The following is a 72,089-nucleotide window of genomic DNA, read 5'->3' as shown; positions in this document are numbered from 1 at the left end:
CTGGAAGAAAGCTGGACTAAATTCAACCAGATAACATCCTGCAACCCATAACTAAAAATCTTCCATTTGTATTCACGATAATCTATTAGACAAGTGCCAATGGGGAAAATGTTTAGCTATTTACGTGCAAGACTCTGAAGAGTGTATTTCACTTCAAGACTAGAATGGGGCATGATTGCATACACTTGTAATACCAGCTTTGGGGAGGCTGAGACAGGAGGGTCAACAGTTCCAGGTCAGCCTGGGCTACATAGTGAATTCTAGACTATTCTGAGCTATACACGCACATACGTGCACGCGCGCACACAGACACACACGTACATGCGCACACACACACACACACACACACACACACACACACACAGAGGCATGTGCACACGCACACATGCATATACTAAAAAGGATGCAAGAACATGTGTGATAGCTACTTAGAGAGCCAAAGAAGATTCTATCCACACTGAGAAAGTGTTGTGTCTTGAAAGAGAAGTTCCAGGCTATCGGAAGCTGGCTGTTCCCTCCTGGGCATCACTAATTAAGAAGGAGCCTGAGAGATGAGATAACCTTTAGAGAAAGACGGCCTGGCTCTCGGAAAGTCACAGAACCTTGTATTAGTAAGAACGTCTGCTATAAGCCCTCTTAACACCCTGGAGTTTTCCTGTCAGGAATTTTAGAAAACACTGTAAACCATAGCACTGTTCAATCAATAATGCTTCAGTGCACAGCCATTTCCAAATTCCTTGAATTAAAAACTTTTGAATGTATTCATTCTTTTTTGAGATAAGACATCACTGTGTAGTCCAGGCTGGGCTTGGACTCAACAAATTCCTGCCTCAGCCTCCCAAGTGCTGGGGATTCCAGGCATGTCCCAACACACTCAGCTCCCTTTTATCTTGAGATAGTAGAGTTACAGGACAGTGGGAAGGTGACTCAGACAGGTCCCATGAGCCCTTTACCTCACTTTCCCGAGGCTTCCGTTCCCTATAGTTACCTTGTAGTTTGCAAAGCAGGAAGTTGACACTGGCAAAAGCCATGTGTATATCCCGTCATGTTGTCACATGGGCTTGTATAACTGTCCCACATTTTATTGACCTTTGTAAAGAATCACCTTTTTGTTTGGTTTCTAACTCTTTATCCTGTGTTCAACCTCACGGAGCTCTCTCTTCCCCTCTGAACTAGCTCCCCCTTCTCAATTGTATTTTGTTCTTCCATGTCTTGAGGTGGGATTAAATGACAGATTGTTAAATTTGTCTCTTATCTACTCTCAGCATCTGTCACTTTAACTTTCTTCTCAGTATTGCTATGTGCCATCCATTTTGATAGCATATTTTTTTTACTTTTATTCTTATTAATTCAGCATACATTTTAGGTTCCCCTGAGATTTCCTCTTTGTTTGATTAAGTGTTAGGTTTAATTTCTAAAGCTTTGGAAATATTCCCATTAGTTTTCTGTTATTGATGACACCACAAGGCAGAGAGTACAATGTATGCTTTCACTGGAATTTGCTAAGGTTTGTCTTATAGCCCAGGGCCTTGGTATGTGTTCCATGGTTAGTTGAAAACAAAATCTACTCTGCTGTCAGTTGGTTTATTTGGTGTTGATTCCATCCAGTTGTCAGATGGATGTGTTATCATCTTCTGCCTAGCTGTCTATTAATTGTTGAAAGAAAACATTGACATCCTGACTATAGTTGTGGATTCGTCTATTTCTCCTTTCAGTCCTATAATTTTTCTTTTAAGTTTTATTGTATTTTTAATTTGTATGTGTGTATACACATGAGTCTGGGTGCACTTGGAGGGCAGAGATGTCAGATCCCCTAGAACTGGAGTTCCAGGACACCACATGTGGATGCTGGGAAGTGAACTCAGGTCCTCTCCAAGAGCAGGAAGTACTCTTAACCACAGAGCAATCTCTCCAGTCCTTAGTCCTACAATTTTAGATTCACGTGTTTAGCTCCGTGATTTGCAGTATATGCACACAGAAATATATATTAACCCTTTGATTATTAAGTAATGCAATAATACTGTATCATTCTTTTCTTTTCCTTTTCTTTTTTCTTTCTTTTTTCTCTTTTCTTTTCTTTTTCTTTCTTTCTTTCTTTCTTTTCTTTTCTTTTCTTTTCTTTTTTTTTTTTTTTTGAGACAGAGTTTCTCTGTGTAGCTGTCCTGGAACTAAATCTGTAGACCAGGCTGGCCTCAAATGCACAGAGATCTGTCTGCATCTGCCTCCAGAGCACTGAGATTAAATGTGTGTGCTACCATCACCTGCACTGTATCTGATATTATAGCCGTTCCTACTTTCTTTTGATTAATATTTGAATTATATAACTGGTCTGTGTTTTCACTTTCAAACTACTATCATTTTATCTGCAGTGTGTTTCTTGTAGACAATATATAGTTGGGCCATTTTTTAAGTGCCCTCTGCTAACCTCTGCATTATAATTGGTATATCAAGCCATTAAATTGAATATAATTATTGATATACAAATGCTTAAATTTGAAATTTGCTTGGTTTTCTATTTATTCTCTGCTTTCTGTTTCTGTTTTATTTTTCCTAACTTCCAGTAGGTTATTAGAGTATTGTCTATAATTCCATTTCAAGTGGTAGGTAGTTATTTATTTTATCACCTTGCATAGTTTTCTTTTCTTTCTTTCTTTCTTTCTTTTTTTTTGGTTTTTCCAGACAGGGTTTCTCTGTGTAACAGTTCTGGCTGTCCTGGAATTTACTTTGCAGACCAGACTGGCCTTCAACTCGCAGAGATCTGCCTGCCTCTACCTCCCAAATGCTAGAATTAAAGGCATGTGCAACCACCATCAGACTCACATAATTTTCTTATTGGTTTCTCTGGATCAGTGGTTCTCAATATGTGGGTTGAGACTCCTTGCTGTTACACATCAGATATCCTGTATATCAGATATTTACATTATGATTCATAACATTAGCAAAATTGTAGTTATGAAGTAGCAAGAAAATGATTTTATGGTTGGGGGTCACCACAACAGGAGGAACTGTATTAAAGGGTCGCAGCATTAGGAAGGTTGAAAAGCACTGATTTAGATAATCTATGTATGTTATGTATATAATGCATTGTCAGTCTTGTGCATTTGACTGATTGTGGTCTGCTTGCTTCATTATTCTGCTAGTTTTTGTATATAAAATTTTATGTCTCAGTCAGGCATGATGGCACAGGCCTACAGTCATAGTACTTGGAAGGTTGAGGCAGAGGATCATGAGATTAATTCAACATGGGAAAATATGGGAAACTTGCAAAGCCCCACATTTCCTACAGGAGTACTGAGGTAAAGAAACTTGCTTAGGCCCTGGCGAGATGGCTCAGAGGTTAAGAGAACTGGTTGCTCTTCCAGAGGTCCTGAGTTCAAGTCCCAGCAACCACATGGTGGCTCACAGCCATCTGTAATGAGATCTGGCACCCTCTCCTGGCCTGCAGGAATACATGGAAGCAGAACACTGTATACACAATAAATAAATAAATCTAAAAAAAAAACTTGCTTAATTTTGTTTGATCTAAATTGATTTGACCACAAAATCTCATAGCCACTATTAATATCTCAAAAGCCAGTAGACCCCACATGATCCAAGTGGAGAGTATAGTTCCTAGGAGCCTTTGCTGCCTGTTTCTCTCATATCACAGTATTAAAACTCTATCATTGTGCTGGGTGGCGGCGGCGGCGGCGGCGGCGGCGGTGGCGGCGGCGGCGCACACCTTTAATCCCAACATTTGGGAGACAGAGGCAGGAGGATCTCTGTGAGTTTGAGGCCAGCCTGGGCTACAGAGTGAGTTCCAGGACAGCCAGGACTACACAGAGAAACCCTGTCTTGAAAAACCAAATTGTGTTACTGCTCAAAGTATTTCTCAAGAAAATTATGAAACCCTTAACCTTGACCATGAGAGTTCTTGTCTTAGTCTGGTTTTCTGAAAGACAGGCACATGAGCATTAATCTGATGTACAAGGAGAGAGGAAATCTCAGGAAATGCTGGTAGGAGAGTTGGAAAGTGATACAAATAAGATAAGGAAGATAAGTGGGGTGTTATTGAACATGTTATAGTTATGGGCAATTGAGGCTCTACCACTGGGGCACCCTAGGAGATACTGTAAAAGCCACCGTGTAGTCATCCAATTTCACACACACACACACACACACACACACACCTGAAGCCAGGAAGCTAGAGTATTTATCTTAAGCTGATCCCAGCCTCATTCTTTGGCACTCAGCTTCTGTCTTGTGTTGGCCATAGCCGAGGAAAAGTGCACAGGCTGCTAGCCACACGTTCCTGCAGTAGAAGTATTGGTCTTGTGCTGGAAGGAGTGCCAAGGGACTATGAATGGGCCAAAGTCAGTATCTGCCACATAGCTGAATAATAAGTGTGTTTTCCCTAGGCTCTTCTTGGCGCCGGTGTAGTTAAATATACAACCCTACTAGTAAAATACTTTTGAAAATAAATACTGAAGCAAGCTGTTGATTTTTACTTTTTTTTAAGTCCAAAAAGGCCATCTGAGAATGACCAGATTGGCAGTGGTAAGATGGGCAGGTTGCAGGGACTGATCACTCAAGCTGCAGCCAACACCTCTGTAGTGAAGCAGATGCTATGGAGATGGGCACAGCTGCAGGGGTGTGGGGCCACAGACCCAGCGCCTGGGTTGAGAACAGTCCAGTGTAGCTGAGAACACATGGCAGCTGATGGCCACAGCAAAGGACAGCTCACTCTGTGCCATAAGCAACATTAGAAAGGTCAAAACTGGGGAGATGGGGACATGGCTCAGTGGGTGAAGTAAGTATGCCAAGTAAGCATGAGGACTTGAGTTCCGATCCCATGCACCCACTCATGTGGGGGTGGGGGGGAAGAGATCTAGAGAGACTCATTGGCTGGCCAAACAGGTTCAATGAGAGACCCTGTCAAAAATAAGGTGGAGAGGAATAAAGGAAGATACCTGACATCAAACTCTGCCCTCCACACATACCCACATACATACATTGGTGGGTGCATATGTGTGCACGCACACACAGAAACAGAAATGAACAGTGTCCCTAAGGGTGATTGCACATCTGACAGGAGTCCGGGTAGGCAGTGCTTAGATACAAGGGGACAATGGACAATGGTAACAGTTACTTGTCTTCCAATCGCAGCCTCCACAACGCTCCTGCTAAGACTAAGGAGAGACCCAGAGCCACAGAGGATGCTAGAATGTAGACAGGGTCTCAAGGAAGGGTCTCAAACCTAAGAAACATGCAAGCCAGGCAGTGGTGGCACACACCTTTAATCCCAGTACTTGAGAGGCAGAGGCAAGTGGATCTCTGTGAGTTCAAGGCCAGCCTGGTCTACAGAGTAAATTCAAGGACAGCCAGGTTTTTTTTACACAGAGGAACCCTGTCTTGAAATACCAAAAAGAAAGAAAGGAAGAAAGAAAGAAAGAAAGAAAGAAAGAAAGAAAGAAAGAAAGAAAGAAAGAAAGAAAGAAAGAAAGAAAGAAAGAAAAAGAAAGAAGGAAATGTGTGCAAGCCCAAGGGAGGGTCAAAAACAGAACTGTGGCTAAGGACATGCAGAACTGTGACTCCAGCTAGGGAGACAGAAAGTTCAAGCTTCAAGAATCTCAGGTCTGAATCTCAGCATGTGGAGCAAGGGCTCCTGAGGTACCCCAGCCAAAGGCAATGTGTGTCCTGAAGCACAGGAAGGCAGTATCACAGGCAAACAGGCACCAACTGGTCCCTGAAGTAGAGGAAAAGACCTTCAAGGCCAGGAGTCAGGCAAGGCACGGCCCCTGCTGTGATGCTTGCAGCTACAGCTTGAGAGCTGTCCTGAGCCTCCACCCTTCTTCCTCATTATCTTCTTTTTTGTTTACATTTAGTTAGTTAGTTAGTCAGTGTGTGTGTGTGTGTGTGTGTGTGTGTGTGTGTGTGTGTGAGTGTGTAAGGGATGCATGAGTGCCATGGTGCTCATATGGGACAAGGCCACTTGTGGGAGTTGTTTCTCTCCTTCCTCCATGTGAGTCCAGGGCTAAGGCTTGGCTCACTGAGCCATCTTGCTGGCTCCCGGTCCTGTAACACCCCTTGTCCTCCTACCCCAAGCCTTTGGGGAAGGGAGGAAGGGAGGAAGGGAGGAAGGGAGGAAGGGAGGAAGGGAGGAAGGGAGGAAGGGAGGAAGGAAGGAAGGAAGGGAGGAAGGGAGGGAGGGAGGAAGGAAGGAAAGAAGGTTGGAAGGAAGGAAGGTTGGAAGGAAGAAGGAGGGAAGAAGGAAGGAAGGAAGATGGAAGAAAGAGGTGAGTGGAGGAGAGAAGGAGGAAGAAACATAATTTAAAAATGTTGGTCAGGCCAAGCCACGAAACCAATCATTTCTACTACATCCTGAGCTGTGATCAGGACCCCAGCCAAACGACCTATCCAGCTTTTCCTACTCCATACCATGCTCTCGTCCTCTGAAATTCACTGAGAGAGGATGTGCGAGTACTTTGAAGGGCCTCTACTTTGAACGTGTAAGCTCCCCTCCCTTTGCTCTCTGCTTCTCCCCATTCCCCTTCAAATGACACAGTCCATGTCTATTTTGGTCAGTTTCTTGCTAAAAATCACTTCCTTTTTCTCTTTCTCTTCTAGTTCCGTATTCGTCTTTCCCCCTAGGCTCATGGATTTGCTGCTCTTGCCAGATTTTCCTTTTCACTGAGCTTGAACTTGGCCCATTTTCTTCACACTCGATGGCCTCGGCCACTCTCACAACGGAGATTTGGATATCGTCTCTTGTACGTTCATTTTGCTAGTTCTTTATCCCTGTGGCCTTTTCCTTTCCCTTGTTTCCTTTCCAATTTTGTTTTCATTTAATCCTTCATTACCCAGCTTTTCCTGGCCGATGTCCAGACTGAAACTGCATGCTTTTCTAAGCCTTTTCTCTTTCCTTTCTCTCGGGCTTCTAAAAAGTCGGCCTCATGGATTCATGTTATATAGTTCACTATTGCAATAACAAATATTTTATTAATTCTTTTGAGTACATGGAGCTTTTTGACTAAGAGAACCCCTACCAGATTGTCCTCTTGGAAAGCTTTCTTTTGGGAAACACTGTGTCAGAAGAATCAGATGGACGCCTTTCATACTTTCTTTGAAGTATTTCTGCATTCTAGTTGCAGAATTCCAGGCTATGTAGCTTCTTCACACAGATTTTGAGCAAGAGTTCTGAGGACCATCTCCCACAGCCTCCTCAGAAGGGTTTTGATCAAGGGCAACCACAATAACTAAGATGCCCCAAGTTGGGACTGGAGAGATGGTTCTGAGGTTAAGAGCACTGGCTACTCTTCCAGAGGACCTGGGTTCAATTCCCAGCACCCACATGTCAGCTCACAACTGCATATAACTCCAGTTCCAGGGGATCTGATGTCCTCACACAGACATACATTCAGGCAAAACAACAATGTACATAAAATAAGAATAAGTAAATCATTAAAAAAAAAAGATGCCCCAAGTGATTAGGCTACTAGCATTTCAACCCAGGAAGCTGGGTCACCTCTGAGAGGCTGTTTGCAGGAGATTACTTTGCAGAGAGTTTTGCTTGGCTCTCAAAAGTCTTTTGACTGTGGGATATGGGGAAGTCACTTAAAATCTCTTCGTCTCTCCAAACTGCCGTGAGTGAGGAGAGAAGTGGTGTTCGACGAGAAAAGTATCACAGAGTAGTAACAAGGTGCGTTGGGTCTCTCGGACATTTTGGCACACTGGGTTTAGCAAACTCGCCCCAGTCCTCCAGCCCTCCCACCCGCTGTTGGCTAGAGAAGTGTAAGGGGAGGATAGGTCAGCCCGACGGTAGCTACAGGATGTGTGCTGCTCCTTGTCAGCCAGATAGGACAAGAACAGAGATAAGGCCAAGGCCAAGGGCAGGGTAGGAGCTGGTACACTGTCTGCTTTCCCAGGCCTGTCCCAGGCTAGTTCCCAAGCAGGCCATTATTTTGAACACCCAAAAAACTTATATTCTCAGGGTTAGAGAATCATTTTTGCTCAAGCTAATAAAAGGCCAATGGAGCAGTGAGTGATGACAGACAGGTCAGACTGTGTGGTTGATAATATGCGTTTGGGTGGGTATGATAGCAACCAATGGAGATGCTGGGAATGTGGCACATGGACGTAGTCCCAGCACCCGAGGAGCAGAGGCTGGAGGATAAAGAGTTCGAGGCCAACCTGGGCTACATAGTAAAACCCTATCCCATTAAACAACAAACAAAACAACAACAATTTAAATAAAGAATACACATTTGGAAGGCATAGGACTGGAGTTTGACATTTGACTCTGCCGTGTGATAGCTCTGTGACTTTGGGAACATCTCTGTGCCTTAGTTTCCTCATTTGTATTTGGGGACCAAGGTTCTGAAAATTGAGCAGGTTAATGCTTTGTGAGGGTCTGCTTGGAACGGTGCCTAGCACATAGGAGGCACGGAACAAGAGCATTAACTCAATTCTGATGCTTTTAATGTCATAACATCTTTCTTAGAAATAATTAGGGAAGCTCTAACGAAGGGTTGTTTGAAAAGACAGCCTTCTTGTCTCCAGAGCATAAAAGATGTGGTTACATGGGAATATAAAATGTAAACCTCAAAAATGAAATGATTTAGGGAGACACCGGGCAGACTGTTACAGCCATCCTGCTGGCAAGACTTCCCATCATGAAACAATAGCTCACTGTTTATATAGTTAACTAAAAGGAAGGACAGATGAAGGTTGGGGGGGGGGGGGAGACAAAGGGGAGGGAAGGCAGAGAGCAGAGAAAATCCTTGGAGATTATTTATTTGTGCTTGGGGATAGAACTCCAGGTCTCACACATGCTTGGCAAACACTCTACCACTGAGTTATGTCCACTACCCTATTCCCCCAAAATAATATAGAATCAAGGGCTGGTGAGGTGGTTCAGTGGGGAAGGGTGCTTGCTGCAGAGTCTGACGACCAGAGTTTGATCCCCAGAACTCAGTGTGGAAGGAAGATCACTGATTCCTAAAAGTTGTCCTCTGACCGCCACATACACCCCAGGCACACTGTGTATACACATACAATATTGATAAATAAAAATATTGCAATTGAAAAAATGCACAGATTCAAGACACTAAGGGGAAAAACTAAGCATGGTGGCATATAGTCACTATCTTAGCACTCAAGGGAGGCGGCGGCAAAGAGATGAGAAGGTCAGGGTCATTCACAACCTGGGAGGCCAGCCTGAGCTGCATAAGGCCCTGTCGAAAGAAAGGAAGGGAGGGAGGAAGGAAGGAAGGAAGGAAGGAAGGGAGATGAGTTGGGGAGGGAGAGGGAAGGAGAGATACACAGAGATAGAGAGACAGAGCAGGAGGAAGGGAGAGTGTTCACTGAGACCCCGTGGAAATTTGGACAGTGCACCGGATTGCATTTCCCAGCATGGTTGTATCAATGCATGCGTTCTTTCTCTGCGACCTTCTACCATAGACTGGGAGCTCTGTTTCCTCCTCTGGAATTTGGGCAGAGGTTTCTGAGGACTCCCGTCCATGAGTACAGTAAAATGGTGCTGACCTCTTCGGAGGCTGGGTCAGGAGACAGATTCTTCTGGGAGCTCTCCCAGAATACTTGCTCTTGGACTCAGCCCCCGCTCTGCCTGGGCCACATGAGAAGGCCCCAGGGACACGGAGGAGTGCTGGCTGACAGCCCTCACCAGCCACCAGCTGTGGGGGTGAGTGAGCCCTCTGATGGTTCCAACTTCCGTCTGCAAGTTCTTCTCAAGTGAGGCCCAGGCACTGTGACGCTGGAACTAGATGTCTCTGCAGGTCCCCGTTTGAAGCCCTGACCCACGGAAACCACCAGACGTAATAAAATGATTATCATTGCTTCATGCCGCTTAGAGTCCATATCACTTGTTAGAAAGCGATAAGTACTCACTTGGGAAATCTGTAAAGACACAAAGAGTATGCGTTCTAGAAAAAAAAGACCCCGGAGCTCTTGTGGGAACTTTGATTTTAACCTTTATTGTCCATAATATATTGAAAAACTCTCCTCTTTAACAATCACTCAGAGTTCCCAAATCTTCTCAAATGAGCTATGCTTGGTCCAAGCCAAACTGGAAGTCTCTGGACAAGTGCCATGAGGTGGGGTGGAGGCCACTGAAAACCTCCTAGGGTTCTAGGGCTCACTGACCCGGGTTGCTCCCTAAGAACCCCAAGCAAATAAAGATTCTCAGCTTCGGAGTAATCAGAGAGTGGTCTGGCGTCTGGGCCCATCGAAAGGATGACCAGCAACACTCTGCACTTAGGTACTGTTTTGTTAGCTGTAAATGCATGAAAGAAATGTAACAGAGGCAGGCAGATCTGTGCGAGCCCAGGCCAGCCTATTCTACAGAATGGGTTCCAGGTCAAAACAAACAAACAAAAAAATGTAAGAAAATGCCTGGGCTTTAATCCCAGCACTTGGGAGGCAGACCCAGGCTGATCTCTGAGTTCAAGGCCAGTCTGGTCTGTCTACAGAGCGAGTTCCAGAACAGCCAAGACTACATAGAGAAACCCTGTCTTGAAAAAGTAAAGAAAATGGCTGAGTATGGCAGCACAATCCTAGAATTCCTGCACTCAGGAAACTTGAGATAGGATGCTGAGACTGAAGCTAGCCTGGGCTACATAGTGAGATCCTACCTCAAGCAAACAAATGAAGAAAAGTAAGAAAACATAATTTAGCAACTAACTGAAAGAAGTCACCTGTGAATCTTCCATTTTTTCCTAATTAAATATGCAAATATTTTAAATTTAATTTCCTAATTAAATATACAAGCATTTCTTCTTAGAAAGACTAAAAAATGGTGGGCAGTGGTGACGCACGCCTTTGATCCCAGCACTTGGAGGCAGAGGCAGGCGGATCTCTGAGTTTGAGGCCAGCCTGGTCTATACAGTGAGTTTCAGGACAGCCAAGGGTACACAGAGACATTCTTAAGTGGTGAGCCTTCTCTCCAGCTCCCTAATCTTATTTTTTAAAGTTTTAAATACATTTGTTGGGGGGCATGCATACCCTGGCACATGCATGGAGACCAGAGAACAATGTGGATTCCAGGTACTGAACTTAGGTGGTCAGGCCTTTTCGCTGATGACTGGTCTCACAGGCCCTGTTTATTTTATTTTTAATTGACAAATAACACTCATACATCTTTTTTGTTTTGTTTTGTTTTGTTGAGGCAAGGTTTCTCTGTGTAGACTTAGCTGTCATGGAGCTCACTCTGTAGACCAGGCTGGCCTCGAACTCACAGAGATCCGCCTGGCACTGCCTCCAGAGTGCTGGGATTAAAGGTGTGCGCCACCACCGCCCGGCTACTCGTACATCTTTATGGAACTTAGTGTAATGTTAGGAGGCATGTGTATATTGTAGAATAAGCAATTAAGACTCATTGACATATCCAGACCTCACACACTTGTGTCGTTACTCTGTGGCAGAAACACACATTACTGTTAATTGGAATCATCATGCTGGGAAACGTAACTTATTTGTCCTGTTCAACTTGCTGTTGTACATGTTGACATCTTTCCATGTCAGTAACTGTGACTCCACCTTATTATTCTAACAGCTACAAAATACCACATTGACTCTATGTACTATAGTTTATTTCTTATTCTTGGGAATTGGAGCAAGTCTCCTTCCAGCTTTCTGTAACAGTCTTGTACTGGACACATCTCTGAACAGACATAACTAATTATTTCTTAAAGATAAATTCCTAGAAGAAGGGCCAGCCATGGTGGCGCACACCTTTAATCCCCGCACTCGAGAGGCAGAGGCAGGTAGATCTTTTCGAGTTCAAAGCCAGCCTGGTCTACAGCGTGAGTTCCAGGACAGCCAAACCAGCTACACAGAGAAACCCTGTCTCAAAATACAAACAAACAAACAAAAAAGAAAGGAAGGAAGGAAGGAAGGAAGAAAAACACATCCTAGAAGTAGGAGTTTTAAGACCAAAAGATTTTTGTTGTTTGTGTTGATTTTATTTTTTTTTTTTTGGTTTTTCGAGACAGGGTTTCTCTGTAGCTTTGCGCCTCTCCTGGAACTCACTTGGTAGCCCAGGCTGGCCTCGAACTCACAGAGATCCGCCTGCCTCTGCCTCCCGAGTGCTGGGATTAAAGGCGTGCGCCACCACCGCCCGGCGATTTTTTTTTTTAGAGACAGAGTCTCACTATGTAACTGTCTTAGTTGGTGTTCTATTGCTGTGAAGAGACATCATAACCATGGGAACTCTTCTAAAGGAAAACATTTAAGTGGGGTGGCTTACAGGTCAGAAGTTTAGTCTATTGTCATCATGGTGTGTGCGTGGGGGCATGCAGGCAGACATGGCGCTGGAGAAGGAGCTGAGAGTCCTACATCTTGATCTACAGGTAGCAGGAAGAGAGAGTGACACTAGACTTGGCTTGAGCATTTAAGACCTCAAAGCCCACCCCCATTGAAACACTTCCCCCAACAAGGCCGCACCTCCTAATCTTTAAAACAGTACCCTCCCTTGGTGATCAAGTATTCAAATCTGTGAGCCTAATGAGGTCGTTCTCATTCAAACCACTGACCTGGAACTCACTGTGTAGAATAGGGTGGCCTCAAACTTATAGAGATCCACCAGCCTCAGCTTCAATGCTAGGATTGAAGGTATGTACCACCACAGCCAGCTCCATACTTTTTAATTGATTTGTATAATTTGATTTTAATAAACTATATGGGGAATATATGAACCCATTGTTCACTATAAACATTGCAATTGTTTTTTTCAAGTTATTTCTTTAGTGATGTTTCTTTCTCCATATAGAAATTACCTTCATGTTCAGTGATGATAAATAACAGCATGTGAGGAGTTAGAGAGATGCCCCAACTGTGTGTGTGTGTGTGTGTATGTGTGTGTGTGTGTGTGTGTGCTCATCAAGATGAGTTCGAGTTTTTGCAGAGGACAGAGGCATTGGATCCCCCCCAGAGCTGGAGTTACAGGCAGTTGAGAGTTGTCTTATGTGCTGGGAATTGCATTCTGTTCCTCTGCAGAGAGTAGTACCTCACACACATGCACACACACACATACACACACACACACACACACACACACACACACACACACACACACACACACACACAATTAAAAATAAGAGAACAGCTCACGAGTCATGTGTGTGGGCATGCACCAATAATCTCAGCACTTGGGAGGCTATAAGAGCTACCCTGTGCTAGATAGGGAGATGCTCCTTGCCTCATCTCAAAGTAGAAGTGGGGAAAAAAGAGTACCTAAGGTAAGCAAAAATACAAAAAGAGTCCCAGGGTGGGCGATGAAATCCTCAAAAGGAAATTTGTAGGTAAAAATTTCCTCAAAAGGAAATTAGGTAGGCTTATTTTTTTTAAATTTATTTTTATTTTATGTGCATTGGTGTTTTGCCAGCATGCATGTCTGTGTGAAGGTGTTGGATCCAGGAGTTACAGACAGCTGCCATGTGGGTGCTGGGAATTGAACCCAGGTCCTCTGAAAGAGGAGTCAATACTCTTAACCACTGAGCCATCTCTCCAGCCCAAACACTTAGTTTTTTTGAGATTAAAAGCTTTCTAGGGATGGAGGTACGGCTCATGGTAAAGTACTTGCTTAGCATACACATTAATCCTTGGGTTCCATTCTCAGCACCACACAAAACCAAGCATGGTGGCACTCACCTGTAATCCCAGAATTGGAGAGGCAGAGACAGGATCCTCAGGAATTCAAGACCACCTTCAGCTACATAATGAGTTCAAGGCCATAATGGGGCTGCATGAGACCCTGTCTCAAAAACAATGCATTCGAAAGATTTGAGTTTTCTTTAGGTGAACAGGCATTTTTGTGTGGTCTATGAGAGCGAAATGCAAGAAAGAGAAAGGGAAGGAAGAGAGGTAAACAGAAAGTTGAAAAAATAAACACCCTGTGGTAAACCGTACATGTATCCAATTTTGGAAAGAAAAGGAGGACCAGACCACCAAAGACTATTTCACATCTGGGCTGCAATCTACAGCTGGAGGTTTTTAGACAGTAAATGATCTGATAAGATCCACAGTTCAGAGAGTATTAGGTATAAGAGGAAAAATTAATTTTGGAGTCCAGAAATTATCTGTGCTGGTATCAGTCGTTTGTTGCTACAATAATGCCATCTGTCAATCACAAAACCACAGCAATAATCAATAGCTCTTATGGCTCACATGTCAGGGGTCAACTAGAAGCCAGCTAATCAACCCCATTCAACTTGGTGAAGGCCTGGTTAGCTGTTGGTTGGCACTGACTTCTTCTGGATAGCCTTTTTAAGGGTGTTATAAAGCCACCAAGTTTGGAAGATGGCTATGGTGTCCCTGTTCAGAGGAAAGGGCAGTGTGCTCACCACCTATTACTTTCAGTTCCCTACAGTCCACGCATTTCTCCTGAAATGCCACCCACCATGCACACAGGTACCCACCTGTGCCCACATATGGCACCCTCATCAGATCTGGGGACAAGGAAAACTCATGCAAATATACTCACATCCATACTGCTTGTTCTTGCCATGAGCAGTAAAATTCTTGGCCTTTGACCCAAGTCACTTGTCTTCTACCAGTCACTGTGAAACTGGGTCCTGCAAGTCAAGTCGGGTAAAATTTCAGTCCCTAGCACTTCTTTACACCGTCAGATCCGTGAGGATCTCTCACAGCTGTGCTCCCAATGCTGGGCACAGGGTTGGGCATGTAAATGGTACTTCTGAAATTGTTACCAAGTAAATAAAGTAATCTTTATTAATAGGCTTGAAAACACCTTTTTACACGACATGGACATCACTCTCTTGTTGTCGTTCCTCTAAACTTTCTCCTACTTCCCTAGAACCTGTTAATGTGACAATATTTCAGCACTTGGGTATGTTTCTTTGGGGCTTTGTTTTTTGAGACAAGGTTTCATTATTTAACCCAGGATGGCCTTGAACTCATGATCCTCCTGCCTCAGTCTCCTGTGTGCTGTGATAACAAATGTGTGCCACCACATCTGACTGTACTGCACTTTTTTTTTTTTTTTTTTGGAGATTTTACTCATCTTTATCTGTATGGGTGTTTTGACTGCATGCATGTCTGTGCTTCATGTGTGCAGTGTCTGAGGAGGCCAGAAGAAGGTGTCAGATCTTCTGGAACTAGAGTTAGGCATCTTGTGGGTATCGGAAACAAACCCAGGTCCTCCAGAAGAGCAGCCAATCTTAACTGCCAGTCTCTCCAACACTGCACTTAAAACTTTGGGGGAGCAGTATGCCTCAGCTCTTAAGGGTACTGTTCCCACATCTCTGAAACTTCTCATATATAGGCTTTGATTTCTGTGCTCTCTCTCTGTCTCTCTCTGTCTCTGTCTCTGTCTCTCTCTCTTGATGTGGATAAATGTGGAGAGTGCATGTACATGTGTGTGTGCATACATGTGAAAGCCAGAGGTCAATCTTGGGTGTTATTTCTTAGGGACCCTCCATCTACCTTGTTTTTTGAGACAGTGTGTCTCATTGACTTGGAGCTTGCTGGCCGGCCAGTGAGCCACAGGGATCTGCCTAGCAATGCCTCTCCAACCCAGGGATTGCAAGTGTGTGCCACAAAGTTTGTACTTTCTTTTCCTTTCCTTTTCTTTTCTTTCGTGGAGACAGGGTTTCTCTGTGTAGCCTGGCTGTTCTAGAACTCCCTTTGTAGACCAGGCTGGCCTTGAATTCATGGAGATCTGCCTGCCTCTGCCTCCTGAGTACTGGGAATAAAGGTGTGTGCCACCACTGCCCGGCTATCTTTTGTATTTTTATTTATTTATTTATTTATTTATCTATTTATTTATTTATTTATTTATTTTGGTTTTTCGAGACAGGGTTTCTCTGTGTAGCTTTGCGCCTTTCCTGGAACTCACTCTGTAGCCCAGGCCGGCCTCGAACTCACAGAGATCCTCCTGCCTCTGCCTCCCGAGTGCTGGGATTAAAGGTGTGCGCCACCACCGCCTGGCTCTTTTGTGCTTCTTATGTAGATTCTGGGGATTTGAACTCAGGTTCTGATGCTTGTGTGGCAAACACTTTCCTGCCCGAACCATCTCCCCAGCTCTGGGCTTTGACTTCTTTATGACCCTTTTTTCCTATAGACTTCAGACAAGGATCTTACTATGCCTCCATATCTACTTGTAAATTAGAGTCTAACTATTTGTCCAACTAAGGATGTAAACCCAGAAGGAAGACAGGGAAAATAAAAACTAGAAGTCATCAGGCTCAAAAGGAGAGAAATGGATAAGGATTAGGACAACATAGCCATTCAAGTGTGTTGTGTAACTTTTCTGCAGCTGTCTGCTCAGCTGCTGGAGTCTGAGCTAAAGTTCCAAAGGAAAGATCTCCATGAACATATTTTCTAATTCAAAAAGTGTTAAAGTACTTGAGACTCAAATATCTTCCTGCATTCGAGACCCACGGATGAATTTCAATAAAGCATATAGACAGGACACGCTTATTCAGTGCGGATGCAAAGTCGCCCATGCTTCTTTCAACTGCATTCGGTAGAATCCTAAGTCCGAGTGAAGATCCTTTCTTCCCGCTGACTCTCCAGACAAGCGCCCAGCTAACCGTGAGTCACAGCTTTGACACTGCAGACAGAGGCGGGGTGTTTCTCTTCTCACTTTGGCTCTTGTTTGCTTGTGCTGATTGGAAAGCAAGCGTGAGAATGGAATTCTAACTCCATTCAAAAGGCTCCAGATGAGGGGGTTGCTTAAAGATTTAGAAAAGTTATTTTTACAGTAGCTTTTTGAATGGTTCAGAGCTTTCCTGCACACTACAATGCAATGAAAACTGGGCATGGTGATGCATTTGTTCCCTTAATCCCAGCACTGGAGAGGCTGAGGCAGGAGGATTGCCACAAGTTCAAGGCTAGTTTGCTCTACATAGAGAATTTTACTGTAATTAAAAAAGTAATGTTTAAAAAAGTTGCAAAAATTAAACACCAACCCCTCTCCCCCAAACCACCAGTCAATAAATGTGCTAATGAACTGAAGGGACAGTTCTCAACAGAAGAAACACCAGTGACTTTTGAAAGTGTTAACCGTCCTTTACCCATCAAGGAAAGTGCAAATGCAGAGGAGTTTGAGGGACCATCTCACCCCAGTGAGAACGAGTGTCAGCAAAACAAATGGTAACAAGTGGAGGAGAGAGGTCCTTTAGTCACTGCTAGCGGGAGGGTAAATTAATGCGCCCTCTGCGGAAATCAGGATGGAGGGTTCTCCAAAAGCTAAAATCAGAACTACCACACGACCGAACTCGACTACTTCCAGGCACATAGCCAAAGGACTCCGTATCCTACCAAAGAGACATTAGCACATCCATGTTCACTGAAGCTCTAGTCACAATAGCAAGGAAATGGAGTCAGCATAGATAGCCATGAGTGAATGACTGCATAATGAAATTGTGATGCATATACACAGTGGGATTTAATTTGGCTGTAAAAAAAAAAATGAAAATTCAGGAAAATGGGTGGATCTAGAAATGATTCTATCAATAAGGTGTCCCAGACTCAGGAAGACTTTTCAGGTTTCCTCTAACATGCAGATCCTAGCTTGTAATGTGTATATATTAAAGGGGACCATGTTAGGGAGGAGGAGTGCTGAGGAGGGAGGGTGGATCATGGATCCCACGTGACATGAAGGTAGTTCAAAGGCTACTAGGGGTAGAAGGCTACAAGGAAGGGGCAGGGAGATATGAGAGAAGAGGTGGGGGATCCACAAAAACCAACTTTTGAAAATGCTCTAATGAAACAATACCTTATACGCTAATTTAAAAATAAAAATTTTAAAAACACAGGGTGAGCATGATGGCATACATCTTTAATCCGAGCACTTGGGAGGCAGAAGCAGGTAGATCTCTGTGCATTTGAGGACAGACTGGACAACATAGCAAGTTTCAGGACAGTCGGGACTACATAGTGAGACCTTGTCTCAAACACACACACACACACACACACACACACACACACACACACACACACACGTAAAACTCTCATGAAATATGCTTCTATTTTAAAACCCGTGGCGATATTTAAATATTGGACACCATGAAAGATATCAAGAGACCAATTCATCACTTCAAAAATGGACAAAATAAAGAGAAAGTATGAAGCATATACCCTGCTTTTCCTATAGAAACTGAGCCACTAGCAGATTGGAGAAGTACTTCTTAATAAAATTATCCTAAGTGATTAAAGAAAATGCTAGAATTAGATCTAAATAGTGAGACTCCATAGTTGCTACTATCACAGAGAAACATAAGTAGACATGATTATCTCCAAGTGCTAGAACTCAACAACACAATTTTGTAACAAAGGTCAAGATCAAAACTAGTGGCTGGAAAGACAGTTCAGCAGTTAGGAGTATATACTGCTTGTGGTGGTTTAAGTAGGAACAGCCCCCATAGACTGATGTGTTTGAATGCTTGGCCCATAGGGAGTGGCACTATTAGGAGGCGTAGCCTTGTTGGAGTAAGCGAGGCCTTGTTGGAGGAAGTGTGTCATTGTGGGGGTGGGCTTTGAGGTCTCATATGCTCAAGCTATGCCCAGTTTGGTACACAGTCTCCTTCTGCTGCCTGTGGATCAAGATGAAGAACTCGCTGGGCAGTGGTGGCGCACGCCTTTAATCCCAGCACTCGGGAGGCAGAGCCAGCAGGATCTTTGTGAGTTCAAGGCCAGCCTGGTCTACAGAGCGAGATCCAGGAAAGGCACTGAAACTACACAGAGAAACCCTGTCTTGAAAAACAAAACAAAACAAAAAAATGAAGAACTCTCAGCTACCTCTCCAGTACCATGTCTGCCTGCACACTGCTGTGTTTCCTGTCATGATGATAATGGACTAAACCTCTGAACTAAGCCATCCCCAATTAAATGTTTTCCTTTATAAGACTTGTGTGGTCATGGGGTCTCTTCACAGCAATAGAAACCCTAAGTAAGACACTGCTCTTGCTGAGGACCTGGGTCCAGTTTCCAGCACCCACATCGGGCAGCTCATAACCACCTGTAACTTCAGCTCCATGTACATATATGCATAATTAAAAATAAATCTTTAAAACATATCAAAGCTGAATTTAAAAGTCTAAAAGTGGTCTAAGGGGATAAGAGAGGGCAATGGGGTGAATGTGATCAGAATACAGTATATACTAATGAAATCATCAAAGAATAAACTTGAATTTAAAAAAAAAGAAAAGGAAAGGGGTGGAGAGATGACTCTGAAGTCAGAAGCAGTTTTAGCTCTTGCAGAAGACCTGGATCCAGTTCCTGGTACCCACACGCTGTCTCATAACCATCGGACACTCTCTTCTGACCTCCTCAGACACCAGGCATGTAAATAGTACACATAAATACATACAGGTAAAACAGTCTCACACATAAAAACAAAATAAGTCTTAAAAACAAAAAAGAAAAAGGAAGCGGAGTCTAGTTAAACCTTTGGGCCTCAATAACCATTGACAAGGAAAGCAGCAGGCAGAATCCATGTGGAAATGCACCATGAGTGAGTCATTAGCAAAATTCAAAGGCTCAGAAATTCCATAGATCCAACGGTCTGTGTTCATCTACAAGTAAATTTTAAGAAAAAGAAAGGAGTGTGGAGGAATCTAGATTTAAAGAAATGTGAAGATCAGGCATGATAGCACACTCCTTTAATCTCAGCACTTAGGAAGCAGAGGCAGGAAGAACTCCATGAGTTCATGGCCAGCTTGGTCTGCATAGAGAGTTCCAGGCCAACCATGGCCATATGCCCACCCTATCTTAATAAGAAGAGGGAAAGGAAGGAAAGAAGCAAGGAAGGAAGGGAGGGAGGGAGGGAGGGAGGGAGGGAGGGAGGGAGGAAGGAAAGAAGGAAAGAAGGAAGGAAGGAAGGAAGGAAGGAGAGAGGGAGGGAAGGAGAGAGGGAGGGAGGAAAGGAGGGAGGGAGGGAGGGAGGGAGGAAAGGAGGGAGGGAAGAAGGAAGGGAGGGAGGGAGGAAGAAAGAAGGGTCCTATTGGTAGGTCTGGCTGATTACTACAATTTATGCACTAAACTACATTCTTATTATAAAACAAAACTCAGTAAAGTCTACAAGACAAATGAAAAAATAGAACAGTGAGTTATTATGAGGCTTCACTTCATGGCTACTGCACAAGTCTAGAGGAAATACTTTGCCAGTCACTCTCAAAAGAAAGGAGGCTAAGGGTGTCAGGAAACCTGAAGAAGCCACCCCAGAGCCATCTGTAGATGAGTGACAAGGGAACTGTACCAGGAGTTTGGGACAAGGCAGCTAAGCTCCTGGCAGTAATGGATGGGGAAGGGATTAGAAGCTCTTTGAATGACTCATGCTTCAGTTCCTGGAGCAATTTATTTCCCAGAACATCAAATTCTGACCAGCCAATTGCCGACAGAAACAAAATTGTACCTTTAGTACTTTGCTGTTCAAGGGTGGAGAGAAAGTGCTAGCCCCCCGAAACCCGATTTCATCACAGAGAAATGCTGTCACATCTCAAGAGCAATGCACAGTGTTCCTGGAGCTGTGTTCCAGGAGGCAGCCAACTCTTTCCACCAAGAAATCTACAGAAGGTGAGGACCATGTTACCTAAATGATACAGAAAGAGAGGATGTGAGCTCCCAAGGGGAAGGCAAATGTCAGAGCAGGAGAAACAGTGTGGGCTGCCCAAGATTTTATTTAGCAACAATGAGCTACCAACACACATGCATTAGAGTTCTAAAATAAAGAAGAAAACTGCCAATGCCGATTGCTGGCCAAAATGAGGTTCACTTCCTGCTAGTGGAGGATATTAACAATTGGAAGACTGTCCGATTTTTTCATAATTAAACATAGTCTTATCATGCAGCACAGCAATTATACTTCTAAGTATTTAATCAAGTGTTGTTGTGTTATGCTCATACACAAAAGCCCCACATATAAGTGTCTAAAACAGATTGACTCATAGTCGCCTTAAACAGGAAACAACTAGGAGGTCTTTCAATAGATGGCTATATCAACAAACTAGTGGATCCGTACAGTGGAATAAATACTACTCAGTGATAAAAAAAAGTCTAGTGGGCTGCGAATGTAGCTCAGTTGGTATAGTGCTTGTCTAACATGCATGGAGGTCTTGGCTTAAGTTTTCATCACTGTATAAATTGAATATGGTGGCACATCCCTGTAATTTCTGTACTTAGGGGCCAGAGGCAAGAAGACCTGAAATTCAAGGTCATCCTCAGCTACACAGGGAGTTCAAGACCAGCCTGAGTTACATGACACTGTGTCTCAAAAAAAAAAAAAAAGTACTATTAAGTCATACAAGAATGTGGGTGAGGGTCAAGCATGGTAGCACACTCCTTTAATTCCAGCTACTCAGGAGGCCAAGGCAGGAGGATTTCAAGTTAGAGGACAACCAAGCAATTTAGTGAGACCCTAACCTCAAGATAAAGATTGGAAAGGGACAGGGACATAACTTGGTGGTAGAGCAGCTGTCCTGAGATTCATCCCCAGCCTAGGGAAAGGGAAAGAGTAGAAGAGGGGAGGAAAGGATGGTGTTCGACATGCCTTTGCCAAGCACAGAAAAGCGTTTTCTACAGCATCCAGGAAAAGACTGAACTAGAGCTAATAAGCTGCCAGGGATTTGGGGAAGAGGAACCCTTGAGTAAAGGGAGCACAGGGGATTTTTAGGGCCATGAAGCTCTTCTGTTTGACACTGTGCTGGTGGATATATGACATTATGCATTTTTCAGAATCCATAGAGTATATCCTAATGTCGACAGGTTTTTTTAAATCATAGGTCAGCCGGGCAGTGGTGGTGTAACCTTTAATCTCAGCACGCGGGAGGCAGAGACAGGTGGATCTCTGTGAGTTCAAGACCAGCCTGGTCTACAGAGTGAGATCCAGGACAGCCAGGGCTACACAGAGAAACCCTGTCTCAATAAACAAACAAACAAACAAATAAATAAATAAAATAAAAATCATAGGTCAGGGGATTGGAAGATGGGGTGCAGAATCTGACTAAAGAATCTTACAGCACTATACATGTGCAAACTAATTTCACTGAAGTGGGTAGAAAGGAAAAGTACTGACCCAAGCAACTTTGAAAATAAGCGTAGGACTAGAGACGAAAGGATCTAGACTCTAACCTCTAGTTGTCAGAGTTGATCCCATGAGGTCACATCAACAGGTGTGATCCTGTGATATGCCTGTATACCAGAAGCCAGCTGGTATACCATGAAACAAATGGATGGTGGCTCTCTGTGTTCGAGTGGGAAATTACAAATAAGCAATGATCTGAATGGTGCTGGAGGAGGCTGAGACATCAGTGGGGCATTGTCATGTTTAGTTTGACACTGATGTAAATAGATACATATAGAAATAGTTATAGATACCTAGCTAAGCCCTGGTGAACACACTCATGTGTTCCCTCGTGTTCTGTCAGAGAACACACATGCATTTCTTTGTGTACTTCAGAGTGAAGTAGTGATAGCACACCTAAAGCCTAGATCTTTGCTTCTAATTAAAAAAAAAAGACCTTAACCTTCCTAAATTTTAGAAGCAGATTCTGACTCTCGGACAGGAACTACACAAAATAAGAGGAGGGCGTCTGGTAGTCCAGAAGGACACAAAATCTGTACTCAAAGTACTATTGCTTAGACAGCTAGAGAGATGGCTCAGAAGTTGAGAGCACTTGCTGCTCTTGCAGAGGACCCAAGTTCGATTCCAACACCCATCTTGGGAGGCTCACAACAGTCTGTAACTCCGGCTCCAGGGAGATCTGATACTTCTTGAGCACCTGCGCTCACATGCACATATCCACCCATACACACATACACACACGCACACGCACACGCACACACACACACACACTAAAAATAAAAATAAATAAAACTTAATAAAGTATTTTCTTAGGTGGGCATGGTGGCACTGAAGAGGATGAGGCAGGAGAGTGGTGAGTTCAGGGCCAGTCTGGGCTACATGGCTAGACACTATCATACCAGCAATAATGATAATAGTAAACCCCTATCAGGTTTAACTCACTGTGACTTAGATTACTGTTCCATATTGTGGAACATATGAGCAAGCACCCATGTGGTGGCTCATAGGCATCTATAACTCTAGTTCCAGAGATCCAACAACTCCTTCTGACCTCTGTGGGCATACATGCAGATACTCAAATACATAAAATAAAAATTTTAAATATAATTTTTAAAAGTTAACAAAAGAAGTGTAGATTCTAATGCTCCATAGAACGCCATTGAAAGAAATTAAAGATCTAAGCAAGTGGAATCTTGCCTCATGATCACGGGTCAAACCCAAACTGTAAAGCAATATTCCCCAATTCATGCACAAAGCTCTGAGTTCAATCCACAGCACGGAAAGAAAGAAAACAAGCAATGTAAGAAAGTGAGACAATAACTCAAAGTGGTGAGAAAATATTTGAATCTTATATTAAAAAGGATGTATATCCTGAATATATATAAAAAAACTCTAATAACTAAGTCAATATAAAAAGACAATTTAGAGATGAGTGTGTAAAGGTATTTGCTGCCAAGCCTGATGACCTGAGTTCAATTCCCAGGAGGGAGAAGAGTTGTGTTCTGACCTCCACATCTGCCCTCTGGTACACTTACAGCGCCCTATCAAGAAATAAAGCTCCTTTTAATATTGGGTTTAAAGGGCTGCAGAGATGGCTCAGTAGTTAAGAGCACGGGCTGCTCTTCCAAAGTGCCCAGGTTCAATTCTCAGCACCCACGTGGCAGCTCACAGCTGTCTATAACTCCAATTCTAGGGGACCTGACACCTCATACAGACATACATGCAGGCAAAACACCAATGCTCAGAAAATAAATATTTTTTTTTAAAAAAAATTGTGTTCAAAAGAAGAAAACCTAATGTAAGAATGAGCAGAGAGCCGGGCGGTGGTGGCGCACGCCTTTAATCCCAGCACTCGGGAGGCAGAGGCAGGCGGATCTCTGTGAGTTCGAGGCCAGCCTGGGCTACCAAGTGAGTCCCAGGAAAGGCGCAAAGCTACACAGAGAACACAGAGAAACCCTGTCTCGAAAAACCAAAAAAAAAAAAAAAAAAAAAAAAAAGAATGAGCAGAGAATCTAGACATGTGGCCAAAGAAGACATACACATTCCAGTGAGAATATTTAAAAAGGCTCAAATTCATTAGCCATTAGGGAAGTAGAAATCAAAGGCACTAGGAGAGCCCACCTCCCATACCCTAGGATGGCTACAACCAAGACGACAGGACATAATAAGAGTTTGTGAAGGTATGGAGAACTTAGAGCCCTCATGTGTTACTGATAGGAATGTAAAATGGCACGAGAGCTCCATTCAACTCTAGCAGTTCCTCAAAATGTCAGAGAGTTACCATATGATGCAACAATTCCACAGCCATGTACATACCCAAGAGAGATGAAAACACACATCCACCCCAAGCCTGTACACAAATGTCCATTGCAGCATGGCTCCTAATAGACAAATGGTAGAAGCGATCTGGTCGCGGTTAGACTCTGAAACACCTCCTAGAGTTCCACAACTGGTAGCGCTCTTTTCAGAGACAGTGGAGACTTTGGGATATGGGGCCGAGCTGGAGGAAGTGGTCCACTAAAGGCATGTCTTCAAAGGGCCCCCTTCCTGTCACCCTCTGCTTTCTGTCGTCTATGAGGTAAACAGTCTCCTCCCCTACATGCTCCTCCCACAACGATATTTGGCCTTGCCTCAAACCCAAAGCCATAGAGTCAATCAAGCACTGACTGAACTTTCTGAAGCTGTGAGCCAAAATAAAGAATATTCCTCCCTTTAAGTTCTTCTCACAGTTGTTTGGTACAGCTCTGAAAAGTAACTGAATGAATCCTTTATTAAATAAGCTCCCTAGGGCTGCTCTAGCCACAGACTTGGTGCCTTAAAACAACAGACATTTGTTCACTCGCAGTGCTGGTGTTCAGAAATCTGAAATGCAGATGTTAGCAGGGCTATGCTCTTTCTGGACAGTCTAGGGAGCATCATTCATTGCTTCTGATTCCTAGCAGCTTGAAATGTTCCTCAGCTTGCTGTGGTGACATCATTCCAATCTCTGTCTCCATCTCCCCATGAATCCACCCTCACCCCATCTTCTGGTTCTGTTCTTATTATGATATTTGTTATTCTCTGGGTTTAGGACCTGTCCAGATGATCCAGGATGATCTCATCTTGAGATCCTTGTTAAGTACATCTGCAAATGGTCTTTTCCCAAATCAAGTCATAGTCACAGGTTCCAGAGGTTAAAAAATTAAGAAAGCCGGGCTGGGTGGTGGTGGTCAGCCTGGTCTACAAAGAGAGTTCTAGGGCAGTCAGGGCTGCTACACAGAGAAACCCTGTCTCAAACAAGGGGGAGGGAATAAAGAAAGAAAAGAAAAGAAAAAGAAATTAAGAAACAAAATTTCCATCAATAGATGGATGCATAAACAATGTGTGGTTCATCTGTACAATGAGATATTATATGCCAATGAAAAATGACGGACCACCACATGCTACAGCATAGATAAACCTTGAAAAATGTATACTGAGGGGAAGATGCCAGACAGAGGCCATGTATTATGTAATTCCATTTATAAGAAGTGTCCACAATAGATAAATCAATAGCCAGAAAGTAGATCAGTGGTTTCCCAGGGTTATGGGGGTATCAGAGGGAATACGAGTGATTGCTAATGGTTTCTTTTTGGCATAAAATGTTCTAAAATTAGATTATGATACTATACTAAGAACCATTGAGTCTTGGACTTTAAATGGGTGAGCTGTATGCCATGAAATTGTTAAAAGATGAGAAATGAAAATGAATAATGAATGTAATAGATTGAAAAACATCAAATGTCCTGAGATGATTTTTGTCAAAGGTACTTGTTTACCTTTAGATAACACTATGGAACCAACTCATCTTCCTGAAAATAAGTGAGGGTCAGAAGCCAGGCACTTATTCTTTCTCCACTGTATGAACTGTGCTTCAAGGTATCCAAAGAGTTAATTCAAGAAAGTTCTCTTTGTTATAGAACCATTTGATCTGATAATGACAGAAGAAAGAACAGAATTAGAATCTCAAAAATTTGCAAGCCCAAATGCAATATAGAATCTTGGCATCCTTTTTCATTATATGAAAGGCAGAGCCACCCATACCTAAATCTGATATTATGAAAAATGGAGAAGCCAGGCACTACAGGCCTCCTGATGTGCTGTGATCTGAAGCATCTTGCTAATGAAATCAAACCTGAATTTGATCAAGCTTCCACATCTAATTACAAATGCACAAAAAAGACAGACTTTGGGGGAATGCATTAAATGACACACCAGAGATGAAGAAAATCAACCAAATACCTGCCTGTGGGAAAATTTCCAGGTCAAAAGCTCTCATTTTTTTCCCACAAACAAATGGCAAGAATGTTAATCCAAAAGGGGGTAACCTATAAACAGGCTTAAGAGACATACTAACAGCATGCCGAAAGAGACCTTATCTGATTCCTAGTTTAAACAAACCAAAATATGAAAATAATTTGTGGGACAATAGAAAAGACTTTAGATGCTGAGCAGAGTTCATTGCTATTAATAGACTAGTGTCAATATTTCTTAGTAGGGATAGTGGTAATGTTTGAAAAAAAGGAGCTCATAAAAATATTTTCTGAATGCATACTTGAAATATTTTTTTGGTGTGAAAATATAATGTTTGGGATGTGTTTTAAGGTAATCTCATGGTGGTGAGGCTTGAAAAGTAGCTGGGAATACACATGAAACAAAATTGGTCCTACTTTTTTTTTTTTTTTTTTTCGAGACAGGCTTTCTCTGTGTAGCTTTGCGCCGTTCCTGGATCTCGCTCTGTAGACCAGGCTGGCCTCGAACTCACAAAGATCCGCCTGCCTCTGCCTCCCGAGTGCTGGGATTAAAGGCGTGCGCCACCACCACCCGGCGGTCCTACGTTTTTAACAGCTGAAGCCAGCGGCTGTTTATATGTTGGTTCTGGTCTTGGGCAGGCACTCCTCCATGAATGAAATGGACAGAAAGCAAAGGGTGAACAAATAAGGAAGACATTTAGCCACCTGGGAGTGACAATCGAAAGGAAAAACAGATGCTCTGAACTCTAGGAGGCAGGAGGTTGCCAATAAATAGAAAGAGCTTCTCCAGTAAGTGTTGGGGTCTAAATCCTTTGGCAAGAGGAATGTGGGAGGTTGTCAGCCTGCATTACAGCTCTGAGCTCTCAGTGACAGGATGCCTACCATGAGTGGGGGAGAGCGGGTCAATGACAAGAGTGACATTAGCAGGAGCGAGGGTCTCAGAGACAAGAACAGTGGGTTTTGAGCAGTGGGTTTGCCCCCAAGACAGAGAGTCTTCCTCTGAAGAGCTGGGCCCTGACCCATTGGTTAGAAGAGTCAACTGATAGGAAGATGTGACTAGGGGTTAATATAGGCTCAGGTACACATCCCGTTGGCTATGTGTACACAAATGAAACAAAGAATTAGGACCACTAGTGGACAGCCCATTAAAACCAGAGAGTGAGTGCCTCAATTAGGGCTGCTGCTCTGTCCCCTCTCCACTCTCTCAGTGTGGAAGGAGGTAACCTAGCTTTTCCTCTTTCATTCCTCCTGCTCCTGGGGACCTCACTGTCCCCTATCAGCACTACTGATATATATGTTTGGAAATGTTCCTGAGAGAAAGGAGATTGTTCGTTCGTTCATTTCTTTATTGAAAGAAGATGTAACCCTGGAGCCCAGCCTGGCCTTGAACCCGTTATCCTCCTTCCTCCTCCTCCTGGGTGCTGGGATTACAGGCATGTATCATCATGCCTAGCATTGAAAAAAATATTGTTTTGCAGCTGGTGATCAAACTGCAGCAGTGTTTGGAGCATACTACACAAGTTCTCTACCACTGAGCTACATTCTTTTTTATGCTTTAAAATGTATAGTCATTGTAAGTCTTCTTGCAGATATGGAGCCACACAAAATTGCATCAGGCTCAGTAAATGTCTAAGTGTATGTGGCCACTGCATGTTTGTTTCTGACTGGTCTTGGATTCATGGGTTTGCTGTTATGTGGGTCTTGGTGATAGCTCAGCTTTTACTATTGCAACTAGCTGCCTGGACTCAGAATTTGCCTCTGGGATTTCTGGTCACTGAATCTGATATAATAACAGAGATTCATATGTCATTTGGGTATAAATAATATTAAAGTTGTTTTATGCTGTTCTACTTTATTAAAAAGCAGCAAAGGGAATCCCAATTTTTACAGTTAAAAATCTGTGACAAAAAGTTAACTTAAAACTTGTAACTCTAAATTAGAGTTGTTCTGGGAAACAACACGTGGTTTGCCACCATTTTAACTAAATTAAGTGCAGCCTCATGGGCAGTCGCCATTTGACTAGGGTTGGGGGAAGAGGGAGGTCACGTGACTTCACTGCCATTTTGATTAAAGGTGACCACATGGAGTGGGCCTATCAAGGAGACAACAGGTCTCCAGGATATTTTTGATTAGGATGGATTTTTGTATGATAATTCCTGTCCTGTCCTGAAAACAAGGTTTATGAAAGATGGGATTTAAAACAATGCTGGTTTACTGAGGTATTAAAGCTGCACCTGCATGCATTCATGTACAGGGATGTATCTTGCTGGCAGCCAGACTTTGTAACATAAGAGTAATCCCCTTGGTATTGATTTTAGAGACATTAAATTGTTTACACTGTTGAAACTTGGTTTTGCCTTCTACAAATTATGGTAGTGCTCTATGTCTTCATTCTTGAAATAAAAAGTTACTTTAGTTGGATATTATCAGAACACACAAGTAAGAGATCTTAAACTTATTTAAAAAGAAAATTTTAGAGTTCTACAGAAAATTTAAATAAACTGGATATTTTTAAGAAACAGTTTTTCAAATGCTTAAATTTATGAGGCTAAAATTTATGACATTTTATTTTGATACCCTTGTTAATATATAATCTTAGTAAATGGATAAATAAAAAGCTGAAACTTAGGACCACAGCTAAACAGCAGAGACTGAGGTATTCCTATCTTATGATGCAGCAAGGTGATGCCCTACGTAGCCCGGCAAAGGGGCTCTCCTTACCTAAGGTCTACTCAGGCTAACAGAGACTGGTTTAGGAATGTATGCCTAGCTTCCTTGCTTTTTACTAACATTGTTAAGCTGTAGGTAGTTTGGTAAACTAAGTCGTACAGAAAACTGTTATGTTCTATAACAGTGTATTATAAAAGGGTCAGGAAAGTTCCCAGTCTCTTTGTGAACTATGCTTATGAGTTAAAAGTCTTATCTTGGTATTAAAGGAATTTTAGGGCCAGGCAATGGTGATGCACACCTTTAATCCCAGCACTCAGGAGGCAGAGGCAGGTGGATCTTTGTGAGTTCGAGGCCAGCCTGGTCTATAGAGCTAGTTCCAGGACAGCTAGGGCTGTTACACAGAGAAACCTTGTCTTGAAAAACCAAAAACCAACCAAACAAACAAAAGAGCTTTAATTCAGAAATTGTTATTTTTTAAGGCTAAACTTAACAGGGATAAAGCTATAAAATCCTAATCTTATAAGACATACAAGTTAGTAGTCAACTCATAAAGGATCAACTTCTTGATATGTTCAGATTTAACTTCTCATATATGTTCTCAAAGTTAAGCCTAAAACAAGTAACTAGAAACAAGCATCATTTGTCTAGTTTAGATATACTTAACAGGTAATGGTCCTCAAATGCTTCAGTGGTCTGAGAATAGGGCATTTAATAAAAAGCTTTTCATGATAGAGACATGCCAGCTCCTGGCAGCACCCTATCTCCTCCAAAGAAGATGGGTGGGCACAGAAGAACCTCCATCTGGATTAAATGTAGTAAATCCAGTCACAGAGTAGAAAAAAACCACCTTTCACCTCAACTGCTTCCAAGACCCTGCCCAGACTGTGGACAACAGGACACTGGGGGATTGATTGCCCTGCTTTGCCAAGACAGGGTAGACCGGTCCCCCCACATTCCTACTCCACAGGAAAGTCTGTCAGATCTTCTGGACCTGGCAGCTGAAGACTGATACTGCCCTGGGACCTCTGTCTCCAACAACCATGGAGGACCCTGGGGTAGCTGTCTAGGTAGCCAGAAGTCCCTGTCATTTTAATAGATTCGGAAGCGGCTTCGCTTCTGCTTACTCAGGTGAAGTTTATCCTTCTCGGATCTGATGGTGTTTGGTGACTAGGCTATAGTTTCATCTGTTTAACATCCCTCTCCACACACATGGCCACAGCCACTTTGGGGGTTCATTAGTTCATCAGCTAAGTTTCTTGCTAAAAAATACAGACAGGTTTGCCTTCTCCTCAGGCTTCATAGTAAAGGATAAACAGGTTTCAGATGTAACTTCCCACTAAAGGAACACAGAAATTGATTTAAAATGTATAAATGCAAGTTATAAAGGTGTAAGTAAGTGATTTAAGGTATGTAAAGATGTTTCAGACTTCTGTCCCCTTCTACGCTATTATTACACTGGAATCTCGGAGGTTCAGAGTTTTAGCATTGATAAATGGAGTTCTGATAAACTGATAGAGCACTGACTGTTTACTATTCAGTCACAAGCTCAAGATTTTAAATTTCCTCTGGTTGTCTTCTAAGTATAGACTTAAAGGTGAGTTTCATCAGGCTAAAACCAGGCTCTGGAGACATAGGAAAATGTTCATGCTTTTTAACCCAAAGCCATAACCTTTGCTATGGCACCAAGGTGTAAATCTGTTCCAAATGTTTTACAGACATCTGCATGTTCCTGGGGAAAGAGCGCTGCTACTGTATCAAGGAATCTGGCCTGCTGGAAATTAATATCGAGTCACTCCACAAATTGTCTGAAGAACTTCATCAATCCAACCAGGGCACATCTCCATTCCATTCTTTCTGACAGCCTTCACTCCTCCCATGGCTAGCCTGGTTCATAGGGCCGGTGGTAATAATCTATTTTTTCTCCTAGTAATTTGCCTTCTCTGATTCCTCCAGGAACGGATTTGTGAGGTCTCCAGGTGGTTGTTAACCAAATGCTTCTTCACCCATACCTCCTTTGAGCATAAGTCTACCAACTCCCAACTCCTGTTCCCCATGTCCTCCCATGCCAACAGGAAGTAGCCAGATTTGAACCAGTGCCCATATACCCAAAAAGATGTTCGTTTGGAACCTCCAGCTCACCCCTGCACGTGATTCAGAAAGTTCCACTCCTATCTCTCTCTCCAAACCCCTCCTGCTCAGAGAGTGTCTGAGCAAAGGAAAGGTACCAAAAAGCCAGTTTGGCATTCTTGGCGGATACTATAGCTTCCTCCCCTGAAGTTGCCAACCCATCAAGTCCTCATCTAAAGTGCTCAGCTTTTAATCATACTTGGGCACAAACCCAGCTAGTGGCAGACACGTCATCAGGCCTCACTTACAACCTATAAAGTCTCCATGCTTTCGTTTGTAGGTGTGACTTCTCTGGCCTTGATCCCTGGGACCAGAGAACCCACTTGGGAGTTGTTTTGCTCAAATAAACCTGCTGTTATACTTTTTCAATTTGGCTTGATCTGGCTTACTGCATCAGCAGAGAAACCTATTATTGAGGGGCAGAAAACCTATTAGTTATTTCTTTTATTAATTTTTAATTTAAAAAGTTTATTATTATAGCATGGTGGTGGTGGCTCACACCTTTAATCCTAGCACTTGGGAGGTAGAGGCAGGAGGATTTCTGTGAATTCAAGGCCATCCTGGTCTACAAAGTGAGTTCCAGGACAGCTAGAGCTGTTACACAGAGAAATCCTGTCTCGGAAAACCAAACCAAAACAAAATGTATCATTATTATATTATCCCAGTGGAGTGTCACTGGGTATATCCACCACACTCCAGAGCAGGCCCCATGGCCAGGAGTAGTTGGTCAACACAAAACAGACTCCATGGGGTTTTTTAAATGCATTTTTTGTTTTGTTTGGATATTTGTGTGTGTGTCTTTTTTCTTTTCTTTTTCTTTCTTTTTTTTTTTAGTTTGTCTGTTTTGATTGTTTGTTGTTGGTGTTCCTGATTTTTTGTTTGTTTGTTTGCTTTTTGGAGAGAGAAAAAGAACATGAAGTTGGGTGGATAGGATTTGGGAAGTTGGGAGAGGAGAAAGAATATGACCAAAATATATTGTATGAAAAGGATTTTTAATACAAATTTAAAATCTATATTATTATTGTGTTTGTATGATGTAGAGGTAGATCACTGCCATGGTGTACAATATGGAGGTCAGAGCTGATTTTTTTCTTCTACCTCTATAGGGGTTTAGGGGATCAAACTCAAGTTATCAGACTTACATGGCAATCACCTCTACCCACTGAGCAATCTTGCCACCTCTTAAGTAGTGTTTTTGTCTTCTATTTTGTTTTGTTTTGTTTGAGACAGAATCTTGCTGTGTAGCCCAGGCTGTCCTAGAAGTCAACACATAGCCTAGGCTTTCCTATTGCCTCTACCTAACAAGTGTTGGGATTACAAATGTGTACTACTGTGCCTAGGGGGAAAAGGGCGGTGTTTGTTTGTTAAGATTCTTTCAACCATTGAACTGAGCCCTGAGTTTATTTTTATATATAAATCCATACATGTTTTTGTCCGGTGCTATAGTTTAGATTGAGAATGTCCCATCAAAAGGTACTTGGTCCCCAGCCTGTGGCTCTATTTGAAGGTTATGGAATCTTTAAGAGCTTAGGCCAAGTAGAAGTAAGTAGATCACTGTAGATGTGCCCTTGAAGGGGATATTTAAGTCCCTTCCGGTCTCTTTCTTTGCTCCCAGGACACTATGAAATAAGCAGCTTCCTCTGCCATGTGCTCCCACCATGATGTGCTCCCTTGCCACAGGCCAAAAAGCCAAAACTGGAAGCCAAAGTAACCTTTCGTCTCTTGAGTTGTTATCTCAGCTGGTCTGGCACAGAGCCAGAAAGCTACCTAACAAACCTGGTAAGAATGAATGAGAATCTCCTGTTGCCCAATTTGACAGCAAGAGCCCATCATGTATGCATGTGTGTTTGTGTACATGTGTGTGTTCATATGTGGGTACATTGGTGAGTGTGATGTGTGTGTGTATGAGAGTTCATGTGTGGAGTTTAGAGGACAACTTGTAGGAGTCACTTTTCTCCTTTTACCCTGTAGGTCCTGGGGATCAAACACAGACCATTTGTGGTGATATTTTATCTGTGTACCCCAATAAAGCTTATCTGAGGATCAGAGGAAAAAGCCAGCCACTATAGTAAACATAGAAGTCAGGCAATGGTAGCACATGCCTTTTATCCTAGCATTCGGGAGGCAGAGATCCATCTAGATCTATGTGAGTTCAAGGCCACACTGGAGAATAGAGCCAGGCATGGTGACACACGCCTTTAATCCCAGCACTAACCATGGAGGTCTAGAGGTCTGTACAGACAGACAGGGAGTGATGTAGCTGGGTGGAAAGAGGAGGTGAGATTGCAGAACAGAAAGGCATATAGGTGTGGGTATACAGTAGGTCTCTTTGGAGACTGAGGCATCTGTAAGGTGAAGCTGGCTGTGGCTTTTCCTATTCCTCTGATCTCTCAGCTTTTTACCCCAATATCTGGCTCCGGGTTTTTTATTAATAAGACCGTTTAGCAATTCGTGTTTCAACCATTAGCCTTGGTGTCAGAATTGGGAGCCATCTCAGCAGTCCCAAACTATGGCCCTATCTTCAGTGGACTGCATCAAGTGTCTGAATTTTCCCAGTATTCTCTATAGCTAAAGATGTGGATTTCAAAGAGACACACCGGACAAGCTCTTAATACAGATATGTGGAAGGTGAGCCCTTAGGCATGCTTCCTGGTGCTCAGCTACGTAAGGCCAGGTCTGAGGCGGGACAGGGTACAAGTGGGCAATTGGTAGCCACAACTCCTGAGATAGATAAAAGAGCAAGCAGCTCAGGCCTCCGTCTTCACTGTAGAAAATCCTTGGCATGACGCAGTGATTCTCAAAAATAATTTATGAGACCAAATTAGGTCATCTATTTTTAATTATTGTGGTTATTAATTTGACAAATTGTAATTCAATGCCATTCTCATATGCAATAATTCTGGAGAACTAAAGAGCTGGTCACGTGCCCTTTTGCGGTGTTAGTTTTTATTCTTCACACTGAAGGCATGACAGACTTCCTCATAGCCTTTAGCCAACAATGCTGACTCTCATGATTTACGACCTTATCTAAAAGAGAGTAGCTTTTTTTCTTTATCTTTTTCTTTTCTTTTTTCAAATGTGCATTATTAAAAGTACAAAGACTTCTATTTTGTGAAGGGAGCATTTCCAAAAGCTAAAAAAAAAAAACAAAAAAAAAACCCCCACAAAGTTAGCTACAAACGTGCGCAGTGTCGAATTAAGCATTTACAGTAAACAAATGCTTGATAAAGACAACTGAGTAAACATAGAAGGGGAGGGATAACCTTGCTGAACACTTTATTTTTCCACCAAAGTGGATGTAATCTGCAAGCCACAGCCTTGGCTTCACTGCTACACAATAGGATGGCTTGCTGGTTTTCTATTTAAGAAAAAAAATGCGGCAGTCAGTGTTGTCCACAGATTTTCTTTGTGGAGAATTCTTAAGTCCTTGGAATTATATCCAAAACCAGCCTTTAAAAACACTCCCGCCCCCCTATCTTAGGTGCTTCGAAGTTTGGCTTCCTTTTGCGTGTTGTGTTGGTAAGAGCCCAACTGCCAGCTGAGACCGGAACGCGCCCGAAAAAAGGCGCACTGGCTCTTTGACCACGACCTGGAAACTGTGTCAGAGAAGTCTGCCATTCCATTCTTTCTGTTCATTAGGCAGCCAAACGAATTCCTTCCTGAGTAGGAGGGGGGATGAGGAGGAGTGGATGGGGGATGGGTTGGCCACATATTTCTGGCTCTTCTGAGATTCTGAGCACATTCAAGTGTACAGCTAAAGACCTGGGATCGTTGCGGTGATAAAAGAGCTGTCTAAAGGACTTCTTTGAAGTTGTTACTGGCATCTCTGGCCGTAAGGCCTAGCTCTAGGTCTGAATTTATTATCAGTTTTGGTCAAAAGTGGGCAGAGAGAAACTACAATCCTTGTCTTGCAGTGTTACAAACTGTAAGAGAACTAAAACAAAAGGCTAAGCTAGTTGTGGTGGCCAATACCTGTGAGATACGCTGAAGAGGCAGAAGTAGGAGGATCGTCAGCATAAACTCCATAAGGTGATCCACCACATATTCTAGAGCCTCCCTATCTGGTTGAGATCACCCCAGCAGCCAACGAGATGGTGCAGCATATAGAGGCACTTTCAGGAAGGACAAGTACCTGAGTTCAATCCCTGAGATCCACATAAAAGAGGGAGAAAAACATGCGTGACCTTCACACACATATCATGGCATGCTTGTGCATGTGTGTGCACACATGTGTACGTGCATGCGTGCACATGCCTGCACACACACACACACACACACACACACACACACACACACACACACACACAAATAAGTGTAAGGAAAAAAATGAAAAGAAATTCTATAAAATCCAGGAAACATGCACATACAGATGTAGATCTGGGTCAAAGTTTGGGAACTGGGTGATTCTCCTGGAGCATGGGGCCATGGCTCTTGGGGTAGGCCATTTTCACTCCCACCGTGGTATTCCCTGTAGACATCCTAATTTCCAGAGTCCTGTTCCAGAGAGTGAACTGCCTTTGTCTGAGCTTACTGATGTATTTGAAGGTCTCAGGTGTGTTTCAGATGTTGATGAATTCTGTCTGCTTCCTGGTGGATATGCAGCATCCCTGTTTCATCAGTGACCATTCCTAACTTGATTCAAGTCTTTCATTGGAGAGCCCCTTCCTGACTCAATGGGGGGTATTTTCCTGATTTGTTTGGACTTCTCACTTAGTTGAGATTCTTCTAAACCTATCTGTGACTCTTCTTGATGGTGTCAAATCATCCCTTCCAGACATGTTAAAGACCCTTCTAGATGTATTTCAGACTCAATCTGAGGATACTGAGATCTTCTGGACTTGGTAGAAGTGATTTTCAACGTATCTGAGAGTCTCCCTATCTGTCTGAGATCCTTTGAGACATATGTAGAACTCTTCCTGACAACTTGGAGACTCATTCTGATTTGATACCTGTTGTGGTTTAGATATGAAGTGTCCCTCCGAAAGACTTATGTATGGAAGACTTGGTTCCCACCTGGTGACACTATCTGGGAGGTCTTGGCAACTTTAAGAGGTGGGACCTAGTTGAAGAAGTAGGTCACTGGGTAGGGGTTGTTGTTAGGGTCTAAATCCTGTCCTTGTTTCTTCTATAACTGTTCTGTTCTGCTTCCTGTCATCACCATAGTGATGTTCTACCTAAACCACAGGCCCATATTCAATGGAACCAAGGACTATGGACAGAAACCACTAAAACTGTGAGCCAAAATAAGCTTCCTCCCTTCAAGCTGTTCCTGTTAGATATTTGGTCACAATATTGAAATTTCAAAAGTCTTGACTAACTTTCCTGACATATTTAAGATCATGCTGATGTATTGTGACTGTTCCCATCTGTCTGAGACTCTTACATATTTCAGTCTCTTCTGTTTTAAATACCTCTTAATTTGTTTTGAGATGATTTATGACATGTCTGAGTTCCTGCCTGCCGCTTTTGATGTGACCTGATAGTTTAAGACCCTTTATAGCCAGGTAGTGGTGGCGGTGCACGCACGCCTTTAATCCCAGCACTTGGGAGGCAGAGGCAAGAGGATCTCTGTGAGTTTGAGGCCAGCCTGGTCTACAGAGCGAGATCCAGGACAACAAGGTTTGTTTCACAGAGAAACCCTACCTTGGGAAAACAAACAAAACAAACAGACAAAAAACAAAACAAACAAAACCCTTTATAATAGCTCATGTGACAGCTTTCCTGGCTGTGAGAAACATTTCAACATCTTTGAGGGCCTTCCCAAGTTGTTTGAGCCCTGGGTTGATTTATTGGCCAAATTTCCTTATGTAGTTAAGACTATTTCTGATATATTAGAAAGTTTTATTGTCTACTGGAGCTGTGTCTTATGACTTCTCCATAAAAGATTTGAGACCTTTCTTGACTTGTTGAGACCTAACAACTTGAGGTCCATCATGAGGTAACAAGAGCCTCTCATCAGCTTCAGACCCCTCCTTTTGTGTTTGAAACCATTCCTTGCTTAGTGGAGATTCTTCTGGTTGAATGTCTTCCTCACATGATTGAGATACTCCTTGGGGTGTTAGAAATGCAGAGTGAAGTAGTGAATCCGTTCTGTGAGGCTGAAACCCGTTCAGATAGACTAAGGCTCTTCCTATGGTAGACCCTTTTCTCCACAGCTAACATTTGTACAGATGATTTTCACACTTTTTCTGACTCATTCGTTATCATACCCAAACTATCTGTGACTCTTGGAGACCTTGCTGACGTGTTAGAGACCTTGCTGACGTGTTAGAGACCTTTCGTGACTGCTTAAGCCTGTTTCTGATGCCTCTGAGCTACTCCTGGGCCTGTCTGACACCCTTCATGACTAAGCTGTTTACTGCCTTTCTGGTAGATAGTAGATTCCTCTTGTGTGTTTGAGACTCTTCCTATTTCAGTATCTCTGCTCTAACGACTGTGACACGTTCCCTGACATTTATGAACCCCTTTATAACATATCTGTGCCCTTTCCCATTATTCAAGGCAATTTCTGCAATGTTTGACATTCTAGCTGCTTTTTGAGACCCCTCAGGTTTACTGACAGATCTGAACTCTCTTGACTCTTTGGGTGTGGCCCGTTCCTGACATTTTCCCAAGTTCTCCTGGCTTGGGTGAGACTGTTCATGATGGTTAGACACCTCTTCTGAGTTGCTTGAACTTCTATGAAAGCTTTTCCTGCATACCTGAGACTCTTTGGAAGGTATCTGGGTCTTTCTCCCAGTTGGAGATGCACATTGACCTGTTTGGAGCTCATCTTAACCACTCTGAGAAACTTCCAGACTGATTGGTTGAGATTCCTGATGCCTTTGAGACTCTTTCCCTAGTATACAGTACTTCCTAACATTTTGTTACTCTGTTGGGTGTTTTTGAGGCTACTCCTGGCACATTTGAGACCCTTTTTGACTATGAGCATTCCTGATATGGTGACATTCTTTGTTATATTTGAGACACTTCCCTTCTGAGACCCTTCCTGACTTAATTACAACTCTTATTTTTAAGATTTATTTTTATTTTCTATGAATGAGTGTTGGCCTGCATATATCTGTGTGCACTGTGTGTGCCTGGTGCTCCCGGAGGCCAGATGAGGGTGTTGGATCTCCTGAAACTGGAGTTACAGACTGTGAGCTGTGAGCTGAGTGTGGGTGCTGGGAACTGAACTTGCGAGAGCAGCAAATGCTCTCCTGTCTCCAGCAAAATTATAACTCTGAGCTGCTTTGAAAACCTTCCCAATTTGTTTGAGGTGTTTCCTGATGTGTGTGAGAACTTTCCTACATGCTCTAGAACGATCCTAAAAAGTTTTAGACACTGTCTTTCATGACTCTCCCTGTCAAATACTCACTTGGACTTGTTTAGGTATATCTAAACAAGGACTTGTCTGGTATATCTAGGACATATTTTCTGTTCTTCCTGACATGTCAGGACCTTCATTTCTTATATGAAATAGCTCCTGATACATTTGAGACCCTTGGTTGCTCTTTTAAATACTTACTTTGACATCCTTCACAACTTGTTTGACACTCTTCCCGGCCTAGTAGATAATGTTCTGACTTGAGACCTAGCTAGAGGTGTTGTTTGCGTCTTTCTGTCTGCTTGAGGCTATTGGTGACACACTTAAGCTCTTGTTGACTGCTCTGCACCCTTCCGGGCTTGTTTGAAAAGATTGCTGCTATAATTCAGATTGTTCTCCTCACAAGTAGATTGTTTCTCAGATACTTCCCAACATGCTGAAAACTCCTCTTTGGAATATTTGAGGCTTCTTCTTCTCATATTTGAAAACCTGACATACATAAGACTCTTTTGAACACATTTGAGAGTTGTCAGGAGTCTCAGTGACATACTAAAGATCTTTTCTGGTTGACATAGGATTCTTCCAAAACTCGTGTGAGCCTCTTAGTGACATATTCAAGCCCCTTGTAGATGTATTTGAGACTATAACTGATCCTCATTGGTCAATTTCGTGCCCTCCTGATGATGACTTTGAGATCCTCCCAATCTGATTTGAGATTGATCATATAGTTCAGACCCTTCCCCTTCCCTTGCAAACTCTTCCTATTCTGCTTCAGAAGCACAGAAGTACCCTGTCCCGTTTGAGACACTTCCTGATGTATTTGAGACTTGTTGGTGAAACTTTTCTGGGGATTGTGACTCTTCCTTTTTTTTTTTTCAAGACAAGGTTTCTCTGTGTAGCTTTGGAGCCTGTCTTGGATCTCGCTCTTAGACCAGGCTGGCCTCGAACTCACAGAGATCCACCTGCCTCTGCCCCCCAAGTGCTAGAATTAAAGGCTTGCACCATCACCGCCCAGCAGGTGTCATCATTTTTGAAGTATTCCAGATACCCATCTATTGAAGAGATCTCCTGCCTTGGAGATGCTTTCTGATGCATATGAGACCATTCTGAATTTGTTCAAGCCTTCTTTTATGTTAAAGACACTTCCTGACATGTTTGTTATTGTCCTTTCTGTCTGTGAAAGTCTTCTTGATGTCTTTGAGACACTCCCTGACTGTTTTAGCTCATAATGACTTCTATGAGGCATTTGTCTCCTTGCAATCATTCCTGATGGCTTTGAGAAATTTCCTGAGATTTGTCCTGACATGGATATTTGAAGCTCTTCATGTGGCTTTTTGAACTCTTCCTGTCATATAGAAGTTCTTTTCTAACGTGCTTGAGACTTTCTGCCTTTCTTGAGAACCTTCCAGATGTGTCTGAGACTCCCTCCCATGGATTTAAGGCTCTTCCTTTGGTTTGGAAAACATCACTGACTTACATGTGGCTCATCTTCACGACCTTGAAAATGTTCCTGACCTTTTTGAGATGCATCCTTGGGTAATCAGAGTCTTTGTGTCTGTTCTGGAAAGTTCTTGAGAAGTTTGAGACTCTTCTCTTTGTACTAGGAAACTTCCCTGATGAGCCCAGGATCCTTAACAATTTATTTAGACCTTTCCTTAAAAATCTGAAGCTCTTTCCATTGGCACATAGGTCTATTTCTCTCATTGAGACCTTTGTTTATGTACTTTGTGCTTTTTCTGATGACCTTGAGACCTTTCGGAGTTATCCGAGAAGATTTTTGATGCAGATGAGACTGCTCTTCGGGGTGTGCAACGCTTGCTGACGTGTTTGTTACCCCCCCCCCCCCACTTAACGGAGACTCTTCCTGCTAGTGGAGGCTGTTCCTGACATATGCACCCTCTGGACTGTATCAGACAAATCTTTTTTAAAAAGAAAAAGAAAGAAAGGATGGAGGGAGGGAGGGAGAGAGGAAGTGGGGAAAGGGAATAGGGATGGGAAAGGGAGGGGGAGGGAGGGATATGCCCTGACAAGCCTAAGTCTTCAGCTGTCATCTTTGAGACATCTCCTAACATGTCTGAGACCCTTCTAATGTATTAACGAAGTGTCCCCACAAACTTCACACTCCTCCTGACAGAATAGGCCTCAAAACTGTCAAGAAAACATGACAGAAAGGGTCCCAAGTAGAGAACAAGTGCTTCGGGGCCATCCTAGGCAACTTCAATCACAGTAGGAACAGTTAAAGAGTCTCGTGACTTCTTGAGCAACAGATGAGAGAGACCTTTTCTGATATTCCTAAGATATTCGCCCATTTATCTGTATCCGTTACCGACAAATAGCTTTTCCTTGTGATTTTAAGAACCTTTCATGCTGGCCTGTGGTGACGCACGCCTTTAATCCCAGCACTCAGGAGGCAGAGCCAGGCGGATCTCTGTGAGCCAGCCTGGTCTACAGAGGGAGATCCAGGAAAGGCACCAAAACTACACAGAGAAACCCTGTCTTGACAAAACCAAAAAAAAAAAAAAAAAAAGAAGAAGAAGAAGAAGAACCTTTCATGTGGTTTAAGAGAATTCAGATCTCCCCTTTCACTTTGGGACACATGCTGGAATGTGTGTTTTCACTGTATTTGAGACGCTCCCTGATGACACTGAGGACCTCTTTAGAGAGAAATTGATACCCTATCTGACTTGCAAGAGACTCTGCTTCACTTGAGTCCCTTTCTGGAATTTTTGAGCCCTATACTTACGTCTTTGAGACTTTTTCTAACCAATTTGAGACTTCCTGACATACTCAAGATCTTTCCAGGCCATCTGAGATTGTTCCTCCCCCTTGGAGACACTGACCTACTTGAAAGTCTCCCAGGTTATTTGTTTGAGATAACTTGTGATAGACTTGAGGCACTGTTTTCTGTTTGTGACACTGTTGCCATGGTTGAGACTGTTGGTGTCTCACGTACTCCAAGCTGGTCGTGAACGCTCTATGAAGCTGGAAATGACTTCCAACTCCCGATTCTCTTTTGTCTCCCTCCCAAGTGCTAGATTACAAGCATGCTTTGCCAGGCTCCGCTTTAGAGATCTATTTTAGACTCTACCTGACGGAGTTAAGACCTCCTCCTTTCCAGGGTCAGACCTTCATGGCCTTGGGTCAGTCTTTTCCTGTTGTATTAGAGACTTGGCCGGACATGAGGCTCTTCCTGTTTGGTAAAATGACTTCTCATATTCTCCAGACTCTGTGACTTATTGTTTCCTTTCGTAGTTATTAAAGGCCCTTTCTGATACTTTTGAAACTTTTCTTAACAGGCTGGAGGCCTTTCCTGATTATATGATACTCTTCCTGTAAATCTGAGACCCTTTTGTGACATATTTAAGCCATTCTCTTCAGCCCTTTGTGGCCCTTCTGACATATCTTGAATTTTGGATACATTGAGGCCTGTTCAAGAGTTATTCATAATGTGATTAAGAAACTTCCTCTCTTCTTGAGAGTGTTTAAGATATGGTTGGGACAGTTTCTGATGTATTTGAATCCTTCCTGTATGATTGAGATCTACCTTGTTTGATCTGTGACCCTTCCTGAAGTAATTAAAATTCTTTCTTATCACATGGCCTAACAATTCTCTCCTAAGTATATACCCTAGAGAAATGAACCCCTTTCATAAAAAAATGTGTACTGAAACACTCAGGGCAACATGACTCATGATAGCCCAAAAATGGAATGAACTCAGATGTCCATCAGCTAACAAATGGGCAAATAAAACATGGTATATCCACATAATGAAATAATCCTTAGCCATAAAAACAAAGTGAATATCAATATATAGCAGAACATGGCAGATCCTGAAAACATTTTACTAAGAGACAGGATCCAGATGCTTCTATTTAAAAAGAATGTTCAGAATAGGTGATTCTATAAATACAAAAAGACTAGCCATTCTGCTGTCTGGAAGAATAAAGAGGGGCTAATGGGGATTAGGGTGAGAAAAATCATTCTGGTTTAGGTGGTAGTGATGTATGTAGTCAAGAAACAATAGGAGTGCTAGAATTGCGCTCCTTAAGGAGCATGTGGATTTTATAGCAATAAAAATCCATTACAAAAACCTTTTCCTTCCTTTCTTCTTCTTCCTTTTTTTCTTTCTTTCTTGACAGCGTTTCCTCAGGTAGGCCGGACTGACCTGGAACTCTAAAGGGAGCCCAGGCTGTTTTCAAACCCATAGTCCTGCTTCAGCCTCCTGAGTGCTGGACTATAGGCATGTGCCACCACACCCAGCTTACGACTTCCTTCAAGCTCTTCTTGATGTGTTGGTGGCTCTTTTTGATACATGTCAGCCTGACTTTTTAAATTTTATCGAGACATTTCCTGAAGTGCTTGAGACCCTTCCTTATTACTCGAGGGTCTTCTGCTTTGATTAAGGTCCTTCTTGCCATGTCTGATATCCAACTGTCAGCAGACTCTAAGGTTCTCACTGCTCATTGCTCTACTGAAAGGAGGCAGCATTTAATGGAAGGAACTAGGTTTGCTTAAGGCTGGCCCTAAAGAAGACAGATGAGACTTTCCTGTCTTAAATCTCTATCTTAGGACTGGGTTTCGTCTTCTGTGGGGAACACAGGGGTTGCAGTGAGACAATGGACAGGGAATCTCCATTTGGGGCAAAGTCTTTCTCTAGAGAACATCACCTCCTTAGCCATGCTCTAAGCTTCTGTGACCACACGGGTCACGTGGTATTCCAAGTTCTAGGAGGGGCCGCATAGCACCTCTTCTCTTGTGCTCATGTGATGTGACTCGTAGAAAAACAATGTGTTGGTCTGGAAAGAACTGGGAGGTGTCTGGAAGTTGCAGTTCAAGGTCTCGATCTACTTTTTTTTTTGAGACAGGGTCTGTCTGTGTAGCTCTGCAAGTCAAGTCACATGAGCCAGGGTTAGAAAGGGAACACAACTAAAACTTTTTACCAGCTCCGCTACCCACAGCACATAACAACACACGGCCATACTCAAGGATTGAGCAAAAGCCATTAGCACCTTCACTTGGAGCCAACCTTCATCTGCGTGTGAATAACATATGGAGACTTTCCTTGTTCATTTTCTTGGTCTTTTAATCAAAAAATTTCTCAGCTCAAGTACTTGTATTTTTCATGAAAATATAATTTTGGATGGTGTCTCAAAGAACCAAAATAGTGAGGTCTAACAAGAAAGGAGCTCATTTCTTCTCTGGACATATGTATTCCAGGGCTGTTCTGTCCTCCCTTACTATGGAACTGACATCCCCAGGTGGCACATCGTCCAAGTAGTTCATGATCACTCCATCCCCTTTCCAACCAGCAAGACTTGGGAAAAGATAGTAAACTGCCCTTCTAGGAGAGGGCCCAGTCCATTGTGGGTGGTGCCATCCCCGGGCTGGTGGTCCTGGGTTCTATAAGAATGCAGGCTGAGTGAGCCATGAATAGCAAGGCAGTAAGCAGCGCCCCTCCATGGCCTCTGCTTTAGCTCATGGCTCCAGGGTCCTGCCCTGTTTGAGTTCCTGCCCCAGATTCCTTTGATGATGAACATAAGAAAGTGCAAGCTAAATAAACCCTCTCCTCTCTAACTTGCTTTTTGGTCATGGTGTTTCACTGCAGCAATAGAAACTCTGAGACAAGTTGGTACCAAGAATGGGGTATGGCTGTGACAGACCTGACCATGTTGTTTTGGGAAGGGTTGTGGAAGCACTTTAGAACTTTGTACAAGAAAAGCCTTTGCGTGTTCAATGCTGGTGAGCTGTTCTGTAGGAGCTTGGAAGATAAGAATGTTGAGGGCAGTGCAGATGATGGAGGCCTGGTTTGTGAAGTTTCAGAGGGAAGTTTAAAGACTCTATTGGGGCCGTTTGTTATTTTGAACTGAGATCCTGTGGTTCTAGTCAGCTGGAGCTGAAGAATCAGCCGTGATTAACAAAAGAGACCAGAACTACTAAAATGAAACTTTGAGTTTGCTGGGCTATTCAATGCTGGTTAGCTGGAGCTGAGAATTTAGTGGTGATTAAGAAGAGACCAGCATCACTGAGGTGAAAGCTTCTGGGAAGTGTTTCCTGAGAGTCAGCACACTGAAGCTGTGTTCCAGAGGCGGCCAAGGTTGTACCTCATGCCTGCAGCAGAACTTGGTAGTGTAAGAGTCACCAGGTGGCACTGGTTTTGAAGGCATGAAGGGGTCATGGAGAGCTGCCAAGGCTTGGCACTATGAGAAGCCAGGAGAGGCCACTGGTGAAGGTGCAGCCTCAGTGGCAGTTGAAGGTCCAGGACTGAAGGAACCATGCAAAGAAGTTGAGAATTGGCACCATGAAGAAAGCCTGGGAGAGGCTGTTGGTGAAAGCGCAGCCCAGTTGCTGCAGAAGACACAGCATTTTGGAGATGTCTGTCCCATGGGATGACCACCAAGGAGAGCAGCAGTGGAGTGGAGCCAGCCGGAGCCTAGAAGACAAGCTGTGTGTATGCAGAGGGTGGAGCTGGAGAAGTGACCCAAGCCCTTGGAGGAGCCCAGAAGATCGTGAGTGAACACAGACATTGGACATTGAGTTATTTACACTTTTGGAGTTTGGTTCTGCTTTGATTTGATTGTAACTGTGCCCTAGTTCTTCCCTTTTGAAGTAATAAAGTATTTAATTTATTTTTCATTTTACAGGAGCCCACAGTTGAGAGACTTTGACTTTGAAAAGGCCTTGGATTTTAAGAGGCTGGCTAGTTTAAAGAGGTTGAATTTTAATGTGTTTGAGTTTGTAAAGACTGGGATTTTGTTATTTATATATTTTTTAATGTGAGATCTTGGGGATGAATAAGAAAAGAAAGGTTGTGGCTTAGCAGTGATGTGTGTCAAGTTGACAATGGGTCAATTGTGCTGGCTAGTTTTATGTCAACTTGACCCAAGCTGGAATCATCTGAAAGGAGGGAACCTCAAATGAGAAAATGCCTCCATAAGGTTGGGATGTAGGCAAGCTTGTAGGGCATTTCTTAATTAGTGATCAATGTGGGAGGGCCGAGCCCATTGTAGGGGATGCCATGCCTGGGGTGGTGGTGGTGGTGGTCCTGGGTTCTATAAGAAAGCAGGCTGAGCAAGTAAGCAGCACTCCCCCATGGCCTCTACATCAGCTCCTGCCCCCAGGATCCTGCCTTGTTTGAGTTCCTGTCCTGCCTTCCTTTGATGATGAATGGTGATGACATGGAAGTGTAAGCCAAACAAACCCTGTCCTCCCCACTTGCTTTTTGCTCATGGTGTTTCACTGCAGCAATGGAAACCCTACCTAAGACAGAACATGACCTTGAAGTTGCATCTTAAGTTCTATTCGTTTGTACCTTTGGTTGGAATGCCATCATACAGCCTGACTCTAAGTGAGGCTGGGAATGTAGTCTCTGGTCTGCGAAGTCATTTTACCTTCTTTTTTTCTTTGTTCATTTTTTTTTTTTTGAGACAGGGTATCTCTGTGTAGTTTTGGTGCCTGTCCTGGAACTCACTTTGTAGACCAGGCTGGCCTCGACCTCACAGAGATCCGCCTGGCTCTGCCTCCCGAGTGCCGAGATTAAAGGTGTGCACCACCACCGCCCGGCCATTTTACCTTCTTAATATTTGCATTTCCACCAGAAACAAACAAAAAGGGAAACAGTACATCATCCACAGCTTCCCATTCGAAACCTGGGAATTTTCAATTATGCAAAAAAAAATCCCCTCTGACAAAATAAAAGACAGGAACCACCATCACCACCCACCCTCCCACCCTCCCACACATACACACACACACACACACACACACACACACACACACACACACACACACACACACACCACCTTTATCTTCCTTTACTTGATAGCACTCACAGAAAAATGTTTTGTTTTATTTTTCATTTTAAGCAATGAAAGCTAAGCTGGGGGGGAGGAGGCAGTTGGAACCAAAAGCATGAATTTATAATTACAAAAATGCCCAGGGCTATTAGAACAGTACCTAACGACTACTGTGCACTTTGTAATTGAGTGCAAGCAGGAAAAGCACAGAAGACTGAGAATGCAGGATAGAATCAGAACACCATCTGTGCCATGAATAATTTATATGTCTTAGATACCTGCAGATCACACGGGTCAGCCATAAGTCACATACTGAATCCAAGCAGGAAGAAAGCCTTCAAGCATTGTATCTATGGACCTGATTTGAAGTCTAATAACCATTCTGAAAATTAACAAGCAGGAAAGGTGAGTATCAGAGAAATTAACACTGTTCTTGATTTTTAAAGATGGAGGCTAGAGAGATGGCTTAGTGGTTAAGAGCACACACACTGCTCTTCTAGAGGCCCTAAGTTAGACTCCCAGCATCCATGTCGGGTGGCTCATAACTGCCTGTAACTCCGGCACCACGGGATCTGAAGCCTGTGGCCTCCCATGGGCGCATATACACACACACACACACACACACACACACACACACACACACACACACACATTTAAAAACAAAATAAATCTTCAAAAACTATATACAAAAGAAAGACTGATCAAATTAAGCTCAATACTCCATAGTTTTGCTTTCTACCTTCATAATATAGATTACGTTACTATATAAAATCAAGGGACCACAAATGAGAGAAAACATAATACTCATCTTTCTGAGACTGACTTAGTCTGCTTAGGGTGACATAGCTTCCCTTTTCTTTGTGATTGAAACACTTCCTTTCCCTTATCCATCCCTCTGCTGATGGGCCGGTTGTTTGACTGAGCTACTGTGACTAGTGCTGCTGTGAACACTGATGAGCAAGCGTCCCTGGGATATGTTGGTTTGGAGCCCTTTGGCTAAATATCCAGAGGTCACATGGTAGATCCATTTTTACTTTTTTTTGAGGGGGGTATTGGTTTGGTTTGGTTTTTTCAAGACAGGGTTTCTCTGTGTAGCCCTGGCTGTCCTGGAACTTGCTCTGTAGATCAGGCTGGCCTCGAACTCATAGAGATCCGCCTGCCTCTGCCTCCCATGTGTTGGGATTAAAGGTGTGGGCCACCACCACCCGGCCCTATTTTCAAGTATTTTGAAAAACTTCCATAGTGGCTAAACTAGTTTTTAGCCCCATCTACAATGTATAAAAAGGTTGCCTTTAGTCCACATACTCACCAGTATTTGTGGTTGTTGTTTTCTTAATGGCTGAAAGCTTTAATTTGCCCTTCTCCAATGGCTGATGAGGATGAACATTTTTCATATGCTTTTTGGCCATATGTATTTCATCTTTTGCACCCTCTCTGTTCACTTCATTAGCTCATTTATGATGGGGTTGTTTTCTTACAGTTCAATTTTTTGTTTGTGTATCCTGGATTCTAATCCTCTGTCAAATGTATAGCTGTTAAAGTTTCTCTTTGAGAGCAATGTTTCTAATAAATAAAATGAATGAGGCCGGGCGGTGGTGGTGCACGCCTTTAATCCCAGCACTCAGGAGGCAGAGGCAGGCGGATCTCTGAGTTCGAGGCCAGCCTGGTCTACATAGAGTTCCAGGTCAGCCAGGACCACATGAGATCTGTCTCAAAAAAATAAAGTAAAGCTGGGAGTGAGAGAGGTGGAAGACCACACCAATTGGGTGTCCAATGCAAAACAGCCCCAAGAACATACATACAAGTAACATTATATGGACTCAATAGGTTATATTTGGAAATATATGTGTGCATACAAATACATATATGCATGCAATAACAACTGATGTAAAAAGAGGCCATGAATTTGAAGAAAATCAGGGAGGTATGTGGGAGAGTTTGGAGGGAAGAAAAGGAAGGGGAAATGTAATTAAAATACAAATCTCAAAAAAACTTAAAAATGCCAGGCGGTGGTGGTGCACACCTTTAATCCCAGCACTCAGGAGGCAGAGCCAGGTGGATCTCTGTGAGTTCGAGGCCAGCCTGGCCTACAGAGTGAGATCTAGGACAGGCACCAAAACTACACAGAGAAACCCTGACTCGAAAAACAAAACAAAACTTAAAAATGAATATTTGGGGGTTTTTCAAGATTTAACTTTTATGTATGTATGTGTTGGCATGCATGTGTGAATGTGTACATATGAGTTCAGGTGCCCCCAGAGATCAGAAAAGAGTATTGGAGCCTCTGGAGCTGGAGTTAGAGATGGGTGTGGGTCACCCACTGTGGGGCCTGGGAACCAAACTTGGGTTTGAAAAGTAAGCACATTTAACCTCAGGCCATGACTATTCATTGTAAGACACTTAAAACTGTCTGTCCCTCTCTCCTCCTGGCTAGCTACCTAACTCACTCATGTTCTTTCCATTCCACCCAGACTTTTGGACATATCCCGTACAGTCCTTGTCCTTCATGCTCACCATTTGTCGTCCCTGCACATATGAGCTGCACATTCAATTATTGGTCCATGCAGGGGTTGCAAAGGTGCCATTCACTTGCCCCAAGTCTGCTCCAGAAACTCCATTGAAGTCTTTGTTAATATAAATGTCAAAAGCCAACTTTACCCCCTACCTAGTCCAGCTTCCATTACCTCCCCAAGTAAAAGCTTGTAAGGTGTTATCCTTCAAACCAAATTGCTGCTCTCTCCATGAGGTCAGCTGTGCCCACCCGAGAGAGTCCGCCAAGATCAGACCCGTGATCTGCTACCATTCATTGCCTTGGAGAAAGAGTGGGTAGGGTGGACCAGTGGACCCTAGCTTGAGTTTCCAGCCACTCCTCCCAGCCATTTTTATGTAATTCATGCCTAATTGCTTGTGGGCTTAGGGGAGGTGCTGGACTACAGAGGCTGGCGGTGGTTAACTGGGAGGGGTTCCCAGTATACCTCTATGAGGGGGTTACAGTGTGGCTGCTTTGGAGGTCTCCCATGCTCCAGGCAGTAACTCCTTACCTGTAAGCCAACACAATAAACTCATTTGTCCCCCAGGATGAACTGTGGTAGGCTCAGACTTTGGTAAGGAAGAGGGGTAGCGCTGTTCACAACTCCTGCAACCACACCCCAATAAATTTCCCATCTGTAAACCCCACTCTTGCTTCCTAGGCCCGTGGCACATCAGTGTTATTCATGGAGACAGAAGACAAGGAAAGAGCTAAGCTTCACTGGGGAAGAGAGTTCAGATTTGGGCATAGTACCTTTGAGGTGACTCTGCCAGGTCTAAGAATGATCAAGCAGGGAGTTGTGCATTTTAGAAAAGACATCTTTGCCCTGAAGCTGTTCACAATGTGATAAAAAAAAAAGTTTTCTTTTAAAACACCCATAGTATGAGGTATCTTATGATCATAGATGAAGTGCTTAGAGTTTAGAGGAGATCAGAGCAGACCTCCTAGTGAGGATGGCATTTTTGACTTGTGAGGCAGAAAGCAGGAGCTGGGCTGAAATGCCTGCAGTAATAAGGCTGCTTTCATTGGAATGGAAGCTTGGATGGTCAAAGGACAAAGCGCAGAAGATTAGGAGGGGTGTTGGTTCTGTTCTGAAGACAAAAGAACCAAGTGTGTGGAGTGGGGTGGGGAACACAGGTCGTAAAGAATTGTTTTTGTGTGATTATGAAGACTAGCAACTCCAAAATCCACACAATGGCCTGGGCGGGTGGGTGGCCCAAGATAGCCACCGTTCCAGTTCGAGCGTGTTTGCTAGAGATCCAGGAAGAGCCAGCGCCGCAGATAGTCCAAAGGGAGTTTGCTGAAGAATTCCACGTTGCTTGAGAGAAGCCTTGATCAAGCTGTCAAGTGGTTACCGATGTCCACTGTATTATGGAAGGACATCTGCTTTACCCTAAGTCTACCAAACTGTATTAGTGTCACCCAAAACCGCCTTCTCAGAAACATCTAGAATAATTTAAACCCGGATATCTGGACATTGCATGGCCCAGGCAAGTTAACCCAAGGCATTAACCGTCACAGGAAGGTGAGGCAGGTTATGGAAAAACCTTCAGGGCTAGTATTAAGGTTTTGCAAACTACTGAGGGAGCTGGGGGTTGGAGGGAGGGAGCCTAGAGGCACCGAGGACCTTAGAGATAATTGTGGTCAGATAAGAGGAAGCAGGGTAAAGACTGTGAGCCTGCAGGGAGAACCAGAGGCGGATCACCTTGACAAGACTTGGCAACTGACCACCCTGGGGGGATAAGGGAAGGTTTGCCCAGAATGACTGTGCTTTCAAAGCCAGGCACCTGGGTAGATGAAAAGTCATGGAAAGAACTGAAGAGGTAGGGAGATAAAAGAACTAAGCCTTCCTGGGAGCTGCTCAGCTGGGGCCTGTTCAGCTTATTCTCCTGTGCAAGTTAGCAATCAATATAAAACAATGCAATCCAAAATCGTAAGTGAAAACAAAGGCAGCGGTGTGCTCAGGTCTGCAGGATGACTAAACCGCCATCTTCTCTCCCACTGTCTCCCAGGATAACGACGAATCTGATCGATTTTACGTTGGTGACAGGAAATTCAGTCTCCTCGTGTTACCCGATGTACTTGTTTATTAAAACATTTTTATCCAATAATTCTGGTCACTTTCAGATCTTCACCATCTTAAAGAATTCTTTACTGCTTGAGTCTTGCCATGTCCAGGAAGTGTTCTGGGTCCGAGGATGAAGTGTCTAACACGCTGTAGAAAGGAAGGGTAGAGTGTGGGACATCGGTCCACCTCCTCCACCATGTGGGTACGGCTGTTTGAAGTCAAGTTGTCAGGCTTGGTAGCAAACGCCTTCTTCCTGACTACTCATCTCACCAGCCCTAAAAAGTAGACTGCTAGTGAATTGCTGGGGCTTGTGGCTAAGGCTAGACCTCTGGGCTTAGAGCATACTAGGCAAGTGCTCCCCTTTCCAGTGACATGGCCTTGTCCATTTTGAAAATTAGTTTTGGGTTCCCTTTAGTTTCCTTGGACTTTACTTATTACACTTATTATGTATTTCTAGGTCCAGGTTAAAAAGACATTTTTCTTTTAATAGAAAAGAACTTCCCTTTTAATACAGCCACCCAAGTGTGAGAATGCAGAGCCCCCTCAGCCTCGAAACCGATTGGAGCTAGAGGGAAGATTGTAAAAAGACTCAGTCCCCACTGGGTGGCGGCGGCGCGGCGGCGGCGGCGGCGGCGGTGCACGCCTTTAATCCCAGCACTTGGGAAGCAGAGCAAGGAGGATCTTTGTGAGTTCGAGGCCAGCCTGGGCTACAGAGCAAGATCCAGGAAAGGCGCAAAGCTACACAGAGAAACCCTGTCTCGAAAAACAAAACAAAACAACAACAACAACAAAAGACTCAGTCCCCGCCTGTACAGATAAATTTCTTTTTTCAAATTAAATTTGTCTTTGGTGTCTTCACATACACACATCATGCATACTGACCGCTCTCCCTGCCGCCCTCTCCCATTTCCATGTATTCCCCATCTTCCCTACAAACCACTCTCCTATATTCATGCCTCTTTGCCTGTTTTGTGACCCACTAAGTTTAACCAGGGCCAGCGGAATACTCATGCATTTGCAGCTCTCCTTCGGAGTTTGGTGGGGTCAGCAAGTAGGTTCCCAACTGAAGACACTGAATCCCTCTTCCCCAGAATCTATTAGCCCATAGTTCAGCAGCTTGAAATGTTAAAGTTACTTTATTGGGGTATAACTTACTACTAGCAAATTCACCCTTTTGAAATGAGCAACTCAGTGAATTGTAGTTAGTTTAGTGAGTGAGACAACCAATGGCACAACCAAGCTTTGGAACTTTCTTCCCCTGACAGCCGCAGGCCACTAATACTGTAGAGTCGGCCTTCCTGGACTTCCATGAAAATGGAATCATACAGTGTTCCTGTTGGCTTTGATGCTGGCTTCCTTCACTGATCATAAGATTTTAAAGGTTCATCCATGTTGTCACATGGCTTCTGATAGGAGGATACATTACAGGAAGGAATGATAGGGCGGGCGTGGGTCCCCGCCTTCTGCTTCATTGGTGCATCGCCCTGTGGATCGCTTCCACCCTTTCGCTGTTATTGCAACACTGGTCCGGAATTGAACAACACAAGTGGACATATGCACATAGGCTTTCCTGTCTCTGATGGAGATTAATGCCGGGAGTGGGATTTCTGTCTCCGAATTGGTTGTGCTACTTTTCCACTCCTACAACACATAAGAATTCTCATTTCTCCACATTCATGCAGCCACTGCCTGTCTTTTTGAACACAGCCACCCCAAGGGAATGAAATACCTTGCTGCAATTTCGATTGTTTAGGCATTTCCCTAAATACTAATATTGAACCTATTTTCCTTTGTTTATTATTCACTTGCATGCCTTCTTTGGTGAAATGCCTACTCAAATCCCCTGCTCCCCCTCACCTTATTGTTTTGGTTTAGCTGTTTTGAGATAGGGTCATATAGGCAAGGATGGCCTTGAACTCCTGACCTTCCTGCTGCCACCTCCTAAGTGCTAAGATTACAGGCAACTGCCACTACCACATAGAGTCCCTTTGCTCTTTCCCTTAAAACCACACTGATTTTGTGTATGTGTGCACATGCACACGTGCCACAGTGCACATATGGAAGCCAGAGGTCAACCTGCTGGAGTTGGTGCTCTCTATCTTGTGGCTTCTGGGGGTGGTACCCAGGTGGTCAGGCTTTTGCCTTTACCAACTCAGCCACTGTAGCAGCCCCTCCTTTGCTCAGTTGTTTTTTTGTTTTTTTTTTGTTTGTTTGTTTTTACTTTTTAAATTTTATTTTGTGTGCATTGGGGTTTTGCCTGCGTGCATGTCTGTGTGAGGGTGCCAGATCCTCTGGAACTGGAGTTACAGACAGCTTTGAGCTGCCACGTGGGTCCTAGGGATTGAAACCAGGTCCTCTCCAGCCCTCCCCCACCTTTTTTTGTTTTCTTTTGAGACAGGGTTTCTCTGTGTAGCTTTGTGCCTTTCCTGGAACTTGCTCTGTAGACCAGGCTGGCCTCGAACTCACAGAGATCCGCCTGCCTCTGCCTCCCATGTGCTGGGATTATTGGCATGCACCACTGCCACCTGGCATCCTTTGTTCATTTTCAATTGAACTGTGAAAGTTCTTTATTCCAAGTTGTGATTTAATGAATCTGTACAATCTTTTTGTAATATAATGTGGCATTGTGCTCCGAATGTCTTAATACTTATGTAATTTTGTATTTATTGGTGTATGCCTCTAAGTAGGCATTGTAATGGCTATTATACCATAGTGCTATCCAGAGTCCTTTCCATTGTAGACTGTTTTTCTTCTTAGAGAGTGTGGTCAACACAGACAACTCTCAGCCACCAAATTCCTCAATGCTTGCCTCAGGCCTGGAGAGTTACCCCAACAGCTCACACCCAACAAAGGAAGGATCGGTGAGAGGGTACAAAGGTCTGACCATCCCCACCCAGCTTGGGACAACTCTGAATAGCCTTTCTAACCCCAGAGTTCCTGCAGGGTCAGCAAAGTCATTCATGAGACCTGTATCTGAGCTCAACTTCTCTCTCTGGCCCACCCTACACTCTTCTACGTTCCTTGGGTATACGAGTGGGGTTTGGGGGGTTATTGGGTGGTGTTTTTCAAGAGCTTTCCACTTTATATTTTCGAGACAGTGTTTCTTGCTAGACCTAGATCCCAACAATTTAAGTAGACTGATGGCCAGCAAGCTCCAGGGTTCCTTCAGTCTCCACCTCCCAGGTGCTGGCATTATAGGCAATGTGCTTCCTAGCCCAGCCTTTATATGGATACTAGAGATCCAAACTAGTCCTCATGTCTGCACAGCAAACTTATTTACTGAGTCGACCCCCACCCACTAATAAACATACTACCCATTAAACTCCATCTCAGAGAGTTTCCTAAAAAAGCAAAATTGTACCAAATAGCTTTATGAGAATGTCCCAAAGGTTCTTCTGAGAAAGTCTATGTAGATCCAATGGCCTGTGCATGTGCACAAACACACACATGTGCTGTCTTTGCTTGAGTGGCCTACAAGTGAGTTTCTGACACAAGACAAACCAATTAGAAATTGTCTCTGGAGGATTGAACCTGGAAATTGTAAAGAGTAAGTTCCTACCCCAGTCAGGTGCAAAGGAGAAAAGGTGAAGGGTAGAAAAGAGTAATATGCCAGGCATAGTGGCTCATGCCTTTGATCTTAGCACCCAGGAGGCAGAGGCAGTCAGCTCTCTATGAGTCCAAGGCCAGTCTGATCTACAGGTCTACAAAGAGAGTTCTAGGACAACCAGGGCTGAATAGAGAGACCCTGTCTCAAAGAAGAAGAGGAAGAAGAAGAAAAAGAAGAGGAGGAGCAGGAGGAGGAGGAAGAGGAAGAGAGAGAGAAAGGAAGGAAAGAATAAAAGAGTAATATAGCATGTCTGGTTGCTCAATTCTTGAACCTCTCAAGGCCTTCTGGACCCACACTCAAGCTTTGCCCAGCACCTGGGAATGTGGCCTTCAGAAAGATTTTGATGTTAATCATTAATGATTCTGTTGTGTCCACACAGAGCAATGGACCATGCTGTACCAGCTTGTCAGGACTGTTTTGCACAAACACCAAGATTGATAATGTGCCCCCAAGGGGAACCGGCTGTACAGCCGGGTTCTTCAAGGAAACATCAAAGAGGCAAGACTGGCCATCTTCTGAGGTATATGGCCTGGGGCAGCTGGCATGCCTACTCCCTGAAGCATGTGTTCTGCCATCAAAATGAAGATCAGTTTGTCCTCTTCATACTCTTCAGTGAACCCAGAGTCTCCTGCAGTCCTTTGATCTTAGAGAACCAAAGCATAAAAAACAAGTGCCTTGGCAATCATTTCTCCCTTTGGTGCTTAGCTCAAAGCACGTCTAAGCCTGCCACAATCATCTCAGTTATTCATGTCTGTGCTATTTACAGGTGAGGTTTGAACCTGGGGTCTCTTAGAAGCTCTTTGCAGTTGCTTAAGATATATTTGAGACAAGGCTAGTCTGTTCTAACCTGAGATAGGGAGTAGGAAGGCAATAGTTCCCAAAAGCAGATCGATGCAAAGCCAAGACACAGAAAATGGTGCTCATGAATAGTGATGGGCCTTCAAATTGTGTTCCCAAACCAGCTTCAATAAATGAGCTGCTTACCTCTCCATTAAAGTGGGGGTGTGACCAGCTCACTCTTTGTCACTTAGAGAATAAATGGCTCTAAATATAAAATCCAGTATTTTATCAGTAAAGGAGACTGAAGTTCTGCCATTTGCAGGAAAATGGATGGAACTAGAAGGCATTGTGCTAAGGGAAATAAGCTAGTCACAGAAAGACAAATGTTGTAAGTTTCCTCTCATGTACAGAACTCTAAAACAATGAATGAAACAAGTGACCTCAATGTTGAAGATCAATAGGGAACTTGAAAGGGGGATTGTGGGCTGAGCGGCGGTGCACGCCTTTAATCCCAGCACTCAGGAGGTAGAGCCAGGTGGATCTGTGTGAGTTCGAGGCCAGCCTGGTCTACAGAGCAAGATCCAAGACAGGCACCAAAACTACACAGAGAAACTCTGTCTCGAAAAACCAAAAAAGTTGTGGGGTGGGGAATGTGGCATGGGAGTGTGTGATACCTGCATGTGTCGGATTGTCAGAGGGAACCCACTGACATACAATTCAGATGTTTGTTTGCTTTAAGTTTTTGAGAGAGGGTCTTTCTGTGCAGCTTTGGCTGTTCTGGAACTTGCTCTGTAGACCACACTGGCCATGAACTCAGAGATCTGCCTGTTTCTGCCTCCCAAGTGCTGGGATCAAAGGTGTACACCACCATGCCCAGTTGTAAACCTATGAACATTTATTAAACTAAAGAATAATCCTTGAAATAAAGGCACTTATACCCATTGTGGCATTTTATCCACTTTCATTTCTCATTTGAAGATTTCTTCCTCTACACTAAGGAATGGTGCTGTACCATTTTGCAGAAAGGGGAGGGACTTATCCAAAGGTACACATTAGCTCCCAGCAAAGGAGGCAAGTCTGAGAATTCTGGGATTTACTCAGCCATCCTAAGGTAGGTTATCACCACAGGGCTAGAGAGATGACTCAAGGGCTAAGAACATGTACTGCTCCCCAAGTAAACTGAGTTCAATTCCCAGCACTCACATCTTGGTTCCCAGCACCCATGGTGGATCACTGGCACCTATAAAACCAACTCTTAAGAGATTGGATGCATCTGGCATCTGCATTTATATGTATACACACACACACACACACACAAACACATACACACACACACACACACACACACACACACACACACACACACAGTATCACCACACAGGCCTTCATTCTGAATTCTGAACTAGGCCAATGGGATTGAAATTCTTTTAAAATTGTTTTTAGAACTCACAAGAGGGTGAAAGAACTTGCCACACAGCCTGCCAACCAACCTGAGTTCAATCCTTGGATCCCACTGTGGACCGAGCAAACCAACCCCTGCAAATTGTCTTCCTACTGGTCCTCACTCACTATGCCCCCCCCCCAGTGATAATCAATATAAAATAAAATAAAATGGCTTTCGCTGCACTGAGTGTGGTAGCTCCTGACTGTAATCTTAGCACTCTGGAGGCTGAGCAGTTGGATCACAAATTTGAGGCTAGTCTAAGCTAGGGAAAAGGGCTATTTTTGCTCAGTTTGTGATGTCATTTGGATTCTCATGGTGACAGAGAGTGTGCTGCGTTGTGCTAGGGCAATTTGATTAAGGCTGGGACCTAGGAGCCCCTCCCCTGTCAGGTCAGAGCTGGCAGAAAGAAGGTTGAGTAGAGCAAGTTGGGAAGGTGAGCATGCTGGACACAGGCAGAGGTGCCCTGTGCCTCCCAGCTCCCTCCAGCTCTCACAGGCTCTGCCCCCAGCTCCTGCTGCGGGCTGCCTCCCCAGCAGCTGCCTCAGCTACCCCCACCACTGGCCTGGCTGGCTCTGGGCTCTCACCGAGCTCCACCTTTCTGGTGGCTGGATACACACAGCTTCGGGAATTTTCCTGCAAGCTCTGATTTGTCCAGCTGCACACATGTTTTTCCAATAGTGGCCAGGGACTGCTCTCTAGACAGACAGTCCATGCTGGGAGCACTCCCCCATTGTGACTGGCTCTGCCTCCTGGTCTCCATCCTGATAGCACTTACAGATTTCTCTTACTTTAAATGAAAAATAGCACAAGAAAATAATTGTTCTGGTTTGTAGGGTGGATTCCTGCCTGATATTTAGAGTTTGTGTATCCCGTGTGATTGATTTACACACAGGAAATAAGGAAGAGGGATTATTAAATGAGCCCAATACACAGACCAAAGTGGGTAAAGGACTGAGAAAGGACTAACTGGGGAAAAAAATCACATTCTTTGACCTCGGACTTATAAACTAAAAAGATGAAAGTGGGGAGGAGTTGGTAGTGGAGCCATTTTGCAGACTGAGCATTTTCATGGCATTTTGCCATGAGCTCCTTGAGTCAGAGCCAAAGAAAAGAACCTGTCAAGTCTGTGTCCTGTAAGTATCCACTGAGCTGAAAGAGAAAGGAGTGGGTCTCACCTAGGAAATGAAGTCTTTAAATATCGAGCATGAAGTTACATGTGGGTGAGAGTGAAGATTCATAAACATTCAAAAACCCACCTGGATACTGCTGCAGTGTAACTAGGGCTTTGCTGGTAGATAAACATATCAGCGGTCCTTCCCTTTCTCACCCTAAGACCCTGCGGCAGGAAAAGTAACTGTTCCTAAACTTTCCAATAGAGAAGAATGTTGACACTGAACCTGTATGTGTGTGGTGTGTGGTGGTGGTGGTGTGTGTGCGGGTATGTGTGTGTGTGTGTGTGTGGTGTGGTGTGTGGTGTGTGTGTGTGTGTGGGGTGTGTGTGTGATGTGGTGTGTGTGGGGTGTGTATGTATGTGTGTGTGTGTGATGTGGTGTGTGTATGTATGTGTGTGTGTGATGTGGTGTGTGTAAGTATGTGTGTGTGGTGTGGTGTGTGTGTGGGTATGTGTGTGTGTGTGTGTGGTGTGGTGTGTGGTGTGTGTGTGTGTGTGTGTGTGTGGTGTGGTGTGTGTGATGTGGTGTGTGTGGGGTGTGTATGTATGTGTGTGTGTGATGTGGGGTGTGTATGTATGTGTGTGTGTGTGATGTGGTGTGTGTATGTATGTGTGTGTGTGTGATGTGGTGTGTGTATGTATGTGTGTGTGTGATGTGGTGTGTGTAAGTATGTGTGTGTGGTGTGGTGTGTGTGTGTGGTGTGGTGTGGTGTGTGTATGTATGTGTGTATGTGGTGTGAGTGTGTGTGTATGTGTGTGTGAACTTGTGAGTGGGGGTCTCTGTCTTCACCTTAATTTTTGAGACAGGGTCTCTCACGGAACCTGGAGCTCCCTCTCTCTTGTCTGGGCAGTGAGCCCTGGGATTTGTCGGTCTCCCTGGTTATGCTCCCATCCCCACCTCACTGATTTTTTTTTTGGTTGGTTGGGGTTTTTGCTTGTTTGTTTGTTTTTTGAGATAGGGTTTCTCTGTGTAGCTTTGCCCCTGTCCTGGAACTCACTCTGTAGACCAGGCTGGCCTTGAACTCACAGAGATCCACCTGGCTCTGCCTGCTGAGTGCTGGGATTAAAGGCGTGCGCCACCACCACCACCCAGCTATGATTAGTTTTAATTGTCAGTTTGATCCCAATCTACAATCACCTGGAAAGAGACTCTTAATAAGGGATTAGCTAAATCAATGATTCTCAACCTGTGGGCCTTGACCCCTTTGACAAACCTCTATCTCCAAAAATATTTACATTATAATTCAAGACAGTAGCAACAAGACAGTTGTGAAGTAGCAACAAAACTAATTTTACGGTTGGGGTCACCACAACATGAGGATCTGTATTAAAGGGTCACAGCATTAGGAAGGTTGTTCTAGATCTTGTCTGTGGGGGATAGTCTTGATTACATTAATTGATGTAGGAAAATCCAGCCCACTGTAGGCGGCATCATTCATTGGGCTTGAGTCCTGAACTGTGTGAGAGTAGAGAATGTGAGCTAGCTGAGCAGGAAGCACGCATGCTCTTGACTGCAGATGTGTTGGGACCAGCCACTTCAAGTTCCTGCCACCTTGACTTCCTTGAAGATGGACTGCAACCTAAAATTGTGAGCTCAAAAAAAAAAAAAAACCAAGCAAAAAACCCCAAACCTTCCTCCCCTAAGTCACTTTTTTTTATTTTATCATAGCAGCAGAACTGAAATTAGGAGAGTTGACGTCTGTCCTCCACAAGCACATGTCCCTCCCTGCAGAACAGAAACATGTACACAGAAAAAGAAAAGGGAGCTATCCTTTCATACCTTGATGTCCCAAAGAACCAAACTCCTTCCTGTCTCTGTGTGTAATTTCACCTGCTCCAAAAACCAGCTCTAAAGAGCTGCAACTGGAACCAATGACCCCAGACTTGCTAGTTAAGAAAACAGACGCCTGTTGTCTCACACTTCCAGAGTCCAGACATCAAGATCAAGACTTCCATGGGCCAAGCTCGTCCTGGTTTCTGGCAATTGCTAGCAAGCATTGGTGCTCCTTGGCTGGTCCTCCACCACAGATGTGCCTCTGTTATCATCTCTAACTTTCTCCCTGCATTTTTGATTTGTATCAAATTTCTCTCTTTTTCTTACAAGAATATTTGTCATTGGAACTTAAGTTCCTTCCAGATAATCCAGGATGCTCTTAACTTAATGACAACTGTAAAGATCCTTTTAACATATAAGGTCACAGTGGGCAGTAGTGATGCACGCATTTGATCCCAGCACTCCGGAAGTAGAAATAGGCAAATCTCTTGTGAGTTTGAGGCCAGCCTGGTCTACAGAGCAAGCTCCAGGATAGGCACCAAAGCTACACAGAAACCCTGTCTCGAAAACAAACAAACAAACAAACAAATAAACCATGTAAGGTCACATTCACAGGTTGTAAGGAGGACCAGGACAGGACACATCTTTTGGGGACTGCCATTCAACCAACTACAAAGTTTCAGCTGCTTGGATGCAGAATGTCTTTGTGTGATTGTTTGCTTTTTTGTTTGTTTGTTTTTGCTTTATTTCACTTTCATTTATTGATTTATGTTTGAGACAGGGTCTTTCTAGGAAGCCCAGGCTACCCTCATATTATATAATTCTCAGGGGCTGTGCCTCCCAAGAGCTGGGTGTGCACCATCTACTTCTAGCTTACCTCTTTGGGGATTTTGGATTTTTTTAAATTTTTGTGTGTTTGATATATGTATATCTGTGTATACACATTCATGTGTGTGAGTGTGGTGCATACATGCTATGATGCACATGTAGAGGTCAGAGGACAATCATTGGGCATCAGTCCTGACTTTCTACCTTGTTTGAAATACGGTCTCTCTCTCTCTCTCTCTCTCTCTCTCTCTCTCTCTCTCTCTCTCTCTCTCTCTCTCTCTCCCTCCCTCCCTCCCTCCCTCCCCCCTCCCCCTCCCCCTCCCCTCCCCCTCCCCCTCCCCCTCCCCCTCCCCCTCCCCCTCCCCCTCCCCCTCCCCCTCCCCCTCCCCCTCCCCCTCCCCCCTCTCTCTCTCTCTCTCTCTCTCTCTCTCTCTCTCTCTCTGTCTCTCTCTCTGTCTTGTTTTTCCAGACAAGATTTCTCTGTGTAGCTCTGGCTGTCCTGGAACTTGCTTTGTAGACAAGCTGGCCTCGAACTCAGAGATCTACCTGCCTCTGACTCCTGAGTGCTGGGATTAAAGGCACACACGGCCACTGTTGTGTGCACTAAGCTACCTGGCTTGTGAGCTTCTGGGGATTCTCCTATCTTACAATAGTGCTGCTGGGATTGTATGCTTCTAGGCCAGTGGCTCCCAGGGACTCTCCTGTTTCTGCTTCTCCAGAGCTGCAATTGCAAATGCACACTACCATGCCTGGCCTTGTGAGTGGGTGCTAGGGATTTCCCAAGGTGAGCACTTCACGGCCCCTGTTTTTATAAGAACCTGGAGAACGTGTCCACACAGCACTGTGAGCATTGGCATTGCCTGCAGCTTTCAGGAATAATTCTCAACATCCCAATGTTGTATGTGTCACTCAAGAACCCCTTTCAAGGGCTTCATCACCAGTTCCCTCTCAGCTCTGCAGTCCCCACATCTGTCCTTCCATCCTTCGCTAGAGTCTTCTAGTCAAGTTACTCAAATGTGTACCTGCACACATCTCACCCTCCTTCCACAAAACACTCTGCAGAACCAGAACCCACTCTTTTAGTGTCAGAAAGATCTTTGACAAGTTTTATACTTTAAGGATTTTTTCTGGGATGGTGCTGTTGGGGATGGATCCTGGGGCCTCATACATACTAGGCAATCACTCTATCAATGAACTGTATCCTCTGCTCCAGGCTGATTCTTTTTTGGGGAGGTTGTTTCAAGACAGGGTTTCTCTGTCTAGCTCTGGCTGTCTTGGAACTCACTCTGTAGACCAGGCTGGCCTCAAACTCACATAGATCTGCCTGCCTCTGCCTCCCGAATGCTGGGACTAAAGGCATGCCCACCACTGCCCAGCCCAGGTTGATTCTTAAAAAATTTGTTTTAGTGAGGTGAAATTTCACATGACAGAAAACAAACCATGATAAAGAGTACAGTAGCATTTAGACGATTCAATGTTTTCAAGGTTCAGATATGTTCTAGCATGTGTCAGTAGTCAATTCCCTTTATGTCTGAATGATGTTCTGGTGTATGACTATGGGCTATTTTCTCTATCCTTTCATCAGTAGTTTTTACTATTCCTTATGGCACAGCTTCATTCATTAGTTTCACAAGTATTTCCCAGATTATGGATGTAGGAAGTGAATGAAGTCCTTAGCGAATGTATATTGTTTGACATGGGCATAAGCATGCCAAGGATCTCAAAGCCTCAGATCAATGAGAGTGACAAAGCCTTCCCTGGGTGAGGCTCAGAGGGATGACAAAGCCCTTCTCTGATCCTTCTGTGGATGCTGATAGTGTATACAGAAAATGTCCACCATAGCTTTCTCCTCTGGAATTACTGCAGCCCGAAGCTGCTCCCCTACAGAGATTGCTCCTACTGAGATTAGATAAACCTGCCTCCTTGTTCAGCTGTATAAAATACCCCAACTTCCTTGTTCAACTGTATGTGATGGTGTGTCTTTATGCTCAACTGTATATTGCTGTGGGATGTCTTTCTGTACACTGTGAATACGTGTTGCTCTGATTGGTTGATAAATAAAGCTGCATTGGCCTATGGCAGGGCAGGATGGAGTCAGGCAGGAAGATCCAAGAAATATAGTGAAAGAAGAAAGGAGAGGCAGGAGAGACACCAGCCACTGCCAAGAGAAGCAAGATGTAAAAGTACTGGTAAGCCACTGGAATAGATGAATAGAATTGGGCCAAGTTATAAGAGCTAGCTAGCAAGAAACCTGCCATAAGCCATGCAATTGGTAATTTTTTTTTTTTTTTTTTTGGTTTTTCGAGACAGGGTTTCTCTGTGTAGTTTTGCGCCTTTCCTGGAACTCGCTTTGTAGACCAGGCTGGCCTTGAACTCACAGAGATCCGCCTGCCTCTGCCTCCCGAGTGCTGGGATTAAAGGCGTGCGCCACCACCGCCCGGCGCAATTGGTAATTTTTTTTTTTTTTTTTTTAGTTTTTCAAGACAGGGTCTCTCTATGTAGCTTTGCGCCTTTCCTGGAACTCACTCGGTAGCCCAGGCTGGCCTCGAACTCACAGAGATCCACCTGCCTCTGCCTCCCGAGTGCTGGGATTAAAGGCGTGCGCCACCACTGCCTGGCGCAATTGGTAATTTTATATTAATCCTCTGAATGATTATTTTATAAGCAGCTGTGGGACCTTGGGACGGTAGAGACTGGAGAAAACTTCTGGCTACAGTATATAACAAAGGAGTGCTGTGGCTTCTCCATCAGAGAGCTCAGACCACCCAACCCCAGCTTTTTTGTATGTGTGTCCCTGTGTTTGTCTGTCCTTTCTTCATTCTCTCACTGCCTGGACCCAAGCTATACAAGAACATGCAGATGACCACATATTAGACAGGGCTCAAGCAGTTGGCATTACAGCATTTATCAAAGCAGTTCATAAGTCTCTGCCTTCATGAAATACAACCTTGTAGAGGAGACAGATTATAAATAAGACAAGTGACTAAAATATATGGTATGCTAGACAAAGGTGCTAAAAAGAAAAACATAAATCAAGGAAGAAGGCTTGGAAAGTGACTGGAGGGGCCTAAAAGGGAACTTTGTAGGGATCATTGAACATTTTCCACTCCTTCCTCCCTTCCTTCCTTCCTTCCTTCCTTCCTTCCTTCCTTCCTTCCTTCCTCCCTCCCTCCCTCCCTCCCTCCCTCCTTCTTCTTCTTCTCTCTCTCTCTCTCTCTCTCTCTCTCTCTCTCTCTCTCTCTCTCTCTCTCTCCCCTTCCTTCCTTCCTTCCTTTCTTTTTCTTTCTTTCAAGATGGGGTCTTCTTATGTAGCCCAAGATTACCTGGTACTCACTCTATAGCCCAGGCTGGCCTTGAACTTATGGCAGTTTTCCTGCTTAAGCCTCTGGAGTGCTGGGGCTACAGATATTTGCCACCATACCTGAATCATTTTCCACTTCTTGATCTAGGTACTAACCAAGAGAGCACATACTTAGTTTGTGTAAACTCAGCCAAGTATACTCTTAAGACTTATTCATGTTTCTGTAAGTATGTTATACTTCAATACAAAGTTGTTTTGTTTTTTGGGTTTTTTTCCGGTTGGTTGGTTGGTTTTGTTTGTTTGTTTGTTTGTTTTGTTTTTGTTTTGTTTTGTTTTAGACAGGGTTTCTCTGTATAGCCTTGGCTATCCTGGAACTCACTATATAGACCAGGCTGGCCTCGAATCACAGAGATCCACCTGCCTCTGCCTCCCGAGTGCTGGGGTTAAAGGAATGGGCCTGTAGTCAGATTTTTCTTTGGACTGCCATCTCACAAATAATGACATGGAGACTTATTAATTGTGAAAGCTTGGCCTTGGCTTAGGCTTGTTTTTAACTAGCTCTAATAAATTAACCCATTTCTATTCATCTATGTTCTGTCATGTACCGCCCATCTTGCTTCCTCCATTCCTCCTTGCATCTCTAGCATGCCTAGATTCCTCCTCCTACTTCCCCTCTCTGCCCAGATGTCCCACCTATACCTCCTGTCTAGCTATTAACCTTTCAGCTTGTTATTACACCAATCACAGCAATAAACCTTCACACAGTATAGAAATATCCCACAACATGGGCCACCACCACCTGGTATATACAAAGTTTCTTAAGACATTGCATTTCCTTTGCAAAGGCAGCTTAGGGGATGGAGAGATGCTCAGCCAGTAAGAATATGTCCTGCTATTGCAGAGGACTCCAATTTGGTTTCCAGTATCCAAACTGGGTGACTCACAACTGCCTGCAAACTCCAGCTCTAGAGAATCTGACACCTTTCTGGCCTCTGTGAGTACTTACACAAATATGGCATACACTCACACAGTTACATGAGCATACACACAATTCAAGAAAGTAATCAAAATTAACCCCCGCCCCCGTTTTAAAGGCTGTTTATGAGATGAAGCTGAGGTGCCAACAGTCATGGTGCCTGATTTCAATCTCCAACACCTAACAACAAGAGAGGCCTGAGAAGGCAGCTCAGTCACTAAAGTGTGTAGCATGCAAGCATGAAAACCTGAGTTTGATCCAAGCAACAATGTGAAAAAGCCAGGTATGGTGGGCATGGTAATCCCAGTGCTGGGCAGGCAGAGACAAGGGGTGTCACTAGCCAGCCAGTTTAGCCTAATTGGAGAGTTCTAGGCCAAGTGAGAGATCCTGTCCCCAAAAATAAGGTAGTTGACACCCAAGGAACAACATGGAGTTTGACAGCTAGGCTCCGTGTGCACACATGTGCACACCCAGAAAGGCAGAGGCAGGGTGTTGCTAGCCTTACTTACTGCTGACCCTAAATGAATAGTGTCAAAGGAGGTGATTTGACATCCTTAGGGGTCCAACTGCATCCCTGACCCTGTTTGTGAGTGATTTTAGGAGGGCACCAAAGTATAATGTTGGTTTCAGCACTCCACTATTCATTTATGTCCTTATGTTTCTGGATCATTCTAACACCCTCTGGCTAAACGTATCTGTCAGCAGACAGAGTTGACAGTAACTATGCAGGCAATTCTAGTTTGCTACCTTATTTCTTTTCAAAGACATTTTCACCATTACCTTGAGTCCAGTTTGGTAGTATATTTTTTGTTGTGGTGGTAGTGGTGGTGGTGGTTTGTTTTTTATGGTGATCTTACTAAGAACAAACATTTGATTTTTAGGGGAGAATGACCATGGAATAACAGAACAGGAGGGACAGCAAGAGGCTTTAAGAAAAGGCAGTTATGTTTAGAGAGGAAGGGGCTACCCTTGGGTACCAATTACAGAAAACAGTTGAGCTTCTCTTGGAGTTCTGTCTGGTACAACTTGATTAAATCAGTCCCTAGCATGCAGCCAGAAAATGTTAAATTGTACTGATGTAGGAAAAAAATGAAAAAACAGTACCCTTAAGTAGGTGTCATGGTTTGCTTTTCTATTGCTGTGATAAACACCATGTGATAAAACAGTAATTTGGGAAGGAAACTTGATTTCATCTTACAAATTACAGTCCCTCACCAAGGGAAGTCAGGGCAGGATCCTGGAGGCGGGAGCTGATGCAGAGGCCACGGAGGAATGCTGATTACTGGCTTGCTCCCCATGGCTTGCTCATCCTGCTTTCTTTTTTTTTTTTTTTTTTTTTGGTTTTTTGAGACAGGGTTTCTCTGTGTAGCTTTGCGCCTTTCCTGGAACTCACTTGGTAGCCCAGGCTGGCCTCGAACTCACAGAGATCCGCCTGCCTCTGCCTCCCGAGTGCTGGGATTAAAGGCGTGCGCCACCACCGCCCGGCTCATCCTGCTTTCTTATACACCCCAGGTCCACCTACCCAGGTATGGTGCCACCTACAATGGGGTGGGCACTCCCCCGTGAACCACTAATCAAGAAAATACCCCACAGATTTGCCTACAAACCAATCTGATGGAGGGATTTTCTCAATTGTGATTTCTTCTTCCCAGAGGACCCCAGTTTGTGTCAAGTTGACAAAAAAAAAAAACATAATTAGGGCCGGGCGGTGGTGGTGCACGCCTTTAATCCCAGCACTCGGGAGGCAGAGCCAGGCGGATCTCTGTGAGTTTGAGGCCAGCCTGGGCTACCAAGTGAGTTCCAGGAAAAGGCGCAAAGCTACACAGAGAAACCCTGTCTCAAAAAACCAAAAAAAAAACCAAAACATAATTAGATCAGTGGAACTCACAGGTCTCATATGTGTATAGCACTTCAGAATTTATTTGGGCCAAATTCTGCAGCCTTAGCCAAGCGATAACTTGATTTACCCACACTGCAGGTTAAAGGCTTGACTTTGTGTATCAATTTTTGTTCCTATTTCCTCTGATTGAAACATTTTCTCTTGGCTTGGACAGAGGAGACAAACTCATATTACCTAAAGAAACTTACAAGAGTTCTAAGAGTCCTAAGCCCGTACCCCCAGGTTCTAGAAGAAATGAACAATTGCTGGTAGAGCTACCTGTAAGTTGTGCAGGGTGGACTCTAGCTTTCAGGAGTCATCACCCATAATGTGGTGGGCTTTGGGGTGATACAGCTGTCCCCAAGTCACCCATGCTCCCATAAATTACTCTAATAAAACTTATTCAGTAAGCTAGACTGGGACGGAATCATTTCCTGGGTCTGTTTTCTGTCCACAGGATCTGGACTGAATAGACGTTTGTTCACATTGCCCCAGGAAAGGTCACATACCGAAAGGTAACAGCTATATGGACTAAAGGCTATGGCACTAGCGTGCAAACCCACTCTCAAGAATGCTAGCTGAAATCCCAGCACGCAGGAAGCTGAAACAGGCAGAGGACGAGTTTGCAGTTAGCTTGGGCTACAGAGCCAAATCCTATCTTAAAAAAAAAACAGAAGGGGAAGGAAAGAAGGGAAGAAGGAAGGAAGGAAGGAAGGGGGGGAGGGAGGGAGGGAGGGAGGGAGGGAGGAGAGAGGGAGGGGAGGGAGGGAGGGAGAGAGGGAGGGGAGGGAGGGAGGGAGGGAGGGAGGGAGGGAGGGAGGAAGGAAGGAAGGAAGGAAGGAAGGAAAAGAAACTGATATTTGAGAAGAAAAAGAATAATGTATTAGTCAGTGTCCCATTTCTGTGGTAAAATATCAGAGAGAATCAAGTTAGGAAGACAAAAGATTTTATTTTGGACCAGTCTGTTGTAGTGTCAATTTATGATTGTTTGGTCCTGTTGCTTTGGGCCTGGGGTGATAGAGGAAGCCTGTTTATCTCACAAAAGAGAAATAGATCACCATCCCAATATTTCCTTCAAGATCACGTTTCCAGTGACCTTTCTCCCATTGGGTCCTACTTCTTAAAGTTTCTGATATGTGAATGGACATTAGGGTTAAAAGGAATACTAGGGTTTAAATGGGCAGGTCAAGAACATTGGGGATGAGAAATAAGAGGGCTTGCAGCTGGATAAGAGGAAGGAAAGGGCTATGGGAAAGACAGTCAGTGTTGGCAGACTCAAGCTGACTCCAACTCCCTATGTCCCTGATGCCCGAGAAATACATGCAGCTAATTGTAACAGACTTAATTATGGGAAAGACCAGCTTCTAAAAGCCCCCATATATCCCAAACTAGAGGACCCGTAGACAACGAGTTGGGTAAGAGCTAACCAAGAAAGACTGCAGCTATATCTTGGTAGCTATGACAGGAGTTAGTTCCCCACCCTGGTCAAACTACAAGATGGCCACATAACCATGAGAACAAAGACAGCCCAGTCTAACAGCTAGCGGACCCAGTCAGGGGCTAACAGAAGCAACACCTCTGTGGTCAGAGAGTCGGAATGCCAGCGAGGACTAAAGGTCAGCAGCCAAGCCAAGGTTAATAGCTAACAAAACAGAAGTCAGAGATGGAAGGGGGCAGGGGGCGGGCTTCAGCTACTCCCTAATGAGCAAGCAGTACATGTACATGTAGGATGTATAATCATATACAGAATGTGTGGGCCCTCTATTGGCTTAGAGAGTTAACCAATCTCCCTATAAATTACCTTGATCTTTGTCCAGCTTCTACCATAACTCCTATGAAAATCCCTAGACAAGTATCTCAGTAGCCACCCACTCAGGTCCCTGCACTACAGAAACTGTGTGGTTTTTCCATCTCTGGACTCCTTCCAACACTCTTGGGACTTCCTCTCACCTTTCTTTAATTCTTCTAAATACAAGCTTTCTTTTGCTTTGATTTGCCCGTGAACGGCCTCATCTTTAATCATGACCAATATGAGACAATGAATTGGGGAGTCATTGTCTCAGGTTGACGTTTGGGGAACACTGTCTGGCACCCTAAGTCCCTAGGCCATGCATATCTAGGCTGAGGAAAGTCCTGTTGCTCTCAAAGGAGTATCACAGGCTGGAGAAGAAGCCTTTGATGCACGAGCCTTTGGGAGGCACTCCAGATCCAAACTGTAGTAGAGAACTTGTTCTAGGAAAGCTAGAACCACGGGCTGGTGAGATGACTCGGCCAGTAAAACGACAGGACTGTTCAGCAAGCCTGAGGACCTGAGTTCAGGGTTCCAGCGTCCATGGGCAAAACCAGGCATGGCAGACTGTACTTGTAACCCTAGCACGGGGGAGGCAGAGGCAGGAGGATTCTTAGGGCTTGCTGGCCAGCCAGCCTCGTCTAATTGTCAAGCTCCCGGTTCAGTGAGAGACCCTGTCTCAAAAAGCAAGTTTGAGAAAGATAGAGGAAAGCATTCACCATCAACTTGTGACCTCCATACCCACATACAGGCACCTGCAAGAACACACACACACACACACACACACACACACACACACACACACACACACACACACACACACACACACACACAGTCAGAACTAATGGGAACATTTATTAATGCAAATAGGAAGGAAGTTGCAAGGCAATCGAGAAGAGATGGGTGAGATTTAGTTAAGAGAAGACGTTACAAATACATTGACATCTTGTGGAGATGTCTGAGTGTTGAGCTCACAGAAGCTGCTACCCCAGGTGCAAGGCCACCAAAAGTTTAATTACAGTCTGGAACCAGTGCTCAAGAGGGTGGGTTGTCTCCAGTCACCAGCTCTAAGAGTTAGTCAGGTTGCTTGAGGGAAAACCAGACCAGAAACGGAAAAAGACTGACACACATGTCAGTTGTTCAAAGTTCATATGATTCACAGACCAAGAAGACAGACCTTATATCCCAGACTTCTTCACGGTTTGGCACAACCAGTGTGCCAGTAACCAAAACACAGCAGCTGAAGTCCTGAGTGAGACTGTGAGGCCACAGCTCACCAGATTAGTCCTGAGCCAAGTGTGTGGGCCTGTTATCTCAGCAACTGGAAGGCTGAGGCAGGAGGATCGTGAGTTCAAGGCCATCCTGAGCTACACGGCAAAACCTTGTCGCAAAAAAGAAAAGAAAAGATAGCTCTTTAATTCTTCAGGCCCTGGGATAGAAAAGAAGCTGCCACAGAGGACCTTCACCTGAAATCCACACTCCTAAAATATTCTTTTCTCAGATTCCATAATGTTGTTGTGTTTTGAAATAGTAATCCATGATCTTAAATAGGAGAGAAACTGGAGGTAAATAGTAGATGGTTTTCCTACAGGGCTCTTGTTTTGTTTTGTGTTTGCTTTGCTTTGTTCTTAAGACAAGTTGCTTCCAAACTCCCATGTTGCTAAGGATGGCCTCAAATTCCTCATCCTCCTGTCTCTATCCTTGAATGCTTATCTTATGGACAGGTATGTGGTGCCACACTGGGTTTATGCAGTGCTAGGGATGGAACCCAGGGCCCCTCTAGGCTAGGCAAGCACTTCCCCAACTGAGCATCATCCCCAGCTCCTGGATCAGTTTTACAGTCATTTTCTCACCCACTAGGCTTTAGTCGAGTAATCACAGTAAGAAATACCTTGTACTCACACAGTATTTTTGATTTGTTTGATTGCTTAAAACAGAGTCTCACTATGTAAGCAGATTGGCTTCCAACTCACAGAGATCCACCTGCCTCTGCCTCCCAAGTGCTAGGATTAAAAATGTGCACCATGCCTGGATACTTTCTTTTGGTTTTTAAAAAATATTCATTTATTTTAGGGTGTATGTGCACCATGTGCATCCAGGAGCCGGAAGAGGTCAGAAGAGGTGTTGGGTACTCTGGAACTATAGAGATGGTTGTGAACTACCATGTAGATTCTGGGAACCAAATCCAGGTTCCCAGTGAACACTCTTAACTGCTGAACCATCTCTCCAGCTGCCCCCACCCCATACTGTTTTGTTTTTTTTTATGAATCTAGACGGCATATCAAAGCAGAGCGTGGTGGTTCATGTCTACATTCCCAGTGCTTGGGATTGTAGGAGGCTCAGGAGTTCAAAGTCACTCTCAGCTACATAGAGAGTTTGAGGCCAGCCTAGCTACATGAGACCTTGTCTCAAAGCAAGACAAGCAAATAAACAGTATTTCACTTGGTGCTTTCCTTGTAAGAAAGTGACCACCCAACACTGAGAACTTGAAAAAGGAGCTCATCAAGAAGGGGTCCCTGGGGCTGGAGAGATGGCTCAGCACTTAAGAGTACTGACTGCTTTTTCAGAGGACCTGGGTTCAATTCCCAGCACCCACATGGCAGCTCACAACTGTCTGTAACTCCAGTTCTAGGGGACCCAACCCCCTCACACAGACAGACATGCAGGCAAAACACCAGTGTAAATAAATTATAAAAAAAAAAAAAAGAAGAGGTCCCTTTGGAAATTCCCACTATGCACTTGGAACCCAGAAGAAAGTCCCCACTCAGTGGCCTCCTTGGGAAGAGTCACAACCTTCTCTTAGGGAGAACTGCCAGGGAAACTTGCTTCCCTATCATCTTTGGGTGTCTTTCTGGGGCTCACCTTTGGTCAAAGCCAAGTAGGAATGGGACAGGAACCATGGTAGAACAGAACAGAGAGGAGAAAGGGCCTGGAGCGGGGCAGCAGAAGCTATTCTGAAGCACCTGGGCGTTTTCACCAATGGAACCTTGAGTAGCAGTTTGTCATGTGTTGAACTGTCATAAGCCTTGCAGGTTTGTCCTGTCCCACTTCCCCTGCTTTAGATGTGGAAAAAATGGTAACCAAGAGATAAATGACTTAGAAGCTTGCTTTCTTTGTTGGAATTCCTGGCCATTCCCCCCACGTAATTTGTGCAAGTGGCATAGCTACGTAAGCCCATATGCGCATGTGCAGGGGGAACCTATAAAAATGCGAGTTCCATCTATCCCTCCTCTCTCTTCCTGCACAATCTTTCAATAGGCCTAAGCACATCCCTTCTGTTCCCCTTCCCCTAATAAAACTCTTACAGTGGGTTTTGTTGTGCCTCGTGGCTTTTCTTGCACGGTAAACAGCGCCGCTTAATGAATAACATTGCGCCGATTAATAAATAACACTCTTCACCACTACCCTGTACAGCCTCCCCCAATGGAGCTGGGTCTTCCCTTGATTGTAAGAGCCAAATCAGGATCCCAAAGGGATATCCTTACATTATAGACTGTGTTTCTCCTGTTCTTCATTGTAGCAGCCTTAGACAGGCTTTCTTCATAGACCACAGGGGATGGAGCTAGTGGCTTTGGAGAGAAGGAATGATGAAAGAGAAAGGGAAAACTGAGCCACACAAGGAAGAAGAACCAGGGGCTAACCTGGGACACTGAGGAGAGGAACAAAAATGCTTTGAGAGCAGCTTTTGAAATAGCTAGAGGGAAGAAGCCAGAAAGGGGTGGGCCCTGGGATTGCT

This window comes from Peromyscus californicus, unplaced genomic scaffold (genome assembly GCF_007827085.1).
Source record: "Peromyscus californicus insignis strain IS unplaced genomic scaffold, ASM782708v3 Scaffold_10__1_contigs__length_136768540, whole genome shotgun sequence".
NCBI lineage: Eukaryota > Metazoa > Chordata > Mammalia > Rodentia > Cricetidae > Peromyscus > Peromyscus californicus.
Note: the sequence above shows the minus strand (reverse complement) of the source record.